The following is a 60948-nucleotide window of genomic DNA, read 5'->3' as shown; positions in this document are numbered from 1 at the left end:
GCGCTGATCTCCAAGTTCGGGAAAAACCCCTCCCGGACGGTGAAGAGCTGGAGGGGAGGGCGCGTGAGGAGCCCGCCGCGGGGATGCGGGGAGGAGATGCTGCCGGAGGCAGCCGCGCACTGTGCGGGGGAGGCGGGGAGGAGGAGAGACACTGGTCTGCGCGATCTTCGGGACTGGGCGACAGAAACCACAGCCGAGGGCAAGGCAGCGGCCCAGGCCGACTCCCACTCCCCCACGTGGCGGCCCGTTCAGTGGCGGGCGAAGCCGGCGCGCGTCTGGCCGCGTGGGAGAGCGCTACCTGCCGAGCACCGGCGGGGGACGTTCCATGGGCTTGGGGCGGGGGCGGGGGGCGCGGCGTGCAGGGAGACGTCGGTGTGACGCGGGAGGTGGAGTCCGTCCCGCCCGTCACCACTGCCCGGGCTCTGCCGGCCCGCGGGCCAGAGCGGGCCCCAAAGCCGGGGTCACACGGTGGGTCTCCCCGCAGCCAGGGAGCACCCGGAGCAGCGTGCTCGAGGCTCGGTGGGGCCCACCCGCACTCCGCCGCCCGCAGACCAGGTCCCGCCGGGAGAGGAGCCGCCGCGCGCCCCGGAACCTTCGGCCGCCGCCGCCCTCGTTCGCCGCGGGACCCGTCGGGGGAACCCGTTCGCTGTTGCTAAGGGGCGGCCCCGGAAGTGACGCGCCCGGGGTTTGTTGACAGCGGAGGCGGCGGCGGCTGCAGGCTCCGAGCCTCAGGAGCCGGATCGGGGGAGGGGCCGGGCCCCGGAGCCAGCACCCGGCGGCCCTCAGCCCCGCCCGCAGCCCTAAGGGCAAGGTAACGGCCGCGGGGTCTCCCCCGCCGCGACCCCTCCTGCGCGGGGCTCCAGTCGCCGGGATCCCAAGCTCCGCCCCACCGACCCCCGTCTCCGGGAGACCCCGGCCCTAGCTTGGCGAGATTCCCTGTCTCCCGGGCGCTCTGGCCCCGGATTCCTCCGGGTCACATCCCCGGCTTTCCTCGCAGAGGAAGCAAGCATCCTGTCGGCTCCCGGTGCCCAGGGTATTTATCCGCGTCCTCCCCCCTTCCCCTTCTGCCTTAGGCGCCTGGGCATCGCCGCTGCAACCTCTTGCACAGGTCCATTTCGGCCAGTGGTGGAGGGCTCCCTTCTCTGCCCCTGCTGTCAGGTTTGAGAAACGTGCCCTTAAAACTGAGCTCCCTTCCTCCAGAAAGAAAATGACGCCCTGTCGGATGCCCCTACAAAATGGGGGATCGATATAGGGCAAAAAGGGCCGGCTTCTGTCCCTCCTACCTGTTGGACGAGCTTAAGTTCCTCCAAAGCAATGCTTGAGAGCTCGGGAACGGCGTGGATTCTGGAACGGCTCCCAAAAGGGATGACAAGGTGCAGGAAATCCAACAGGATGGGTTGGGGTTGCAAACCTGAGGGCCAAGGGAGCCTGATAGGTGAGTTAAAAGTGAAACTGACTGCTGGCTACCATAGTTCTGTGTGTGGAAATGGACTTGGCAGCTCTTTGGACCAGGGATCCAAGATTTCCAGTCTTTGCCTGTGCCTGTCAGCGCGCTTCGTTTTTAAGGGAGGGAGGAAGGCCTAGTGCCTCCACAGGGAAAAACACCCCCTTTCATCTTTCCCACAGAATGTTTTTCTTCAGGGTTCAGAATGGTTAGAATGAGCTTTGAAGGCAGCTTTAAAAAGAGTAACAAGAGACTATGCTTAGAGCAGGAGGTGGTTGCAGTGGTGAGGGGGTCTTTGTTTCTGTTCATTGCTTCATTCAGAAAATAAGAAACATATGTAGGGTGTCATGGAGAAAAAAAAAGCAGGAAGGGCCATGGCAAGAGCCAGAGAGTGGAGTCACCTTTGGGGAGACGTTGATCAGAGAAGGTCTCTAATAAGGTGGTATCTGAGCAAAGTCCTGGAGGGAGGGAGGGAGCGAGCCATGCATCTGTCTAGGGGCAGAGCATTCAACAGCAAGTGCAAAGGTCATGAGGTAATATACTTGATGGTTTTAAGAAACAACAAGGAGACAATGGGACTGGAGGAGGGGAAGAGTGGGAACCAGATAATGGTGGGCAGAATGTCAGGGGCTGTCCCTGTGATGCAGGGTCCCAGAGTATCTAAAGGAGCATCCTTTCAGATCTGTACAAACGTGGTAGTCAGAGAAAATATAGAGTTGTTTCAGATGACAAATAGCCAGTATGCTCTGGCTTGGTGTTATAAGTGATCTTCTTCCATCTTTGTGGTGACCGCTGGTGGAATTAACACAAAAAGGACAGCCATAGAGCACTATAGGTAAATCAGGTCTTGCAGCTGCTCCCTGGTTGCGAGAACTTGGGCAAGGGACCACCTCAGTGTCCTCATCTGTAAAATAGAGCTGTTGGGCTTAATGAGGGACATCACACACTGAAGTGCTTAGTGCACTGTTTAGCATGGATTAAGTGCTCAGTATCTAACAGTTGTGATGATGGCAGTGGCCATGAGGAGGAACTGTTTACATGTGTCTACCTCAAAGCCTTTCTTTTTAGCACCAGCTGGTGGTGCCACCAGCTCTGGCTTCCTCCCCGAGCTAGTAGAATTTTGGAGAACAGTGGGGGTGAGGGGAGACACAGTGGACACTTACTGTCACCCCTCAGTGACAACAATGCTTGCATATTCTATAGGGAGGATGGTAGCTTGGTCTTGGTGCCACTGGAAGATGATGGCTTTTTAAAAAGAGCAAAGCAAATCCCCATTCTACCACGTAAAATTGACAACATTTTGGTGTTGACATAAATGTGACATGAGGACAGGTTGGGAAGGGCAGTCTTTGTTGGCCTCAGACATGTGGTTGGGGTGCATGTGGCAGATCTCCTGATGGGGGATATTAATCCAAGAAGGACCCAGCAGAAGCTGAGACTTTGCAGCCTGCCTTACAGGGAGCGGAACAACGGTTGCTCTCCCTCCTCACCCCCCAAGCCTGGACTATATCATCAGACCTGGGTCATAAGCTGAACAGGGTGACTGGGCCAGATAATTTAAAAAAATGAAAAGTCAGAGCGCTTGGATGCCGAGAGCCAGCCTACTCGAGCGGCTATCATGGCTAGATCCTAGGATCAGCCACCTGGGGATTTGGGTTCAAGCCCCAGCTCTGTGTCTGGCTCACTGTGAACTTGGGCAAGTTCCATCGCCTGCGTGGTCCTCAGTTTTCCTATCTGTGTTCTGACGCTGAAGGCTGTTGGAAGGATGAAACGAGACCCCGGTCATGAAAGCACTGGGTGCACTTTGAAGCTCTCTACAAAGGCAAAGAATGGTTCTTGTTATTGCCGTTGTCAGCGTGTCTCAGCTGTTTTTGACTCCTGAAATGCCACTTCAGGGCCCCCTGCTGGGTCATCGGTTTGGGGACTGTCATTCTTTATCTGGCTCAAGCACTAAAACTGTTGGTTGGCAGGCGGAAACCTGCCAGAATGAACAGAAGGCTCTCCCCAGGCATGATTCCTGGGAGATCACTCCATAACGATTGCTCACCATCTCCTTGCCATTATTTCACGGCATCTCCCCAGCAACCCCAAGGTAGGTGCTGTTCGCCACACGTTGACTGATAAGGATCCTGATGAGTACGGAGGCTGGTAAATATCGCTCGGCGATCTCGTGCAGCTGAGGCTCCTTCTTCTGCCACCAGCCAGCCATAGGCTCACTGTGTCGTGGAGCCTCCATGGATCACACAAGGTCCCCGCCAAGAAGCTTTGAGTCGTGTGGCCAAAATGACACATGCTTGTAGCACAATTACCAGCGGTAAAAGATCATCTGTGCTCGGCGCCTGAGGACACGTAGAGTTTTAAGGAGTCAGCGGAGCCTCCTGGACAGAAACAAGATCTGCGGTGGAGGGAAAGCGTTCCTGCCCCATAGCGTCGTGGGGAAGAGCCAGGCACTTGCTGGGGGACCTCGGGCAGGTCCTCACACATCTTTGAACCACAGTTTGTTCATTTGGAAAACAAAATAATGTGTCCCTCCTGGGTTATGTGTGCCTCTGGTGAGAACATGTGTGGAAAGCTCGGCACTTTGGGTCTGGAACTAAGGCGTACCTGTTTGTGTGTCTCTACGTGCAGATAGACCCTTGAACCCGTACGTAGTCCATGGCGATTACTTTGCCGCTCCTCTGCTGCCTATCTGCATGTTGTAGATTCTAATAACTCCTGCTCCATGTGGTTGCTGAGGGAATTAAATGGCCTAGTAGATATCAAGTACTTAGAGTTCCTGGTATATGGTGTGGGTCTGGGTGTGATTGTTAAGTTTGGTTGCAAGCTGGGAACCCCGGTATTCTGCAACGCTCCTCTGCCTCCAGGTGGCACCAGGGAGCAGGGAGGTGCGTCTCCGCCTCCTTATATTTCTGCATTTTCTTAATGTCCCCCCCCACTCTGCGGCGTGGGCCGGGTAGGCCAGCCACCAGGCAGGCGACGCTTAAGGATGCTTTCTGCCCCTGGCCTGCACCCTGGCCCCTGGGAGACCCTGGTACTTGGCCTGACTCCCCTCCTCGCAGCTTCCCACCACCCAATATCTGGCCTGGGATCTGCTCCTTCCTGGAAAGCTTCCAGCTTCTGTAAATAGGCTATTTGTTTGGGTTCCCCCCCTCCACCGGCTCTTGGGTTAATATCTCACGGGGTGGGCGCTGCTCTGAGACTGAAGCTTCTGCCCCCCCCCCCCGCCTCTTTGTTGGCAGGGTGTCAGGTCGCCTGTGGGGGTCCCATGCTCCCTCTGGACCATAGTCGCCTGTCCCCCCACCCCCCAGCCCTTGGGCTGCATGCTCAGAAGACCCAATGGTGCGGTGAGGTGCACGGGTTTGGTTTAGGATCGTGTCCCCTGTCATCCGTTTTGTGATTTCAGGCAACCCTCAGTGTCATCATCAGCAAATGGGGTAACAGCCAGTAAGTAGTCAGTACCTCAGCTGCTATAGTGAGGTCAGGGCAAAGGCAAACCTTTATTCTGATGCGTGCCAGGCACAGGCTGGCACAGAGGATCCCGGAGCCTGCAAGCAGGCTGGGTTCCCTTCCTCCCCGAGCTTACAGGGCTGTGGGAAGGGTGATCGGCAATTGTTAGACAAGTGTCAATTAGCTTCAAGTACCAGGTCCTGGGGAATGTGGTTTGTTGGTTAAATAAGGAACTGGATGCACTAAAGCATGAGGGGCTCAGTGCTCCCCAGGTCCGGAGTGGAGGCTGCGGTCACTGCTTCTGTTTTCTGCCTTCTCCCCTCTTCTCCCCGCCTCCCTCCCCCTGCCCCGCCCCCACGTCAGAGCTCAAGATGGAGCCAGTGTAAAGAACCTACTAGAGAAGGAAGGGAGGAAGACACAGAGTTCTTCTTACCGTGCGGTGTGCTCTCAGAATCAGAGTTCCCTCTCTCCCCAGTTGCCAGAATCCCAGATGGCCGGTGCTTGCTGCAGAAGTGAGGAGCCCTCGGGGGTGGGCGTGAGGAGGTAGAGATGGCAACTTCATGGGGGTGCCAGAGGCAGGGTGCCCCAGGCCTCTCCACCTCTGTGCCAAGATGAGGATGGCCCCTTCCTCCCCCAGCTCACCCCAGGCCCAAGAAGCAGGGTCCCACTGTCCAAGGGTGGTTAGCAGATGGTACTATCAGCCTGGTTTGTCTTTGGTCGACCTTAGTGGCTGAAAGGGTGGTGTTTCTTCCCCCTGGGGAGCAGGGTCAAGGCTTGCTGGGTAGCTGGGTAGCTGGAACCAGTCCTGCAGAAAAGGCAGAACCCATCGTGTTGCTCTCTTGTTCAGAGTGGTAAGGGTTTGTCTGTGGCCACCGGGGCCTTCTACTGTCCTGGCACCATGGACAGGGAGGGTACGAGGGCGCGCCTTGTCCCCTGGGTGCCTGCCACTTCTGCCTCAACCTGCAGGCCCCTCTCATCCCTTCCACAGGTCATGTGTGGAAACCCTACAGTGTAGCAGGCCCGCACAGGGGTTCATCACTTCCTTTATCCAGCAAATTGTTGTGGAATTGGGCCTGTGGCACCAGCATCCCATACCCTCTGGACTTTCAGTCTGTGCACATCTGCTCCTTCCTCCTGGGATGCCTTTCCCTTCTCTCCCCACCACTAGAGTTAACTATGACTCATCTTTCAAGTTGCAGCTGAAATGTCACTTCCAAGGAAGCTTGCCCATGACTCCCCAGTCCAGGGCAGGTCCCCTGGCAGAGGTACCCAGAGCCCCAGGTACCTTCTCCTTCAGAACCCTGGTCCCGTGACATGGCATGGGGTTTATGTTCTGCTTAGGTGGATGTCTGTCTCCCTCGGAGTCAGTTTGCATAAGGACAAGGACCTTGTCAGTTTCGCTCACCGCTGAACCTGCAGTGCTTGACAGAAGCTGCGGAGTGGGTGAAGAAGTGACCGGGCCTCAGTGCAGGGCGATGCCCCACAAGACAGCCCAGTTCCTGCCTTCATGGAACCAGCCATCTGGCCAGGAAGCCTGATCACTAAACCAGCATTAGTTCAAAGTGTTAGTTGTCACAGTGGGGCCATGGGCACACATGGGGCCGGTGTGGGGGGGCACCCTGGTTGGTCAGGGAAGGCTTCCAGAGGAAGTGATGTCGATCCTAAGGCCGGAGATGTACGGGGAGCAGCTCGTGAAGGGGTGTTCAGAGGTGGTGTGGGCTGGCGCGTGCGTGGGCGGGTATACCTCCTGGAGGAGGGACATAGATGTGTTTTGGGGGCAGTGGGAGTAGTGTTTAGAATAGAAAGTGGGATAATTCGTTGAATTGGGATGCTCCCGGTTGAGAGAAAACAGATTGAGCAAAGGTCTGAAGGTGACCCTGTGCTTAGGGCCTGTTGCCAGTACCACGAAGGAGGTCAGGCCGGCTGCTGTAGGGGCCACTGGGCACCAAGTGGGCCAGAAGGCTGGCTGCGGTTCAGGAAGCCTTGAGTAACCACTTGAAGAGAGGGGACTCGGTTGCCAGCGGGGTACGCCTCTCTGCCAGTGGTGCTCCCTGGGCTCCTGTTGCCTGGGGAAGATCTGGAAGTGAATGAAGGTAAAGGAAGGCCGTGCCCAGTGCCCAGGCAGCCTGTTTATTGTGTCTTCCATCAAGGGTGGCCCACAGCCAGTGGGACAGCGGGCACCACAGACCTGGGGAGCATAGGCCTGCAACTGGCCAGGAGCAGATGGTGCTCTGTTGGGGACCAGGGCAGGTGAGGCAGAGAAGGTGATGATGTGGCAATGATAGTAATCGTGATTATAACAGTAGCTGCTGCTTCTGGGGCAGTTACCACTGACCAGGTGCCAGGCTAAGCTCTTCGCATACTCCATGTTACCCTCACACAGTGCTCCCTGTTTTAGAGAAGAAACCAAGGCACAGAGAGGTGAAGACACTTGCCCAAGTTCACTTGCCCTGAAGCAGCAGGGCTGGGCCTGGAAGCTGGGTGGGCCTGACTCCCGACCTCCCAGAGCACTGGCGTCAGTTGAGTGGTGGTGCCGGAACTTAGTCCTTGTGGTTCCGGAAGGCACAGGGCTTTGGGGCCGCCCATCGGATTTCCAGAGCGGCCCTGCAGGCTCAGATATGGACGTGGGGGCTCCAGGAAGCCAGGGGCAGTGCTGGGCCCCAGACTCCTTCAAAGCTCTCCAAGGGGTGATGTGATGGAGCCCGAGAGACCAGGTTCAAATCCCACTTTGGACAGAGGAGCCTCTCTGGGCTTGAGTTTTCTCATCTGCAAGATGGGATCATAACCAGCATTTCTTGCGTGCTCAGTCTCGTCAAACCTGAGACCAAGAATTTCCCGCCATCTCATTTACTCCGGCAGCCCCATGAGGTAGGAATTATTGTCCCCATTTTCCAGATGAGGAAACAGGTCCAGAGAGGTTAAGTAATTTACAGTGAGTTGTAGAACTGGGTTGAAACATATATCTTTTTTTTTTAAAAGATTTTATTTATTTATTTGACAGACAGAGATCGAAAGTAGGCAGAGAAGCAGGCAGAGAGAGAGGAAGGGAAGCAGGCTCCCTGCTGAGCAGAGAGCCCGATGCGGGGCTCTATCCCAGGACCCTGGGATCATGACCTGAGCCGAAGACAGAGGCTTTAACCCACAGCCACCCAGGCGCCCCTGAAACATAGATCTATCTGATGACAGAGCCTACACTTAAAAAGAAAGAAAAAGAAAAGAAGCTATTGAAGTATAACGTAGCTAGGGAAAGGCCTGGAAAGCATGAGGGGACAGTTTGATAAATGTCTACAGGTGAACACACCTGTCCCCGAGGCCCCACTACCGCTTCCTCATCGCTGTGTCACTGCAAAGGGAATTGCTACCCTGATTTCTAATACCATGGGTTCCTTTTGCCTACCCCCCCCCTTTCCAATACAGACCCTGGTAGGAAGATGGTCTGGGATTCATTCCCAACTTTCCTCAGTTCTATAAATGTTTGATTGTTTTCTATCTTGGTCATTCAATTTGAATGTGAAGGTTCTGTTTTCACTCTGTCTCAGCCACTTGTCGCTGAGGACCTACACTGACAGAGCATCACTTAACTGACCCCACTCCCCTCCAAATGTGGGCCCCTTTCGGTGTCTAGGCCATTTTCTTAACTTTTACTGAAATACAATATACATTTTTTAAAAATCACACCATGGTATACAGCTCCCAAATATTCACAAAGTGAACACACCTATATACCCAGCACTCAGATGTGGGACTAGAAGCTTCTTGGCACCTGGCCAAATCCTCAAAGTAACCTCAGTCCTGACTTCTGCCATCACAGATCAGATTGTTCATTTTTTTTTGTTTTTGTTATTTTTTAACTTAATGGAATAAAATGTGATTGGATTCATTTGATCCATGATACTATATATGCTCTTTTCTGTCTGACTCCTTTCACTAAATTCAGGAGGTTCACCCAAGCTGTTACGTTAACAGTAGTTTGTGTGTTCTCATTGCCCTTAATAGTTGATGGGTGAGTGTACTGAGCTTACTCATGCTAGTGTCCGGGACGTTCAGGTTCGTTTCTGATTTTGGCTGTTCTGAATAATGCTGTTGTGAACATTCTGGTCTGCGTCTTTGGGGGAACATCTCTGTGCATCTCTGCTGGGTGTGTGCCTAGGAGTGGGGTTGCTGAACATGGAACACGTGTGCATACTCAGCTTTGGTGATAGTGTCGAACAGTATCCCGTTACACTGTCAATTTGCACCAATGGACACTCCTACCCGCAGCGTGGGTGACACCCCGTTGTTCCATTGTCACCACAGCACAAGCTTGGTGTATTGCCTGGATCGTTTCCAGTTGAGCCGTTCTGGTGGGTGGAAATGGGATCTCATTGTGGTTTCACGGGTACTAATGAAGCTGAGCCCTTTTACATATGTTTCCATATATTCTCTATCCTTTATGAAATGCCTATTCAAGTCTTTTGCCCATTTTTTAGGAGGATGCTATGTCCTTTCAAAAACAGTTTGGCGGTCAGATGAATAGATAAAGAAGATGTGAGATATACACACACACACACACACACACACAGGAATACTATGCAGCCATCAAAAGAAATGAAATCTTGCCATTTGCAACAAAGTGGATGGAACTGGAGGGTATTATGCTGAGCGAAATGAGTCAATCAGAGAAAGGCAATTATCATATGATCTCTCTGATCTGAGCAATTTTTTTAAAAGATTTTATTTGGGGCACCTGAGTGGCTCAGTGGGTTAAGCCTCTGCCTTCGGCTCAGGTCATGGTCTCAGGGTCCTGGGATCGAGCCCCGCATCGGGCTCTCTGCTCGTTAGGGAGCCTGTATCTCCCTCTCTGTCTGCTTGCCTCTCTGCCTACTTGTGATCTCTGTCAAACAAATAAATCTTAAAAAAAAAAAAAAAACAAATAAAAAGATTTTATTTACTTATTTGACAGAGAGAGAGTGATCACAAGTAGGCAGAGCGGCAGGCAGAGAGAGAGGAGGAAGCAGGCTCCCTGCTGAGCAGAGAGCCCAATGCGGGGCTCGATCCCAGGACCCTGAGATAATGACCTGAGCCGAAGGCAGAGGCTTTAACCCACTGAGCCACCCAGGTGCTCCTGATATGAGGAATTTGAGAGGCAAAGTGGGGACTTTAGGGGGTAGGGAAGGAAAAAATGAAACAAGATGGGATCAGGAGGGAGAGAAACCATGAGACTCTTTTTTTTTTTTTTAAGATTTTATTTATTTGACAGAGAAAGATCACAAGTAGGCAGAGAGGTAAGCAGAGAGAGAGAGAGGGAGGGAGGAGGAAGCAGGCTCCCTGCCTAGCAGAGAGCCCGATGCGGGACTCGATCCCAGGACCCTGAGATCATGACCTGAGCTGAAGGCAGAGGCTTAACCCACTGAACCACCCAGGCAGCCCCCATAAGAGACTCTTAATCTCACAAAACAAACTGAGGTTGCTGGGAGGAAGGGGTAGGGAGAGGGTGGCTGGGTTATGGACATTGGTGAAGGTATGTGTTATGGTGAGTGCTCTGAAGTGTGTAAGCTGGACGATTCACAGACCTGTACCTCTGGGGCAAATAATGCATTATATGTTAATAAAAGTAATTAATAAAAAAATTTTTTTTTAAATGAGTTTGTGGGGGTTGTCTGAGTGGTTCAATCAGTAAGCATCTGATTCTTGATTTCAGCTCAGGTCGTGATCTTGGGGTTGGGAGATCAAGCCCAGTGTGGGGCTCTGTGCTCAGTGGGGAGTCTTCTGGAGATTCTCCCCTCCCAGTGCCCCTCACCCTGCTCGCTTGTACATAAATAAATCTTAAAAAATCAATTTGGGAGTGCCTGGCTGGTTCAGTCAGCGGTGCATGCATATAGCTATGGATCTCAGGGTTGTGAGTTCAAGTCCCATGCTGGGTGTAGATGTTGCTAAAATGTGTATGTATGTATGTATGTGTGTGTGTGTGCGAGTGAGAGAGAGGGAGAGAGAGAGCACAAGTGGGGGAGCAGCAGAGGCAGAGGGAGAAGCAGGCTCCCTGCTGAGCCGGGAGCCCAATGCAGGGCTCACTCCCAGGAGCTAGGATCATGACCTGAACTGAAGACAATTGCTTAACTGACTGAACCATCCAGTTCAAAATTGCTAAATCTCAAAAAAGAATGATGTGTAGAAGGAGTTTATATATTCTGAATATGAGTTGTTTGTTGGATATATTATTGGAAATATTTTCTAGTCAATGGCTTATCCTTTCTCTTAATTATATCTTTTGATGAATGATGTACATTTTAAGGCAGTACAATATTTTTCTCTTTATGGTTTCAGGGGCTTTTTGGTGAACTGTTTAAGAAATGATTGCCTACTCTAAAGTCACAAGATAGACTCCTGTGTTTTCTAGAAATCTTGTTGTTTTACCCTTCACCTATAGGTCTATGGTCCATTTCAGATTAATTTTTTTTATTCACTTGACAGAGAGAGAGATCAGAAGTAGGCAGAGAGGGGCGCCTGGGTGGCTCAGTGGGTTAAGCCTCTGCCTTCAGCTCGGGTCGTGATCCCAGGGTCCTGGGATCGAGCCCCGCATCGGGCTCTCTGCTCCGCGGTGGGCCTGCTTCCTCCCTCTCTCTCTCTGCTTGCCTCTTGGCCTACTTGTGATCTCTCTCTCTCTGTGTCAAATAAATAAATAAAACCTTTAAAAAAATTAAAAAAAAAAAAAAAGAAGTAGGCAGAGAGAGAGGGGGAAGCAGGCTCCCTGCTGAGTAAAGAGCCCGATGCAGGGCTTGATCCCAGGACCTTGAGACCATGACCTGAACGGAAGGCAGAGGCTTAACCCGCTGAGCCACCCAGGTGCCCACATCTTAGATTTTTCCCTCAAGAGTGTTATTTGAGGAATCTTTACCTAGTTCAAGGTCATGAAGATAGTAGGAGACTTTAGGGTTTTTTTTTTTTTAAGTTTTTATTTATTTTGTTTTTACTGATCTCTATTCATGACCCCAAGATAAGATTCGCATGCTCTACCAACTGAGCCAGCCAAGGGCCCCAACTTTATTTACCTATTTGTTTGTTTGTTTAGGCTCTAACTCAACTCCGAGAACAAGTGTCACATGCTCTTCTGACAGCCAGCCAGGCACCCGCCCCCTGACTTTAGTTTTTTAATAACCGCTTTATTGAGCTACAATTCCTAAACCATATGCTATAGCTATTTAACATAGACAATTTGTTGGTTTTTAGCATATTCAGAGTTCTGTGCTTGTCACCATCATCAATTTTAGAACATTTTTATCACCCTAGAAGAAGCCTCGTAGTGTTAGCAGTCACTGCCTATCCCTCACAGCCCTCAGCCCTAGGCCACCTCTAATCTACTTCTGACTCTACGGATTTCCTCTTCTGGCTACACACTGTGTGTAAATGGATCCGTACAACATATGGCCTTTTGTGCCTGGTTTCTCTCACTTAGCATAACGGTTTCAAGATCCTTGCTGTAGCACGTGTCAATACCTCATTCCTTTTATGGCTGAATAACATTCCGCTGAATGGATAGACCATTTTTGTTTATCCGGGCATCAGTTGATGGAAAGTAATTTCCACTTCCTGACTATTACGAATAGTACTGCTGTGAACATGAATGTATGATTTTTATGTGGATGTATATTTTCACTTCCCTTGGGAGACATGATTAATCATTCTTAATCATACACAGCTTAATTCAATGACAGCATGTCTATGAAGGCCTGGCTTATAGTGAATATTCACACGTTGACTACTATTTATGGGTTAGGTTACACAGTAAGGGATGCCCCAGTGTAGCTATTAATGAAAGCCCCGTTATCCTCACCCAAGCATTGAGTCCCCAACACATGCACGTCTGCCCACGGATACTGAGAAGGCAGAAAGATGCCCAGACAAGGCCCCTGCTCTTCGCAGGTCAAATCACACACAGCTAGTGGCGGCGCAGAGAGGACCAGGAAAGGGAGCCCTGGGGCATGTTTCTGCTAAGCTGCTCAATTGAGTGTGACATTTGGGGCCTCAGTTTCCCTACTCAGAGAGTGGGCATAGGGTAGCTGGTGGTTGTGGCTCACTTAGCTTCTTCCTGTTCCCCAGGCTGTGGTTCTGCCAATGACCCTGTGAGTGCTGGGGAGTCACTGCTGCCCCTAGGGGCTCCTGTCCTGAATTGGCCCACCCGCCTGCCCCCCAGCATGGCGTCCGACACCCCTGAGTCCCTGATGGCCCTCTGCACTGACTTCTGCCTGCGCAACCTGGATGGCACATTGGGCTACCTACTGGACAAGGAGACTCTGCGGCTCCACCCAGACATCTTCCTGCCCAGCGAGATCTGTGACCGGCTCGTCAATGAGTGAGCGGACAGGGGGCTGGGGCGTGGGCGTGGGTCTTAGCATGAGCTCTGGGACTGTGGTGTGCACCATGCAGGAACGGGGTTATGGATACACACGTGTGGGGGTGTGTGTGCATGGACTTGGCTGTCTGCGGGTGCGGAGAACACTGGTATATTCGTCACCATAAAGCTACATGTATGCACATTGGTGGTGTGTGGAAGGGTGTGCATATGAAGGAATGGGCGTTTGTATACACGTGGGTTTCTGCAGCATGGGGTGTGTTTGAGTGTGTGACTGCAAGTGTGCATTTACATCTATGAGAAGGTATAGAAGCCTGCATATAGGGGGCACCTGGGTGGCTCAGTAAGTTAAGCGTCTGTCTCCGGCTCAGGTCATGAGCCCAGGGTCTTAGGATCAGGCTCCCTGCTGAGGTGGGGCGTCTGCTTCTCTCTCTCCCTCTGCCTGCTGCTCCCCCCGCTCATGCTCTCTCTCTCTCTCATTCTACTCTTTCTCTCAATAAATCTTTTTTTTTTTTTTTTTTTAAGATTTTTATTTATTTATTTGACAGAGAGAGAAATCACAAGTAGGCAGAGAGTCAGGCAGAGAGAGAGAGAGAAGCAGGCTCCCGCTGAGCAAAGAGCCCGATGCGGGGCTCGATCCCAGGACACCGAGATCATGACCTGAGCCGAAGGCAGCGGCTTAATCCACTGAGCCACCCAGGCGCCCCATCTCTCAATAAATCTTAAAGAAACCTACACATACAAAGGAATTCTGACTGTTCCATGTGCCTATGTGCACATGCCTGTGCCTACAAACACGTATCTGTGTGCACAGAGCCACACACATGTTCGTTCACTGGTGCACTGTAAAGAATGGACCCATGACCAGGGATCGAGTCATTCAGAAAATCTGGGATTGAATCATTCAGAAAATCTGTATCTGGGCCCTCCAAGGAACTCCCCACTATGAGAGGCTCCTGGCAATAGGACATGCATTCACTCACCCAGGGAGGTCAGTCCGGATCCCCGGAAGGGAAATTGTTAGACCAAACAGTTGCTTATAAAAGTGGGAACTTGTAGGGCCCCCGGCTGGCTCAGTCCGTGGAGAATGCAACTCTTGATCTTGGGGTTGTGAGTTTGAACTCCACGTTGGGTGTGAAGACTATTTAAAAATATTATCTTTCTTTTTCTTAAGATTATTTATTTGAGAGAGAAAGAGCACACAGTCGGGAGGGGTAGAGGCAGAGGGAGGGAGAGAACCCCAAGCCGACTTCCTGCTGAGCACAGAGCCTGACATAGGGCTCTATCCCAGGACCCTGAGATCATGACCTGAGCCGAAATCAAGAGTCCGCTGCTCAACCGACTGAGCCACCCAGGTGCCCCTAGAAATAAAATAATTAAAAATAAAATAAAATAGGGGGTGCCTGGGTGGCTCAGTTGGTTGAGTGGCTGACTTTTGATTTCGGCTCAGGTCATGATCTCAGGGTCGTGAGATCAAGCCCCGCATTGGACTCCACACTCAGCAGGGAGTCTCCTTCTCTCTCTCCCTCTGCCCCTCCTCTGCTCGCTCGTACTCTCTCTCAAATAAATCTTAAAAACATAAAATCTGAAAAAAAGAAGAAAGAGTGGGAACTTGTGTGTGACCCCAGGACGGAGCCCGACTTGTAATCATGTTCTGGGCATTTGATGTGGCTCAGGCACTCGCTTGGACCCTTTGCAGACCTGAGTTATGTCCATTTTACAGATGAAGAAACTAAATTCTGGCAAAGTTCCATTGCTTGTGTGAAGTTGTCCAAGTAGTAAACAGCCAAGCCAGGATTCAGAGCCCAGTGTTTGATTCCCAAGCCTCTTCCACCAGACCAGGATTCTTGTATCAACTGGGATCTCAAATAGGGTTTTATTCAGTGCTTGGCCTGGACCCAGCTGGAAATGTCAAACCCCTTGGCTTAATGTTCCTGTTGGAAAAGGGTCCCGGGAGGAGCCGATCAGGAACAGAAGCTGGCTGAAAGACAGGAGTGCGAACGCCTGTGTTTGTTACAGATGCGCATGAGTTTTGGGAGGAAGCGTTTGGGATTTGCTATTGATTAGAGACCCCTTTGTTATCTTTGCTGTCCTGATGCCTGGGGGAGCATCTTCATGTCGCCTGCAGGGCGGTCAGGGTCCAAGCAGATGCTGTTAGAAAGAGGGACGGGGGTTGGAAGAGATGGGAGTTGCTGATGGGTGGCAAGGGAAGGTTTCAGGAAAAGGAGGGCTAGTGCAGAGCCTTGCGGGAGGACGAAGGCCCCTGAGCCCTTCCCGCTAGCGAGGCTTCCCTCCCCGCCCAGGTACGTGGAGCTGGTCAATGCCGCCTGCAACTTTGAACCGCACGAGAGCTTCTTCAGCCTTTTTTCGGACCCCCGCAGCACCCGCCTCACCCGGATCCACCTTCGCGAGGACCTGGTGCAGGACCAGGACCTGGAGGCCATCCGCAAGCAGGTGAGACCTACGTCGCCAGCCAGTGGGGACGGCCATGGGGAGGCCGGCCGGAGAGCGTCAGTGACCCCTCCGGGACAAGAATCCAGCACGCCAGCGCCTTGCACACACCCCTCCTGAAGCCCACCTGTGGTCTGGGCTCGGGCCTGGGGTTGGCCAGAGGTGGGGGTTGGTGGGCTATGGCGGTGACGGAGCTGTCCCTGCTCCCAGGACCTGGTGGAGCTGTACCTGACCAACTGCGAGAAGCTGTCCGCCAAGAGTCTGCAGACGCTGAGGAGCTTTAGCCACACCCTGGTGTCCTTGAGCCTCTTCGGCTGTGCCAACATTTTCTATGAGGAGGAGAACCCAGGGGGCTGTGAAGACGAGTGCCTCGTCAACCCCACCTGCCAGGTGCTGGTCAAGGACTTTACGTTCGAGGGCTTTAGCCGCCTCCGCTTCCTCAACTTGGGTCGCATGATCGACGGGGTCCCTGTGGAGTCGCTGCTGCGGCCACTCAGCTCCCTGGCTGCCCTGGACCTCTCGGGCATCCAGACGAGCGACGCAGTCTTCCTAACCCAGTGGAAAGACAGCCTGGTGTCCCTCGTGCTCTACAACATGGACCTGTCAGACGACCACATCCGGGTCATCGTCCAGCTGCACAAGCTGCGGTGAGCTGCTGGCCCAGAGCTCACTAGGGGCGGGGAGAGGGTGGGGGTCGCCAGTCCCGGAGGTCTGTAAGCCCCTGTCTGGGCACAGATGGGTTTGGAAGAGACAGTCCCCTTCCTTAAGCCCAGTGTTTTGGCTGCATCCGGGCTGTTCAGGACCTTGGGGTGCCAGCAGGCTCTTCCCCAGAATGCTCTGGAGCAGCTGTGGGAGGAAGGGGCTCTCCCCTCCCTGCCGTGGGCTGAAGGAGCGGGGCTCTGTGAGGCAGCCCCAGCTCCTGACCTGTGGCCCCCACTCCAATCTCCAGACACCTGGACATCTCCCGAGACCGCCTCTCCAGCTACTACAAGTTCAAGCTGACTCGCAAGGTGCTGAGCCTCTTTGTGCAAAAGCTGGGGAACCTGATGTCCCTGGACATCTCTGGCCACATGATCCTGGAGAACTGCAGCATCTCCAAGATGGACGAGGAGGCGGGGCAGACTAGGTGGGGACCCACCCATGGTGGTTGCCAGCCGGGTGTCATTCAACAAGCATTTACCACGCCAGGGCCTGTGCTGGGTGCCAGAGATAAAGAACCGAACCAGGCCCTGCCCTGTTGAGTCTGTTCGAGCTCGTGGGGGCAAAGGAGTCCTTATCAGGACAGTGGTAGGGGAGGCGCAGGACTGTGGGACTGCCCTGAGGGTCAAGAAGAAGGAGGAATGGCATCCAGGTTATCCTGAAAGCTCCTGAGTTTGCCAGAGGAAAGGTGTTCCAGCCGAGGGAACAGCATACAGCAAAGGCTGGAAGGTGTAAGCTTGAGGGGCGAGCGGAGAATTAGGACGCTCAGCCTGGCTAGCGACGGTGGTGGCGGTAGGATTAGGATGGCCAGCAGCGTCTCCCTTGCTTTAGGTATCCCAGCAGATAGGTTGCTTCCTGGCCTGGTTGGTTGAGAGATCAAGATCGGATTCAAACCGATCCGACTGTAATTGACTATGGGCCCTGTCCCCAGCTGTGCATTCACGGGGCTAGGTTGATGTGCATGTCTCTTGATGATCTTCGGTTAGGACATTATACAAGGGTGACAAGTCCTCACTAGAAGGGCACATAGTATTTTCCAAAGATGGGTGCAACAGTAACTCCCATCCCCCATGTTATACAGTGTGACCTTGCCACCTCTCCGTCAGGAGGTGGCAGTCTGTGTCCCAAAAGATGAGGCAGGAAGGCCTAGAAGAGGGCCCCAAGTAAATGCCTAGCCACCCCCAGGGAGAAGCACTCCTGAACCCAGGACAGCCTCAGTCCACAGGCCACTGACCCCAGCACCCTCTGTTCCCAGCATTGAGCCTTCCAAGAGCAGCATCATGCCCTTCCGGGCCCTGAAGAGGCCACTGCAGTTCCTCGGGCTCTTTGAGACCTCCCTGTGCCGCCTCACACACATTCCTGCCTACAAAGTGAGAGAGGGATTCGGGGAGGGGAGGAATAGGGGGCCCTGGGACAAGGGAAGGGGGTCGGCTGGGGGCCCCATGGTGTCTGCCCTGGGGGTAGAGATGGCCCTGGGGTCTGGGGAGCCCACCGCTTGGCCTCTTCCGGGTGTTTCTGAGCATGTTCCGTTCCCAGGTAAGTGGTGACAAAAACGAGGAGCAGGTGCTGAATGCCATAGAGGCCTACACGGAGCACAGGCCTGAGATCACCTCGAGGGCCATCAACCTGCTTTTTGACATCGCACGCATCGAGCGCTGCAACCAGCTGCTTCGGGCCTTGAAGGTCAGCCTCAACCCTGGGGGGCCCAGCCTCCTGCCCATCCCCAGCTGGCAGGCACTGGACTTGGTTGAGGCATGTCCCTCCTCTCCACCTCCTCCTCATCGCCAGGCCCACAAGCAGCATTACCCCCGAGCCCCAGGCCTAGCTTGTCCCAGCACTGACCTTACCCCAGACCTGTGGCCCTGTCTAGCTTCTGCCCCCCATCCCGCACTTCTGTTCTCGGGGAATAGGATCAGGGTAAGCTGAGCCCCAGAGCAACTGTCCCAGCCCCCTGGCAGAGCCCTAGGCCTGGCCTGGCACGGCTTGAACAGGACTGGCCAACCCAGGCCCACCCTGCCTTCCCACAGCTGGTCATCACAGCCCTCAAGTGCCACAAGTATGACAAGAACATCCAGGTCACGGGCAGCGCTGCGCTCTTCTACCTGACCAATTCCGAGTACCGCTCCGAGCAGAGCGTCAAGCTGCGCCGGCAGGTCATCCAGGTGGTGCTGAATGGCATGGAATCCTACCAGGAGGTGACGGTGAGCCCCCTACCCGTGCCAGCCCTGCATGCTCGGGCCCAGCCCCTCCTCTCCCTGCGCACCCTGTGTGCCAGCCTCACTGACCTGGGCCCTCGGGGGGCCATGCTTATTTGCACCCTTTTTCGCCTGGCTCTCAGCTGCAGCCCCCTCCACCCCTGCCACAGTCACCTCCCCCTTACCCATGGCATCCCTCCCAGACTCTAGGACCTGGCATTCAGGACCCTGTAACCTGGCCCCACTTGACTAGTCCTTCCCCCATGGCCACCCCCCACCCCACCCACCCCCCGCCCAGGGACCCTGTTTTCCTGTCTCTGGGCCTCTGCTCATGCGGGACCCCTCGGCCCTTCTGCCCAGTAACACTCTGCCGGCAGGAGATTGTTTTCCAATAGCTGCTTTTATTGTAAAGTTACAAAAATTTTGACCTTAGAAAATCTGTAATTACAGACAGAAAGAAAAAAAAAACGCACTCATAATCCCTCCACGCAGAGAGCCACTGTTGGTGTTGGACACCTGTTGTTTTGGATTTCGCCTGTGCATGTTTATTTAGTAGATGGGTTCATTCCGCACTTACTGTTTGCATGATGTGGATTTTTATTACAACAGTGTCTTATGAATGTGAACATCTCTCAGATCAACAAACATTTCTACAACAGAACTTCTAAAATAAGGTCTCTTTTCCCATTACAAAAGTAAGACATCGAATGCTTAGAAAACAAACAGATTCAAGCACCATTGACCCTTGAACCACATGGGTTTCAACTCAGATGCAGAATTCTTCTCTAGAGATTGTATATGTGTATGTATTTATTTATTTAGGAACCCAATGCAGGGCTTGATCCCATGACTCTGTGATCATGACTTGAGCTGAAATCAAGAGTCAGATGCTCAACCGACTGAGCCACCCAGGTGCTCCTTTTAAAAAAAACAAAGTTTGTTTTTTTTTTAAAAGAGAGAGAGCAAGTAGGAGTGGGGGGAGGGGCAGAGGGAAAGAATGAGAGAATCTTGGCAGGCTCCACGCCCAGCACCGAGCCCAGGACGGGGCGCGATCTTACGACTCTGAGATCATGACTTAAGCCAACAAGAGTTGGACGCTTAACGGACTGAGCAGCCCCCGACGCCCCTGGATCAGATTTTATTTGACAAATACAGATGACACCGTCAGTGTATTTTCTCCTCCTAATGATTTCCTTACATTGTCTTTGCTCTAGCTTACTTTATCACAAGACTACGACACATAACACATATCACGTGCAAAACGTGTCAATTGACTTATAGACGTTATCAGGAAGGGTTCCTTCCAGTCAAAGGTAGGCTCTTCGCGGTGAAGTTCTGGGAGGAGTCAGAAGTTACAAGTGGCTTTTCAGCTGCTTGGCGGCAGGTGGGGAGGAGATTGGAGCCCCTAACCCTCGGGCTGTCTGGTGGTCGACCGTGATACAGAAATGTGACAGGGCGCCTGAGTGGCTCACTTGCTTAAGCATCTGCTTTGGGCTCAGGTCATGATCCCAGTGTCCTGGGATTGAGCCCTGCCTTGGGCTCCCTGCTCAGCCTGGGTCTGCCTCTCCCTCCCCCCCTGCCTGCTGTTCTCCCTGCTTATGGCTTTCTGCTCTTTCAAATAAATAAATAAATAAAATCTTTTTTAAAAAAATCTTAAAGAAAAACAAAGAAAAGAAAGAGAAAATGTGTTAACTACAAAGTGAGTTGTCAGCATAATTCTCAGTGTCCTTATCCAGGGAAAGCCACTGGGGTGCAGTGGCCAGGCCCTTTCCGCACAGAGTAGCAGGCCAGGCTGCCCCACAGGCCCAGGTGGCAGTCGTGGAGTTGGCCCCCCGTGGGCAAACATTTAGGTGACTTTTTTCTTGTTTGCTATTTCAAAGAAGGCTTTCCTGACTCTACTCAATTGATAATCCTTAAAATACGTGACTAAAATTGCCATTGCCGGGGCCATGAATGGGTAGGTGTATTTTTAAAGCATTTGGGACGTAGTCTTGAATTATCCTCCAGAAAGGCTATAGTAGAGATACAGTCTCTGCAAGGGTGAGAAGGCCTGCTTTCCCCCTGCCTGCCAACTCCAGACCTTAGAGCAACCTTTTTCTACCTTGAGATTGATTTTATCATCAGGTAAAAGGGGTGTGTTTTTTGTTTGTTTGTTTTTTTACAAAATTGCTAGTTGAAGACTCCCAAACAAATTCATAAACTCTATCAAAGAAATGGAAATTAAAATGGTGAGGTACCACATTTTATCTCAAGAGACCGAGGACCCCCAACGTTGACAGAGGTCAGGGGAGATGACTTCTGCATACTTCTCCCTGCTGAGGTAGGAATTGTACCACCTTTTTGGAGGCCAACTGGCCATATTTGCCAAAACTGTAAATGCATTGATCTTTGGGCCTATGTATTCCATGATTCAAATGTTTTTTAGAGGAAAAAGATCACATCTTTGCTTTTTAATTAAAAATAAGTTAGAGGAGGGGCACCTGGGTGGCTCAGTCGTTGAGCGCCTGCCTTTGGCTCAGGTCATGATCCCAGCGTCCTGGGATCGAGCCCTGAATCGGGCTCCCTGCTCCGCAGGAAGCCTGCTTTTCCCTCTCCCACGCTCCCTGCTTCTGTTTTCTCTCTCGCCGTGTCTCTGTCAAAAAAATAAATAAAATTTTAAAAATAAGTAAATAAAAATAAAGTAGAGGAAACCAGAATGTTTTAGCTATTGGGACCTGGAGAAGTAACATACCCCCACAATCAGATATTCTGGCAAATCTGCGCGTTCCTAATGTGGAAAGATGTCCACTGCATGTTGATAAGTGAAAGGTTTCAGAGCAGTGTGTATAATATCTTTTTTGCCTCACCTCTCCCCCAAATATATATTTGTATTTACATGTTAGAAAAGTCTAGAAGGACATGCACCAAATTTTTAACAGTGATTACTTTTGGGGAATAAAGTGAGAGACTTTAACTTTTCTCTCAAATACTACTATTTGAACTTTTTATGGTGAGTAAGTATTGTCTCTTGTAATCTGAAATAAAATTTTTCTCAGATTAAAAAGTATATGTGTATTTGAGGGGAAAAAAGAGCTAACTAAGAGTGATACACCCCTGAAATTACATAATTAATGAAGTACAGTGATCTGCCAAAATCTGAGAAAGGATGGAAGGAAATTAAATTACAGGCAAATGCTCCAAGAATACTTTAAAAAAAAAAAAAAAAAAGCCCATAGCGCAAAAAGGAATTGAAGCTGTCGAACAGCGTGAGGCCTCCCGCTCTGCCCGTTGGGACTGTAGCGCCTGCAGCCACTTCGGCAGACAGTCTGGTGTCACCGGGTCAAGTTGAAGACATGCATGGCGCGTGTGACCCAGAAGCCGCTGTGCGTGGACGCCAACATGCAACATCGTTGGAAGTTACCACACGCTGAAGCCCCCTTGGATGTCCACCAGCGGTGGGATGGGCCAGTATATTCAAGGACCGTGATACAGTGAACAAATGAATGCTTTTCAGCTGCTCGTGATGACATAGTTGCTCTTACAAACCTGTGGTAAACAAGAGTAAGCTTGTTTGATGCTGGAGAACCTTCCGTGGGGACTCGCAGGGACGGTGGTTCTCTCTAGTGGGGAGAGGAACTGAAGGCCAGGAAGGGACCTGCGGGGCTTTCTGGATGCTGACAGTTTCCTATTTCCTGACTCAGGTGGGGGTTCCATGGTTGCCAAAAAAGGTTTATTTGCTTCATAAATGCTCATAAAACCATACATTTTTGTTTTATGCTCTCTTCTGTATGAAGATTATATTTCACTTTTTTTTTATTTTAATGTTAAAAAAAAAAGCCTTGGAGTCTCCTCTTCCAGAAAGCCTTCCTGGCCCACCACAGCTCCAGATGATCTCACACCTCTAGGGCGCCCCTGGAGTCCAGCTCCCGGAGTCCAGCCCTGACTGTGTTCCCCTTGTCTCCCATCCCCCCCAGGTCCAGCGGAACTGCTGTCTGACCCTCTGTAACTTCAGCATCCCCGAGGAGCTGGAGTTCCAGTACCGCCGAGTTAACGAGCTCCTGCTCAGCATCCTCAACCCCACGCGGCAGGACGAGTCGATCCAGCGCATCGCCGTGCACCTGTGCAATGCCCTGGTCTGCCAAGTGGACAACGACCACAAGGAGGCCGTGGGCAAGATGGGCTTCGTTGTGGTGCGTGCCCTCGAGCTGCCCCTTCTCCAGAGCCCCCCTGCCCTATGACGGATTTAGGCTAGACCAGAGGAAAAATCTTCTCACCATGATTTAGGCTAGACCAGAGGAAAAATCTTCTCACCGCTGCAGCCGCGCATTTGGTCCCACCGTTCAAGCCCCTCCTGGCTCCTCAGACCAGGTCTTTCTCACTGGGGTTAAATAAGTGTCTGAGGGACTGTTTGTTTAATGTCGGCCTCCCCACTGGGTTGTGAGTTCTGCAGGGAAAGACACTATGCTTGTTCCTTCTTCCAGCATGACCTCCCCAGCACTTTCTATTTTTTTTTTTTTTAAAGATTTTTTATTTTATTTATTTGACAGAGAGAAATCACAAGTAGGTAGAGAGGCAGGCAGAGAGAGAGAGGAGGAAGCAGGCTCCCTGCCGAGCAGAGAGCCCGATGCGGGACTCGATCCCAGGACCCTGGGATCATGACCCGAGCCGAAGGCAGCGGCTTAACCACTGAGCCACCCAGGCGCCCCCCCAGCACTTTCTAGAGTAGGGCCTGGCACAAGGTGGCAGGGAAGGGTGAGGAAGGAGCATCTGGTCTCCTCCTCTTTCGCGCTGGATGGAGAGGCTGGAGCCCACAGAGGGGAGGGCCAGGCGCAGCGCTACACAGGGAGCCAGGCCCGAGCTGGACCAGCCCCCAGGCCTCCTGAGGCTAGGGACCACGTCTGTGGGTTACAGGCCCCCCAGACCAGATAGTTTTATATTCGGTCTTGTCGGGATGCATTAGCCAAGAGTGGAAGGGCTGGCTCCCCTCTCCCCGTCTTGGTCTTGGGGGACACACAGTACCTCTTGAGCCCTGCCCCCCACAAGTTCTCTTCTCTGCCCACAGACCATGCTGAAGCTGATTCAGAAGAAGCTGCTGGACAAGATAGTAAGTTGAGCCTTCATGAAGCTCCTCCGCCCCTCCCCTCCCCTTAGAGGGGCTGGTTTGCCCCTGGAGGATACCGATGTTTTGTGCGGGGGCGAGCCTGCGGGCCCTCCAGGCCGCTGTGCTGAGGTGTCCTCTCCCTTCAGTGCGACCAGGTGATGGAGTTCTCCTGGAGCGCCCTGTGGAACATCACGGACGAGACTCCCGACAACTGTGAGATGTTCCTCAACTTCAATGGCATGAAGCTCTTCCTGGACTGCCTGAAGGTACTGCCCGTCTCTAGTGGTGGCGGCCTCCCTGACCACTCGCGGCCGCTCTGTCCCCAGGCGTCCCGCCGCGCAGATCCGTCAGCAGCCCCTCCCCCCGTGGTTCCCACAGAAGGGCAGCGGGGCTGACTCGAAGGCCCACCCCTGTCTCAGAGCCTGCCCCTGAGGGAAAGCCAAGTCCCATGCTTCTTCCCAGCGCTTCTCCGGCTGCCCGCAGTCTGGCTGGGGTTCCCTGGGATGTCAGCTGGATAGGATTCTGTCCAGTAGGATGGTCTTTTATTTATTTTATTTTAAGATTTTATTTATTTATTTGATAGACAGAGATCACAAGTAGGCAGAGAGGCAGGCAGAGAGAGGTAGCAAGGGTCCGGCACCCTTCTTAATCCCATACGGTACGTACCCCACACTGTACTCGGTGCAGGAGAAGGTGTGAGGACAGCGTGTTGCTCCCCCTCTTTGTCTAGGTGCAGTGGCCAGATACCCATAAAGTCTCTAGGTTAGCAGTACCAGACACTTCAACACAAAACATACCAGCCACTAATTAAGTACTAATTGACCTGGCCCCAATGGCTCTCATTTTGCCAGGAATTCCCAGAGAAGCAAGAACTGCATCGGAACATGCTAGGACTCTTGGGGAACGTGGCCGAGGTGAAGGAGCTGCGGCCGCAGCTAATGACTTCCCAGTTCATCAGTGTCTTCAGGTTGGTATTTCTTCCCTTTCCCTTTTTGCCTTGGCTGCCAGGATGCTCAGGGGCTGTAGTCTGTGTTCAGTTGCAGCAGTCACTCTCTGCCTAGATCTCTGTTAGAAATGTCACCTTCTGTCTACAAGTGGTTTCCCTCAAGCCTCCATAAATGGTCCTCTTGTAGCTGTGTCTTCGGCAACCTCAGATCTTTAGAATAATTGCTGGGTACGGATAATAGGCGATAAGTCAGCAACACCTCTGGCATCCGGTTTGTAAGCTGGGGTCCAGCAGCTGGTGTCAGAAGAGGGACTTGGAGGGAGTTTTCTCTCCCCTTGGCAGCAATCTGCTGGAGAGCAAGGCTGATGGGATCGAAGTTTCGTACAACGCCTGCGGCGTCCTCTCCCACATCATGTTCGATGGGCCTGAGGCGTGGGGCATCTGCGAGCCCCAGCGGGAGGAGGTAGAGGAGCGCATGTGGGCCGCCATCCAGAGCTGGGACATCAACTCTCGGAGAAACATCAATTACAGGTGCGGAGCGGCGCTGGGAGGGAGGGGTGCTCGAGAGGGGTCCGAGGGGGACGCTCGTTCCCAACAAGGCCTTTCCTCTCATCCCCTGTTACTCTCCCTGAGGGACAATCCCCGCACAGCACACACCTCACCCGGACAGCTGACTGCACCTTTCCTGCACATCCACACCCATGTGTACCCGAAGCCGTTTACAAGCATTTGAGAGGGTTTATCTGTGGGGGGAGAAAAGAAGAGGAAAATACCAGCACGCACCAGGGAACCAAACAGAAACCATTTATTTTTTTAAGATTTTATTTATTTATTTGACAGAGACACAGTGAGAGAGGGAACACAGGCAGGCAGAAGCAGGCTTCCTGCCGAGCGGGGAACCGGACACTGAGCTCGATCCCAAGACCCTGGGATCATGACCTGAGCCGAAGGCAGGCGTTTAATGGCTGAGCCCCCCAGGCGGTCTCCCACAAAAACCATTCTTGAGCTCACTCCACCCGAGAAACTCTTCTCACAGTCTGGCGCCTCCCCTCGCAGGAGTTACCCTCTGCACCAGCTTCATTCTTGGCAGTGCAGTGGGCATCACCTCTTCCTGACTTGTGGCTGGATTTGCAGCCACAAGGTATAGGTCTCCCTCCTTGTGTTGTGACTGGGTCACTTTCTGGGTACGGATGGACCATCTTGTACTGATTGACCCTGACCTCGAAAACCCATACTGGGGGACGCCTGGGTGGCTCAGTCAGTTAGGCGTCTGCCTTTGGCTCAGGTCATGATCCCAGGGTCCTAGGATCAAGTCCCGCATTGGGCTCCTTGCTCAGCAGGGAGCCTGTTTCCCCCTCTCCCTGCCACTCCCCATGCTTGTGCACGCTCTTTCTCCAACAAGTGAATAAAATCTTTAAAAAAAAAAAAAAAAGGAAAAGAAATTCCGTATTGGGAGGAGCAGGCTTGTGCTTGTGGCTTTGTCTGTGCTCCGGTGACTGCCGTTCCCAAGGAGATGTGAGGTGGAAACACTGGCCCAGGGGGTTTGCATGTACATTTTTCAGTCTCTGGGACCATGACTCCAGACGGCCTGTAGAACGCCTCTATAAGAAGTATGGTGTCATTTCTGTTTCTCAGGGTACTTCTCCCTGCCTCCCCAAGACCGGCTCTCTCCTCCTTGCCAAGGTCCCCTGTTTCTTCTCCACATGATCTGTTTCCCTCCTGCCACCCTTGCATGCCCCTGCCCTGACCCCTCTCCCGAGTGAGCTCCCTTTGTGGAGCCTGAAGGGCCTGATGCCTCCGCCTCTGCTGCAGCCTACTAGCCGGCTCTCGGGCTGTGCGTAGGCCGCTCCAGGCAGGAGAGCGCTCCCGCAGGCAGGAGGCACTCCCCCAACCCCTGGCAGCAGAAGTGACCCTGACCCCTCTCTCTACAGGTCATTTGAGCCAATTCTTCGCCTCCTTCCCCAGGGCATCTCCCCTGTCAGCCAGCACTGGGCCACCTGGGCCCTGTACAACCTCGTGTCTGTCTACCGTGAGTATCCACTCGCCCTTTGTTCAGACACGGGGCTGCTCACTGGGCTTCAAGCACACTTGCCCCCGGGGAGCTTGTAACTGGGGTGCAGAGTCTATACCCGGGAGCACAGCCCTCCACTTTCCAGCCTCTGCGGGACGCCCAGCATAATGGCTGGCCCTGCCTCATCACCAGAAACGAGTCTGGCAGGCCCGATGGGCCGTCCAGAGTTCCCAGATAGCCTGCTTAATGCTTCCTGCTTCCCCAGAAGGGAAGAGTCAAAAATCTCCGTGTCTTCTGTGGGATAGAATAAGACCAAACAAAGAACTAAGCGCCGCCGAGGAAACAGACTCCCACAGGAACGGGAGAGAACTTTAAAATAATTCTAACTTGATTCCTCGGAGAGTGTCCTATCTGCTGGGTGGCTTTGTGGGGAGGAGACCTTGATGACAGATGAGGTTTGACCCTCAATCTCTTTCTTGCTGGTTATGTGACCTCATGCAGGTTATTTAACATCTCTGGGCCTCAGTTTCCTCCCCTGTAGAATGGAGACATCGATAATGCCGACCTCATAAGACTGATGTGAAAAGAGAACCAGCATGAAGTGCCCAGGCCAGTGCCTGGATCCTGTTAACTAGCTCAGCACTGTTAACTAGCAGAGTGGCTCGGAGTGCAGGCTCTGGGGGCAAACATCTGGCTTTGAACCCCGGCTCTCCGCTTGCTGTGGCTGTGTTATATGGGGCAGTTTTCTCAACCTGTCTGTGCCTCAATTGTCTCTTCTTTAAAATGGGATAAAAATAGGATTGCTGTGAAGTAAGGCATAAAAAATGCTTGGAACAGTGCTTGGCCCATACCAGCTCTTCGATAAGGCTCAGCCTTTTTCATTACTACTTGAGGTTGGTCTTACTAAAGTGTATCCCCTGACCTTGGAGAGGCAGTGTAGTCCAGAGGCAAGAGCCCTGAGCTGGGACTCCCTTGGACAAACTTCAGTTTCCTCCCTCTGAGCCTCGGTTCTTTCATCTGTAAAATGCAGAGCATAAAAGTGACTCTGACTACACAGAGCTGCGTGGAGGGGGCGGGGGTGGAGGGGTGGGGAGGCTGCACTCAAGTGCCCGTGTTCTCCATGGAGCCTAAAGCCCTAGGATCCTAAGCATTAGAATATTCTTTATTGCCATGGACTGTGAACCACCCAATCATAGGAAGGAATGCTGTTTCCAGCCTGGCTGGCCACCAGCATCAGCTGGTAGTTTACTGTTAAAAATACAAATAAATACAGGTTCCTGGGTCTGTTGACTCAGAATACCCAAGGGCTGGGCTTAGGAATCTTTATTTCTATAAAATCTCTGAGAAAAGAAGCCACTGGTTTGGGTGTTATTTCCCATGGGGTAAACTGTGGAAAGAAGCATGGCCGCGTCCCAAAGTGGCCTTCTCCAAGGACTCACCCCTTGCTCCCCGAGTCAGCTGGCTCCCGGGTGCCGCAGCGCCTGCCCCCAGGCCTGCGTCCCTACTCCCCCAACCCCTCAGGGAGGGTGGCCCTCACAGCAAGGGTGGGTTCTGGGCCCCAGGCTGCTGGAAGTCTGAGCTGATCTGCTTGTCTGCCCCTCCCCGCAGCCGACAAGTACTGCCCCCTGCTGATCAAAGAAGGAGGGCTGCCCCTGCTGAGGGACATGATCAAGATGGCCACCGCCCGGCAGGAGACAAAGGAAATGGCCCGGTAAGAGATGGGCAGTGTTTCTGCTTGCAGCCTCGGTGTGGGGGAGTAGGGGGACGGTGTCAGGGCCCTCCTTGAGTGTCGTTTTGGCCACAGTGTGGCCAGAAACTAGATTGTGCAGCCCGCACAGGGCCTCACTGCCCTCTGTAAGCTTCATCTCTCACTCCCAGCAAATTCCATCCTCTCCTCCCTGGCCCTTAGCAAGTCAGGTCAGAATTCATCATTTTTGGCCAAAGACCTTCCAACAAGAGAGGACACGACGTGGTAAAGAATATTCGAGAGAGACTGGCCGGCGAGTGAGAATGGGTTTGCACAAGTGAAGGTGTGAAGGCCATGCACATGGTAGAGCTGCCAGTCCCTTTGAACGTCTACCACAGTCCCTTTGAACATCTCCGTAAGACCCGAGATGCATATCTGAGCCAGCCAGCCTGTCTGAGCAGGTGCCAGCGACACTAAGAGGGAGCTGAGAAGTCACTCCGCCTATCCCACTCCTGTCCCACTCTGGGCACCCCTTATTTCCTAAGAGGCATAGGCTCCTCTTTAGCACATGGAGGCTGCAGTGAGAACTACCCCCTGCTCCCCACCAACCCAAAGGCGTGGTGTTGGACAGGAAGGCCGTCTGAGGTCCCAGGCGACATCTGACTGCAGTGCCAGCGGTTCTCATGGGTCAGTCCAGGGAGGGCACGAGACGGGGACTCTGAGCACCAGTGGTGGCTCCTGAGACCGCAGCACTGGGCCTGGCTGCTGGAGGGTGTCAGGGGCCCTCGTACTGGCTCGGCTGCCCTGGCCCCACCCGGACCGCCGCGGGCTCAGGCTCTCTGGGGGAATCTGGCGCGCAGGCAATTTGGGGACCACGAGTACGCCGCCCCAGTAGGCAGGGAGAACATGAAGAAGGCAGGTGGCGCTCAAGAAAGGAGCAGAGAGGACTGGGAAGGTCAGGTGCGAGCCAGTTCAGGGGCGCCCCTAACCAGAGAGGCCCTGGGGCTGAGAGGCAGGGAAGGGGAGGGGCCTAGGGAGGAAGGAGGGGGCCCAGGGGGCTGATAGTATTGGTGTGCGCAGGTGCCATTTCCTGGGCACTCAGCACGTGTCAGCACCCCCCCCCCCGCCCCCCACCCCCCAGCACACCTCCTGGCTCACATCAGCATCAATGCTGACACTGGCTGCCAAATCCAGTGGCCTCCCCCGCCGGGAGGAGCCAGCCCTACCTGACCCAAGGCCACCCTCTGATCCTCTCTCCCGTGGTCTCCAGCAAGGTGATTGGGCACTGCAGTAACTTTAAAGAGGAGAACATGGACACGTCCAGATAGAGGCCTCCGCCCCCACGGCCGCCACTGCTCTGGACCACAAGGCCGGGAGGAAGCTCTCAAGCAGCCCAGCGGGCAGACCGCCTCCGGGTAGCCTCCTGATGGATGAAGGGACATGGGGACTTTTGCACAACCGACGCTTTTCCTTAACATTAGTGAGATATATATATATATATATATATATATATATATATATTATTTTTTTTGGTTAGGACGTGTGAAGTTTTGTGTGTATGATTTCTGTACAAAAACAAAAGAACACTCCTTGAGTCCCCGCAGCTTCCTCGGCCACTCTCAAGCCCCAACTCCAAGCCTTCATTGCTGCCACTCGCTCCCACCCCCCCAAGACTCAATGCCTCAAACGTGGTGAGAGTCCGGTCCTTTCCCAGTGACCTCAGACCCTGGCCTCGCCTCCCATTAGGAGAGGCAGCAGGCTTCTGAAAGCCCACTCCCGCACCCTAACGCAGCCACCAAAGCCTGAGAACACCATCTGGGCTCCTGGGTGTGGCTGATAGGGTTTGGGAGGAAATCTAGCCCCACTGGGTCTCCCGAATGCCTTGGTGCTCCCAGCCGTCGGCCATCCGGGGTAAGGAAGTGAGTGCTCAGGCGGCCCCAGCCCCCAGGACCCTCAGGAGTGGGGCTCCCGTTGGCCCCCTGCCAGTTCTCTGGCCAGACTTGCCTGAGGCCACGCTGCTATAGAGGCTGCCTGCTGGTCTCCCACCAGGTCCCAGGCTACTGAAGGCCCCAGCCCAGGGCTGGTCAGAACTCAGGCAGATTCCACTGCCCCTTCTGCCAAACATATTCAGCACCCGCCCCAGCCCTGGGAGCCAGCACCGCTGGGGCCTGGGGCTTGCTCCTCACTCCCCAGCCGTTCCCCTGCCCACAGCACCCATGGTGCCCAGGCACCCCACCAGCAGAACTGAGCCGGCCTCTTTTACCCCCCACCACACACACACACACACACACACACACACACACACACACACACACCTGCCCCGCTGCCCGGAGGACCCCACATGCCTCTCGGTGAGGCAGGAGGTCCCCACTGCAGCCGGACCCGCAGCCAACAGGTAGCTGCTTCCAGACCAGCACTGGGCACAGCCTGCAGTGGCCCCACGTGGCCCTTCTGAGCCCCTCCTCCCTGCCCCCAGGCTTTACCTTGGGAACCTCTGTGCTGTGTTTCAGAGAAGTGTGAGCTGCAAATGTATCTTGAAATATCTTGTGGTCCTCCCTTGATGTAACTCTGCATTGCTCTCTGGAGACAGGCGGCGGCGAGGCGGCCTTTCCAGAACAAGGCTCTGGGGGAGCAGGGCCAACTCTGCAGGCATCCCCCAGGGGATGACCTTTTTTCCTTCCTCCTTCCCTGGGCCTGTGTTCTTGGATTCTCCTAGCATTTCTGCCTCGAGGCAGAACAGGCTGGATGAGCAGCCCAGGGGAGAGGCACCAGGCCTTCTCCCCCCACAGTCTGTCCCTGCCAGCCCCGGGAAGGGGGTAGCTGCCCTGCGCTTCCTGAACATGGCGGACAGGCCACACCTGCCCCTCCCTTCCCTGCCCAGACCCTGGGCAGAGTTCACATCGCGTTGCTTTACCACCTGGGGCCTGGGTAAATGTCTGTACTTTGGGATGTCACAGAAATACATTTTTGTGCAAAGTGGAAAGAACAGGGTGTCTTTTATTTGCAGAAGGGATGGGGTCAGGAGAGGGGCTGGAAGCAGTTTGGGCCCTGGGCCTTGAATGAGGGGACTTGCAGCCGGGAGGGTGCCCCGGGCCAATCTGTGTGCGCAGCCTGGAGGGCCGGTGAGCTGCAGCCTGGACACAGGTGGCGGATTGGCCTGAAGTCCGTGCCGCCTCGCATTCTCTCCACACCCCCATGCCCGGGCACCGGATGCAGCTGGCAGCAGGCCCTCTGCCCAGGGTGGTCCAGTCTGATGGTAGAGACGACGTTCTGTGTGAGATTACGACCCCGTGTGCAGCGAGCAGGGAGCACAGAGAGGGCGCCTCCCGTGAGCTGGCAGGAGGAGAAGGGAGGGCCCGGGGAGATGGGTTAGCTGGGCAGCCATGCTTCAGCGAGGGAAAGCGCACCTTCAGCGTGGAGGTAAGAGACAATATGGTGCCCCCAAGCAGGCACGGAGGCTTCTCACAAGAGGAGACGTGTGAGCCGAATCCAGCGAAAGACAAGGCTGCTGCAGGGTGCCTGGGGGGCTCAGTCAGTTAAGAGTCCGATGCTTGATTTCAGCTCAGGTTATGATCTCAGGAGTCGTCGGATCGAGCCCTGGGTTGGGATCCCCACTTGATGGGGATTCTCTCTCTCCCACTCTCCCTCTGCCCCCCCCTAACATAAATAAATAAATCTTTTAAAAAGGAAGGGGGCCCTGCCTGGCCTGGCTGTGACAGCCACAGAAAGAGCACTGCAGACCGAGGGGCAGGCTAAAGGGGCCTTACAGGGAGAGCCACGAAGCCGGCCCTGAAAGCCACAGCAGAGTGAAGGAACAAGGGCGCGAGCAGAAGGACCTGGAGAAGCAGCTGGGCATCCGGCTTTGACCTGGCAGAACTGCTGACAGTGCCCTCCGTGCTCCTGAGGCACCAGTAAGGCTGCACCCAATTGAGGAGAGCTGTTCCCCAAAGAACAGTCTAGATGCTGGTGGCCAATTGAAGGGGATCATCCCCCCACCCCCACCCCCACATGCCAGGTACGTGTGTGGCCAGTGCCCAGAGACAAAGACTCGTTCCTTGACCAAACTCTAGTCAGGCTCCCCTGAGCCCTGTTCTCAACTACACCTCAACCTGGGCCTCTAAGAGCCCTACTAGGGGCTCTCACCACAAGTGATTTTGTCCTTCTCCCTCCCTACCTTAAAACACTAAAACACTAAGGTAGTTTCTCACAGCTCAAGGTTGCAGCCCTAGAATGACCCAGACCCCCTTAAAGAGCCTGCCCCCAAGCTGCCAAAAGAACTTACTGTTTGTTTTAGCCACCACCTGACCCAAGCCCCCCCCCCCCACCACACACCATCCTGTGGAGGATTTGCTAAAAAGGGCTTACAGTTGGGAATCCTTCCTCTGTCCCTTTGAAATGTATTTGCATCTTCTACAACTCAGGAGACCTGAAAGCCATTTCTTCAAAGAGCAGTGCTCAGGGAGGATCAGGCCTCCATTTCCTAGTCCCTAGCTATTGCCAGTCTCGACCCCGCCTAGCTATTCAGCTATTGCCAGCTCGCATACACAGCTGGCCTCCTCAGCATTTACACTGACCAACCCATTATAATTTTTCACTTCTGTGAAAGCCACTGCTGTTCTCTTTCCACTCCCTCCTGGTTCCTTTAAAACACCCAGTCACCTCTATACAAATGAGAGTTGCATTCAATTTACACTGCAGTAGCATGTTACTGTTGAAAATCTGTCCTTACCACTCTAACTAGTGTTTGACTTTGTCTATCTTTCACATCAGCAAAGGGCATGACTCATGGAAGCTTTGGCATGATTTAAGTGTTTCCATTCAGCACACTAAGCCACCCATTGCAGTAACCAAGATTGAGTTGCAAGTGACAGTCACTCAACTCAAATACCCACCCAGGCTGGTCAAAGGTGGGAGGAAATTCATTAAGGGAACCTAGAGATTAATATCAGCTTCAGGAATAGCTGGACCTAGGGGCCGAGACAACATTGCTAAGACTCTCTCACTCCCTCTTTCAGTGTTGCTTATCTCTGTGACTCTATAAGTTGGCTTCATTCTCTCCTGGCACAGTCTCCCTCCTTGTAGTGTAAAGACAGTTGCCAGTTGCTCCTACATCCTGTTCCTTATGCTGGAGATCCGAGGAAACGCCCCTTTCTCTCTCAGCATTTATATGGTACTCTTATAGACTGTTGATTGGCTCTGCTGAGTCACATGTCCAGCACCTAGGACCAATCACGGGAGACATTGATATAGGGACCCAGGTTTGGCCCTGTAGAGTCACATGACCATATCTTGTCTCCTGCCACCAGATAGAGTGAGGGACAGAGTTCCTCCAGAGCCACATGGGATGGGGAAGAGTCAGCTCCCCAACAGAAAAGGGGATGCTGAGCTGACAAAACAACAGATGCCAGAAGAGTGTCCTGGAAGAGCCTATAGGGCCAATCTGTTGGAGAAAGAAGGTGGATGTTGGTATGAGTGGGAAGTGTGGGTGGAAAGGCAGAGCTGAATGGGGAGTGCCTTGGGGACACAGTTAAAGGAGTGTGAACAGTGAATGATGATGAGGTTTCATTTCAGAATATCCCGAAGCCTCGGGTTGGGCAAGTCGTTCGGGCAAGGTGAGGTCTTGGCGTACAGCGGGGGAGATGACAGTCTTGTACTAGACACTGTCCTTGCATTATTTAATCCTCCCAACCACCCTGTCAGGAGGATGGTATCATCGGTCTTCACTATATAGACACAAAACAGAGCTCAGAGTGGGTCAGTAACTTGCCCGAGCTCACACAGATAGGAAGGGGTAGTGCTGGTATTTCCCACTCTGACTCCACTTGAGCCCCTCGTACCCAGGATCTGCACCCGGGACGACCACTTTGCTCTCATCCTGTTCGCAGTATCTAAAAATGAATAGCGAGGAGGGAAGGGTGTCACCACGGAGCATCCGAGGGCGAGTCCTGCCCCCCTAGAGACCTCAGGCATCACACCCTAGAAACCCGCACATGTCCACAACCTGGAGTCACACCAAACACCTTGAACATGGAAGCGCCCGGAGAACTGTACGCATGCGCGAGGCCGTGGGGTTGGGGAGGGCTGGGTGGGAGCCCAAGGGGGCGGGGTCGAGACTCGCGCCTGCTCCTCGGCTTTCGAAAGTTACCTGGCTGGTGGGGGCTGGGGCTGGGGGAGTTACCAGCTGCGCGCGCGCCGGCCCCGCCCTCAGCCTCTTCAGGCACCTGTTGGCTCGAGGGCCTACGCGGCCGCAGCTGCTATCCAATAGACAGCCTCCCCGGCCCAATGAGGCCCCGCCTATCTCCAAGATCCACCAATCCCCGGGTGGCCGCGGCCCCTCTCTCTCGAAGGGCCCGCCCCTCCGGGCGCTTCTTCCGGGTGGGGCCCCGGGCAGAGGAGATGGCGCCGTGGGCGCTCCTCAGCCCAGGGGTCCTGGTGCGGACCGGGCACACTGTGCTGACCTGGGGGATCACGCTGGTGCTCTTCTTGCACGATACCGGTGAGCCGGACCCCGCGCGACCCCGGACCCACCCAATCCCGCGTGGTTCCCCAGACGTTTGGGTCTCACTGGGTCTCCTGCTGAAGCCCCAGAAATCCTGGGATTCACCCCATTTCCGCTAGCTCCTGAGCCTCTTCCCCATCTATCATTCCAAGAGCCACCAGCCTTCTGCCTAATACCCAGTTGATCTCTAATTAATCCCAGCATCTTCCTGATCCCTGCCAGATGCCCTGTGCATCCCAGGACCCATCCGCCCCCCTCCAGATCTGACGTCCGACCTGAGCCCCCATCTCCCCTGATCCCGGGACCCACCCGCTCCTTCCCAGGAACGGACTCCCAACCGTCCCTCCGTAAGATTCCGAGGATCAAGTAGATCAAGGACTGGCACCCCACCCATTTCCGTGGCCACTAGCTGCCCGCGTCCAGGCTCCCCACGCTCTGGGGCAAGAAGACACCGAGGGGAGTGGCCCACCCCTCACTTCGCCGCCCTCACTTCTTGCCCTGTGGTCCCTAACCCTGCTAACATCCTTCCCCTCTTTACCTGCCAGGCTGCTTCCAACCCAAGTTCTCACCCTCCCTCCCTGCCAGCTAGGGTAGCCCCATTCCCCCTTCCTTGCTCCAGCCTCAGCCCCTGGACTGGGCCTGTTTTCACTTTCCTCCCAAGACCTTCTCAAGCCTCCTCCACGGTCCTCACCCTTAAGCCTAAAAACGTGCTCAGTCTCCCCACCTTTCCTTCTCTGCTCCTTTTCACAACCAAGGGATCCCTGAGCTGTCCATACACGGTCACCTACTGTCCCATGCACCTCACTCCTTACCCCTGCTCCCCCCAAAATCCCAACCCCCATGAGTTGGACTGTCCCTGGCCAGCCCCTCCTCTGTCCCTATCTCGTGGGCATATCAGACCTGGCTGGTCTCCCATCATAGAGCCAAAGGGAGGGACCCCTCCCCCCTCTCCCACACAGCTAGTCAAGTCTGGCCCCTTCACCCCTTCCCCCTTATCTGCCCATCCCCGTCTGCACTCTTCCTGCCAGTGCCCTTGTCTGGCTACCCTCCTCGCCCTCCTGGATAAGCTGTCTCCAGGCTTCCTCCTGCTCCCCTGTCCATCTTTTCTCCAGCAGGAGGGTTTTCAGAAACAGTTCTGACCCTATAAAGCTTCCATGGCTCCCTACTGCCCTTCACCTTCCAGATAAAAGGCAGATGAACTGCCGCCCTACCCGGGGCCCAAACCTCTCCCTCCTGTACCCTATGCAGTGGCAACACTTGCAGATTTGACCGCTCATTAAACCCCATCTCCAGGCTTTTGTTCAGCCAGGGACAGACTCCCCACCTTCAACTACACCCCCCAACACACAGCCTTCTCCTGTTCAGCTCGGGCCTCAGGCTCACTCTCCTCCTCTGGCCTCTCCAGCTCTGCGGCAGTGGGAAGAGCAGGGGGAGCTGCTCCTGCCCCTTACCTTCCTGCTCCTCGTGCTGGGTTCCCTGCTGCTCTACCTGGCTGTGTCGCTCATGGACCCGGGATATGTGAATGTCCAGCCCCAGCCCCAGGTAACCCCGGGGGCCCCTGGGGGCCTAAACCCTCTCTCCCCCCAACAGGACACACGAGGCCTCCATAACAGTCTCATGCCAGGATCCGTGCAGAGCGCTCTGCTGGGGGTGCCTCAGTGAATCCTCTTAGCCCTAGAACCCCATCCTACAAAGAGGAAATCGCCAAGGCCCAGCGAGGGAAAACAACTGGTAGAGGTCACACAGCTTCGCTTCACTCAGACCAGAGCATTCTGCCCCTCCAGACCCCCTCCAAGACACAGGGGATGGGCCCCCAACTGCGCAGACCCGGAGCTAAGCTAGTCCCCAAGGGAAATGTCCCCCGGTACCATCTGCCTCCCAAGGGGACCCGATCTTACACCCTCTCCCACTTTCAGGAGGAGGTGAAGGAGGAGCAGACGGCCATGGTTCCTCAAGCCATCCCCCTTCGGCGCTGCAGATACTGCCTGGTGCTGGTGGGTGACCAGGGAACTCCACGGGAGGGCGTGGGGGCAAGGTGGAGACTCCCTGACCTCCTGCCCCCTGTGCCTTGGCCTCCCCCCTCCAGGAAGGCCTCCCTGATGGAGGCCCCAGCCTCCTGACCTCATCACTCCCCTCCATCTTGGGCCCAGAGGGGAGCTGGCCTTGAGCCTGCCTCCCTCCCTGCCCACAGCAGCCCCTGCGGGCCCGCCACTGCCGCGAGTGCCGGCGCTGTGTGCGCCGCTATGACCACCACTGCCCCTGGATGGAGAACTGCGTGGGGGAGCGCAACCACCCGCTCTTCGTGGCCTACTTGGCACTGCAGCTGGTGGTGCTTCTGTGGAGCCTCTACCTGGCCTGGTGGGTTCCACTACTGCCCTGGCTACGGGGGGAGGGCCGCAGCATCCGTCCGCAAGGTCGGGGGAGAGCTGGGACTCCCGCTCCGTGCCCTCGGACCTCCTCCCAAGCAGCCTGCCCACCGGGGCTCCCGGGGGTACCCCTGCCCTCCCCCAGCAGTAACTCCCCATCTGTCTCCTGCCGCGCAGGTCTGGCCTCCATTTCTTCCAGCCTTGGGGGCTGTGGCTGCGCTCCAGCGGGCTGCTGTTTGCCACCTTCCTGCTGCTCTCCCTCTTCTCCTTGGTGGCCAGCCTGCTCCTCGCCTCGCACCTCTATCTGGTGGCCAGCAACACCACCACCTGGGAGTTCATTTCCTCGCACCGCATTGCCTATCTCCGCCAGCGCCCCGGCAACCCCTTTGACCGCGGCCTGACCCGCAACCTGGCCCACTTCTTCTGCGGATGGCCCTCAGGGTCCTGGGAGACCCTCTGGGCCGAGGGAGAGGAGGAGGAGGAGGAAGGCAGAAGCCAGGCTGTGTAGGGTCACTGGAGGCAAGGCCACCATCTTGTGCCTGAAAACCAGAGGGGATGCAGCCCGCTGGGGTCGGCCCTCAGAGGGCCCTGAGGTCCTTTGCTCCTGCCCGCTCCTCCGAGGCCTCAGAGCAGAGCTGAGCAACAGAACCCTGTGTCAGTGGGCAGCTCTGCCCTGTAAAGGAAGAATGGGAGGCAGAGGGCGTGTGGGGGCGCTCAGGCACCAGAGACCTGGGCTTCAGAGACCTCCACCCTGCTCCCCACGCCAGGATGCTTCCAGTGCACAGTTTTATAAGTTTAATAATCTATAAAGCAAGTCAAGTATTAAAAAAAACAACTGCTCTTTGCTGTGCTGCCCTTTCTGGTCCAGGTCTCCTGGGCGGGGTAGGGGTGGTGGTGGCAGGGAGTGGAGAGCCCCCCACAACTGCCACTTCAAGGCCCAAGACCCACAAATAACCCAGGGAGGCCCAGGCCTCCAGGGCAGGGCACGCAGCTGGGGAGACAGGGCGGACACACCCGAGAGGCCCTCAGGGCCCCAGGAATCTCTCGGACACAAAGTCGAAGTCTCGGAAGGCGGCCTGCTGGCGGGCGGTCAGGGGACAGCGGGGGTCAGGTGGGGTCAGGGCTGGCGGCAGCCCCGTGAACTCGCCCTCGAAGTAGCGCAGGTCTGTAGGGCCACAGAGTGTGGGCAGGAACGGGGGCTGGACGGTGCGGGCGAGCAGGGCCTGCCAGTCAGTGGTCTGGGGGGGCAAGGGGAGAGCTGCCTAAGACAACGAACAGAGGCCCACGCGGCCACGCCAGGCCTCCCCCCGTGCCCGGCGCCCGGCACCCGGCATCACTCACGCTGAAGAAAGGCTGGGTTTTGATCTCCTCCGCGTCCTGCTCACCTGCCCCCAGGCGCTGCTCTGGGCACTTCTGCAGGAGCTGGGCCAGGAGACGGGGGCTCACGGAGGGCACTTGGCCACAGGTACTGCCCGCCTGCCTACGTTCCCCAAGTGAGCTGGGCCGCGGGGCCCCCAAAAGAACGGGTGGTGACGGGACAGCCATGAGCCATGGCCGCTGTCCAGCCCAGCCCTGCCCAGTCCCCCGCGGTGATCACCTTCTGAATGAGCTCGAGACCTTGCACCGACAGAAAGCGGGGATATGGGGCATCCGCGTTGACGATGCAGTCAAACACCTCCTCTTCCGTGTCTCCGGGGAATGGGCACTAGGGGGAAAGGGGGCTCACCAGGGTGCCTAAGCACACCCCTCCGCCCCCACTTAGCAGCACCAGCAGCCCAGGTCCAATGCTCACCTCACCCACCAGCATCTCATAGAGCAGCACACCCAACCCCCACCAGTCCACGGCCCGTGTGTAGGCCTCCTGGGTCAGCACCTCCGGGGCCAGGAACTCTGGGGTGCCACAGAACGTGCTTGTCCGGTCCCCAAAGCCGATCCCTGCAAACCAGCATCCAACATGTCTCATCCACACAGCCTCAGTGGGCGCGAGAATCAACAGCCAACCCTCATGACCCCAGGTACCGAGCCCCATGCCAAGCCCTGCCCCATACCCTAGGAGGGGGAGCAGTTTTACGCCATCTGACAGGAGAAAGCAGAGCCTCAGTCAAGTTCATATGCCAAGGTCACGAAGGAAAAGGAGAACCTGGTGCCCTCTCCCTCTGGCTGAGGGCAGGCTGCGGCTCTTCAAGAGCCTCTCAGGCTGGGAAGGAAATACCGATGTGTCCAGCTGGTCCCTGGAAGGAGGGCCAGGGTGGGGATGGGGGGCCACAACCCTGCTGGCCTGGGCTGGGTGAGCAGCGCTGGAGGACAGGGAATCCTGGGCAGCAGGGACCCACCTTCCTTACACAGCCCAAAGTCTGCGATCTTCAGGAAACCCTGGGCATCCAGCAGAAGGTTATCCAGCTTCAGGTCCCTGAGGGTAAGGGGGGGCAGATCAGAGGGGCCCTGGAGCATCACAGGAGGAGGGCAGTGGCTGCTCCTCCACCCCCGCCCCCAGCACCTCTGCAGCAAGTTACCTGTAAATGATCTTCTTCTCATGTAAGAACTGCAGCCCGAGGACCACACAGGCCAGGTAGAACCTGTGAGTGGCATGGGGGGGGGGGGTGGCAGAGGGAGTTCAGGCCCAGAACTGTGGTGGCCAGGGCGGGGAGACACCAGGATGGCCCCAACCCGGGCAGCCCTGAATGTCCCAGCCAGAGTCCGATGCCAGGGGGAGGGGGCGGGGAGAGTGGGTGTTTCTCCAGACCGTGGCCCCAAGGTTGCTGCCCGCTGACAGCCTACCCTTCCTGGGCTCTGAGATTGTGCCAGGAATGATGCCACGTGTCCTCACGCCTTACTCTCCCACATCCTCCTAGCCATGCACCGCTGATACTCATCGCATCTGTTTTTCAAAGGAGGATCTGAGACTCAGATCAGGGATGCCCCTGGGATCACACAGCTAGTGGCAGACCCAAACTCTGCTACTCAAGAAATAACTCCAGGGGCACCTGGGTGGCTCAGTCAGTTAAGCGTCTGCCCTGTTCAGCTCAGGTCATGATCTCGGGGTCCTGGGATCGAGCCCCGCATCAGGTTCCCTGCTCAGCGGGGAGCCTGCCTCTCCCTCTGCCTGCTGCTTCCCCTACTTGTGCGCTCTCTCTCTCACTCTGACAAATAAATAAAATCCTTAAGAAAAAAAGAAAACAGAAATAACTCCAGTTGCCATTCCCTTACTAGTCACAGGTTCCGGTGCTCTACACTTTATAAACACACAACAACAAGCCTATGACCTAGTTCTCATGCGCCCCGTTCACAGCTCCAGAAACTTGAGGCCCAAGGTCAGAGGTGCTGTGAGAGCTGACGAGAGCGACAACCAGGGTTTGAACCAAGGCTTCCCTGACTCCACACTGTTCTGCTGCTGGGCACCCTGGGGGAATCAGGGGGAAGGGAGTGGGGCAGAGGAGACCAGGAAAGGCTTGCTGGGAGAGGCAGACAAGAGGGGTGGGCACCCACCGGGCCTGGGGCTCAGGGAAAACATCCTCGTGGATCTGCATCATGAGGTCGCCACCAGCTGCAAACTCGGTCACGAAGCAGGCATGGCTGGAGGTCTGGAAGCAGGCAAGGAGGGAGAGCAGGAAGGGGTGCCCCGTGCGGCCCACGGCCTCCAGGATGCGTTTCTCGCAATACAGGCTGTGATGGGGGGAGGGGGTGTTTGGAGGGAAGGAAGACCCCTGCTGACTGAGCCCTGGCCCTCTGGCGCTTCCAAGTGTCAGGTGATAGAATGATGGTTTCTACATATCAGGCCAAGAGAAGGCAGGACCTGCCAAGGGCACCCAGTTAACTGCTGTGGGTGCTAGAAAGAGAAGCCAGGACTGGCTCAGCGCCTTCTGGTGCCCTTGGCCCAGGCCAGCCATCCAGGAGCCCCTCCAGGGCCAGACGCCCACAGGCCTGACTACACACCTCTCCGTCTCATCCCGGCTCAGCACCTCCTGCTTCTTGAGCGCTTTGATGGCGTAATATTTCCCCGTGCCCTTGAACTGGACCAGGAGGACCTGGGGACCAGAGAGCGCTCAGACTCCAGGTGGACAGCACAGGGCAGCCTTTGCTTCCCCCACCCACGGCCCCACGGATCACAGCGTCCTCTCAGCTCAGGTGCTGGGGCCTGCTCACCTCCTCCCATGGTCCCCTCCTCGGCCCACTACCTTCCCAAAGTGTCCCCGGCCCAGCACGGCCAAGCAGCGGAAGTCCTGAAGCCGGGGGGCTCTCCTGCAAGACAGAGGGCACAGGACGAGAGCTGGGCCTCCGAGAAGAGCTGCTCCAAACCCTCCATGTCCAGTCCTGGGTTGTCCCCACCAATGATGCCGGACAGCTGGGGGTGGGGGTACGGGGTTCCAGGCACAGTGGTTTCCTAGAGTCTGGAATGCAGCTGGAACTCAATAATATGGCTTTAGTGAGTAAGAACCGGACAGCAAGGAGCATCAGATGGTGTCTGAATGGACCCCCCAAGTGAGTAGGTAAATGTCTTAAGCATAAAAGTGAGCCCGATGGGGGTACCTGGTGGCTGAGGCAGGAGGAGGCGGCCCGAGACGTGTCCTAGGCTCCATGTGGGGACGTTTGGTGCGCTGTGAGGGCAGAGGGGCTCACACAGAGCCGGGCTTTCCACCCTCTTTCCCTCCAGCCCCGCCACCCCTAACCCAGCAGCCCCCTGGGGCCATCAGCACCCTCTCACCGGGATCTCCTCGGGGGTCGGCTCCCGGGGCAGGTAGAGGCGTGGGGGCTTGGGCGGGGGCCTTGTCTCTTCTCCCAAGGGGCTCTTCTTGGGTGGGAAATGACTATATGGAGAGAGCAGACAATGGCAGGGCACAGGCCGATGGAAGAGCCGTGGGGACAGACGCACGGCCATGCCAGAGACAGACAGACAGACGGAGGGTCGGATGGGGAGTGACGAGAACAGAAAGACAGCAGTTGCACCTGGAGAGAGATGGATGCGGCAGACTGGGGCGGCTCCTCACCTGGGCGAGGCAGGGTCAGCCCCGGGTGTGGACGGGGTCTCGGGGCACACTTTGGGGGGGCTGATCGTGCTTGGGGAGCTGCAGGGGGGCAGCAGGCTCATGACCAAGCGTCCCCAGGCGGCCATGCTGAGGTTCATCTGCGAAGCCCTCAGGAAGTCCTGACCTGGGACAAAAGGGGGGCTCAGCCCAGGGACCCCAACGGCCCCTGCCCTGACTCCGAAATGCACAGCCCTCTCCCTGTCCGCACCTCGGCGTTTGGAGAAAATGCGTTTCTGCCTCTGCAGCCGGGGCCTCCTCTCAATGACAGGGTCACAGAAAGTCACCTGCAGGGGCAGAGGGCAGGGCTGGAGATCAGTCTTCCCCCACCTGCCACCAGGGTACCTCCCTGATCTCTAGGATCCCAGCTGAGCCCCCAATATCAATGATGCCAGAGCCAGAGGGGCCCAGAGAGAGGGATTCACTGTCTGCATTGGTACCAGTGGGGAAACTGAGGTCCAGAGAAGAGAGGGACTTGTCCAGGGTCGCATGTGAGGCTAGGCAGTCAGGACCAAGATGCGGGCCTCTAGACTCCCCTGCAGTCCTCAGACAGGGGCTGGGAATCCTTAGTTCCCAGAGACCACCTCCCTCGGGGCCCCAATTTCCACTCTGATGGGTCACCTAGTCTTGAAGGCCCTTCTAGTCAGGTCGGAGGGCAGGGTAGGGGGCACCTGGGCAAAGAGCAGGCCCTGGGGCACCAGATTGAGGGAGAGCTCGTGACAGGCATTGTCCAGGAAGTCCTCCAGCCGCAGGAAGGCCACGCCACACAGCTGCCGCCAGTCCCGCCAGCGCACCCCGATCTCCAGCTCCCGGGCCTACGTTGGGGAGGCCAGGTTGAGGAGTGGGGCATGGCATGCGTCCCTACTTGGCTGGCCTTCTGCCCCATGCTTGAGGTCACACCTGCCTGCCCCACGGCTCACCCGCTCCAGGGGGACAATAAAGGTCTGGTCCCAGGACTGCTTGGCCACCGGCCCCCAGCCAGTCTGGCCCACGACACGATTGTCCACCTTCAGCACGGACAGCACCTCACCTGCAGGGCCGGACAGGGAGCTCAGGGCACGCAAGGAGTGGAGGTTGTCTGCTGTCCCCACTCCCTGTGGCCCCCTACTCACTGGCCAGGTCTCCTCCACCACGCTGCGGCTTGGCCCTGCCCCGGAGCCAGCCCTGGGAGGGGCTCCCGGCCAGCGCAGCAGCTGGGGACCGTCCAGGGACAGCTGTCAGCAGCTGCTCACAGCCCAGGAGGCGGACCTCCAGCGTCCCTGTGGGGAGAGTGCGGGGAACACCGTGAAGTGTCATTCTCCCTCTGCCACACCCAGGTCTCCCCAAGATGGCTGAACCCAGATCTTGCCCACCTTAAGCGGGGGGTGAAGGGGAGCTAGCCAGGAGACAGTATATAAGGTGGCCCCAAGCTCCCAGATGAATTCTAGGCCTTTTAACAAGCCATGCCCTGCCCTGACTTGCCCATCTCGTCTACTTGGCCAATTCCCAGAAGTCCTTCAAGGCTAAGTGTAGATACCACCTCCTCCAGGAAGCATTCCTTGAATTCCCAAAGCCAGATGAGAGAGCCTATGCAGCCCCTGTACTTCCCCTTCTCAGCTCTGTTTACAATGGGATGTGACCTATATAACCCTGAACCAGCTCTGAGTAGGGAAGGTACTGGGCTCTCTGGCTGGCCCTATGTCCTGGGTAGGAAGTCCAGGGTTTCCAAAGTCAGCATGCTTAGATTATTTGTTGATTAGAATTCAGCTACAATTCAGACAAATCCAGCTCAGGGATAAAAAAACAACTTTCTAGTAGTCCAAACTGCCCAGGATTGGGTACCACTGCTGCCAGGGCTGTGAGCTCCCCGAACATGGGTGCTTTAACCACTGTCATGGTTACTCATGTAACCACACCATGGCTTCGCCAATCGTGTGTGGACAATGCCAACAGTGTGCCTAGCACTTCCCATGCCACAACTCGCTGACTTTCACAGTAACCCCATGAAGTAGGAGCTGTCATCCCCCTTTGACAGGGAAGAATAAATTAAGGGTCCAGGGACACCTGGGTGGCTCAGTGGATTAAAGCCTCTGCCTTCGGCTCAGGCCACGGTCTCAGGGTCTTGGGATCGAGCCCCGCATCAGGCTCTCTGCTGAGTGGGGAGCCTGTTTCTCTCTCTCTCTGCCTGCCTCTCTGCCTACTTGTGATCTCTCTCTGTGTCAAATAAATAAATAAATATAATCTTAAAAAAAACAAAAACAAAAACAAAACCTGAGGGTCCAGAGAGCAGAAGTCCATTGCCCAAGCTCACGCAGCTAGGGGGTGGTAGGACCCGGATTGAAACTCTTTCTCCAGAGTTCGATCCCTTCTGCTTCAGGGCCCTCGCTGGAAGAAAAGGGGAGCCCTGATGTGGGAGGGGCTCCCGGCTACCTGTCACAGCGGTGGGCTTCACAAGCACCCCCGAGGGCTGGGGCTTCCCAGACACAGCGGTCCGTAGCTCCCGCGCCACTCGGCCACGCAGAGGATGAGCGGGAGGAAGTCCCTCGAGCAGCTGTTCCAAGGCCAGCCGCAGGAGGTCCAGCTTCTGGGAGGACTCCTGGAGCTGGGCCTGAGCCTGCGGAGCAGAAACAAGCAGGGCGGACAGGCCCATGAACGCGGCGGCCAGGCCCAGGGGCTCAGGCCACCTGCCCACAACGAAGGCCAGAGAGAACGTGTGTCCGGTTTCCTCCCTGCTGCCCCGCTCAGCCCGACCACGGTACAGAGGGTGGCGTGGGGACAAGCAGACCCACAGAGAGGAGCGGTCACGAAGTGGGGGCACCCCGGTCTGACCTCGGCCAGCGCCTTCCGGTCGTGCGTTCGCCGGCCACCCAGCAGCTTCACCACATTCTTGGCACCCTCAGCCACAGCGGCCTCAATGCGTAGCCGGTGTCGTAGCTCCTCCGCCAGCAGCTCGGGACCTGGGAGGAGGGGGTCAGCCCTCAGGCCCACGCCCCGCTCAGCCCTGCCCAGCCCCGCCTTTCCAAGCCTCACCTGGTTCCCGGGCCCCACTGGCCTCCAGGCTGCTGATCTTCATCCTTAGCAGGGCCACCTTCAGCTGGCTGTCCCGCAGCATCTGCTGGGCCGCTGCCAGCAGCTTCCTCTCCTGTAGGGTCATGACATATGCCCCCACTGATCCAGGGCCAGCCCGGGGCCTCCCCTGTCGGACCAAAGCTGAAGCCAAGCCTCCCTTGTTAGCCTCGGTCTGGGGCAGAGCCTCTTCCAGCAGATGGAGGCCTCCTCCATCAGACCAGAGCTGGGGTCAAGCTTCCCCCATCACATCAGGACCGGGCTCCCCACTAGGAGTCGGGACCAGGACTGTGCCTTCCCTCCTACGCCGGGAACATGGCCTGGGGTTTCCCCATTAGACCGAGTTGGGCCCTCTCTGTTAGATTAGAATGTCAAGCTGTGCCTGCCCCACCGAGCTGAGATTTAACGGCTATGCCTCCCCCATCAGACGAATGGCTAAGACTGTGTCTCCCTTAGAGGGTCACCGGCCCAGCTCCATTCCCTCTCAGAACAGGGGCTGGGGCAGCCCCTCCCCGAACAATCTGAGAGCCACACCTCTTCCCCCAGACCCCAGGAGCCTTACCTTGGGTGTGCCGGTGGCACACGTGCGGGTCATGTTCTCCGCCCCCTGCTTCACCTTCAGCTCCACCTGCAGCTGCCTCTGGAGAGCCTCTAGGTGCCGAGCCCTGGGCTGCTCCACGGGGGGCGGCGGGCCCGGGGCCACAGGCTCTGTGCACAGGCGCAGGGCCGTTAAGCCCTGACCCAGGCCCTGACCCAGACCCAGAGCCCCTGCCCTGGGGCCTCACTCTCTCCACCCCTCCCCACCCTTCCTGGCCAGAGCGACACCTGAGGAGGCTCTGAGAGGGGTCAAGGCCGAGGTCAAGGAGCTGGGTGGGCGCAGCACCTCCCGCCCCCGAGGGGCCGACTTCCCACTCACCGGCCAGGCCCGGCCCGGCGTCCGGCAGCACGATGCGCGCGTGCAGCGCCCTCAGCTCTCCGTGCAGCTGCTCCAGGCGGCGGTTGGAGGAACGCAGGAGCTGCTGCACGTGGCCCAGGTGGCGGCGGTCCGTGGCTACCCTCCGCAGGTTCTCTACACCCTCCTTGATCTTCAGCTCCTTCTGGATGGCCCGGCGGATCACCTCTTTCTCATCCTCAGGGGGTCGCCGGTCGGCTCCAGGCTGTGGAATGGCAGAGCAGTAACGCCCCCTCCCATCCCAGCCACCAGTGGCCACGCGGGGCCCCCCAAAGAGAGGTGTGCCTGGTGCCATCCGGCAGCCAAGATGGAGCCCCCCACACCCCCGATCTCGGGCGGCATCTCCGACCTTCCAGATAGTGTCCCCGGGCCAGATGCGAACCCCGAAGCTGTATCCCCTACCTGTGCTCCCCGCCCTCTGCTCCGAGAGGAGGGAAAGGGAAAAAATTCGTCCTGCCTACAGCCAACTTGAACGACACGGGTTGGAACCGCATGGGTCCACTTACAAGCAAATTGTTTTCGATACATACAGCCCAGAGCTGTAAATGTATTTTCTCTTCCTAACGATTTTCTTAATAACATTTCCTCTTTTTCTAGCTTCCTTTATTGTAAGAATACAGTGCAGGGTACACGTGATGCACGTTATAGGTGTTAGTCAACTGTTGATGTTATTGGGAAGGCTTCCGGTCACCAGTAGGCTGTTAGGAGTTAAGTTCTGGGGGAGTCAAAAGTTATACATGCATTTTCAACTTCCCCGGGGAGCGGGGGGGTCGGTCAGTGCCCCGGACCCCTGGGTTGTTCAAGGGACAACAGTACATGGTGCCGGGATCTGTTTCGAGCTTTGCAGACATGAATTTGCGAATCCTCACAACAACCCCACGAGGTAGGTATAGTTGCTATCCCCATTTTACAGACGGGGAAGCTGAGACACAGAAGGGCTGGTAACTTGCCCGAGGTCACAGCACCAAGAAGGGGAGGCCACCCTCTGCCCACCAACCCTTCGGGGTGCCCTCTCTAAGGCTGCAATTCCAGCTGAGATCTGGGGCCAGAAAGGAGGCTCGGGAACCACCCAAGGTCACACAGAAAGGGCAGTCAGAGGCCTGAGTAGGAGCCAGGAATGTTCCGGCAGGTAGCAAAGCAGAGGCACAGAGAGGGGCAGAGGAGGGCTCTGGAGGCCATTCCCAGCTCAGCTACTAGGAGGAATCAGAAGCCTTTTCACACTTCACCCCAGGTGGAAGCAAGGAAGAGGAAAGGCTCCTTCTCAGAAGCCAACATTTTGAACCAACCAGTGCCAAAGCTGACCTCAGCCCAGGGTGACCCACGATGCCCCCCACTCCCCATGGACTCCTTTGGGGCCTCCACCTTACCTCTTGGGTCTCCATCTCGTGCGCCCAGAGCTAGGGGTGCCACCCAGCCTCAGGGACACCCCCCACAGGACCCCGGCCTCCGCCGGCCTGCTGGCCTGGCTGTCAGAGGGCAGGGGCGGGACTCAGGAAATCCTTTGAGGGCCCTAGGCCAGAGGGCCAGAGCCAAAGGCCTGAGCAAACAAAGATCCCATGGAGCGGGGGGCCCGGCCACCGGGGTCCTGAGTCACCCAGCTGCCGCTGTTGGGCGGAGGTTCACAGGAAATAGGAAAATGTGTACAAGCCGCGGCTGAAACAGGCTGCGGGACCTCCGGAGGAAGGGGGTGGGAGGGGGCGGAGGGAGTGCTGAAGGCTGCCCACCACACTGGGTGGGGGTTCTCAAGGAGTCTTGTGGGGGACACTTTACCTTTGGCATTCCCCATGGGCCTAACTGCTCTGGCATCCTACCAAGGACACAGGCCACCTCTCAGCTCTACAGCCGGGACCCCACCCCATTTGCTCTGGGTGGACCTCCCCCCTCCCCCCCACTGACAGACAAACACACAGCTTTGGCTGCTGCCGGCGCCCCCCCACCCTGGGCTCCCCCCTCGCCATTTGGACTAGAATCCTCTGTGGACCCAAGGTTCCCTCCCAGGTGTTGGGCCAGAACCCCCCATTCTCGTGTCCAATCCCCACATGCCTTTGTGATCTGGGGAGGACCCCCACAAGTGCGCAGACACTGGTCCCCTCCCCGGGGCCTCTTCTGCCTGGGCGCACATACATTCCTCTCCCCCCGGGACTGGACCCAGTGTGCCCTCACCGCCCCCCTCTGCGTTTCAGACAGATTCCCATGGTCTTACGGTCCCACGGGGAAGAACCGATTTTAGGAAACTTTGGGGCCCATCCCGGTGGCCCTGACTGCGGATTCGGACGTGCTCATGCGCTGGCCTGACTGGAGGCTCTGAGTCACTTGGGGGTGATTTAGGGACGTTCTCAGGGGACCTGAACGACTCACCCCCATGCTCAGCTCTGCCCTGCGAGGTGTAGCGAAGCCCGGGGCCGGGGCTGAGAATGGACCGGACAGGGGCTGGGGGTCGGGTCTCGGGGCCGCGGCCGGAGCTCGGGGCGCCCGCGGCGTGCATGAGACTTCCCGAGCCCCTCGGCCCGCGCCCGCAGCCCGGCCTCTCCCGGCGCAGTTCACCTGCCGCGGCGCCCCCTCCTCCATGGCGCCGCTCCGGCCGCACCGCCCCTCCTCTCGACCACTGCCGTTCCGGAAGCCCCGGCCCCTCCGCCAGGACTTTCAAACTTGAAACTTCCCGGGAAGCGCAGCCGGAGCGGCGGGATCGGGCGCCCCCTCCCGAAGCCCGCTGGCCCTCGCGGGACCTGGGATCAGCGCCGCCTCTCGGCGCCAGAGGTCAGCGCCCGGGACCCTACTCCCCAACCCGGGGCCCCCGCGCCTCCCCGGCTCCCACGGCCCGCGGACTTTGGGGCCCAGTGTCCCTTTCCTGAGGCCGCGGTTCCCGCTCGGTGTGACGCGGACCCCCGGCCCGGGACAGAAGGGCAGGAAGGGACATTTGCTGGGCCGGGGCTCTCTAGCGCCCTGAAGGGTGGCAGGGCGGCGATAGCGCCGCCTGCCGGCCACGGGACCCTGCTGTGCGGCCCGCCGGGTCCCTGCCCCGCCACCACCTGCTTCCAGGTCCCGAAAGTTTCTCAACTCATCCTCTTAGGTCCTTGTGTCAAATGGGCTAATTCTAAACCTGTCGCCCCACGAAGTCTTGGCCTTGTGTAGAGTCACTACTCTAAGAATGTATGCGTCTCAAAAAAGTAAAGCTTCACCCAAATCACGCCAAATTACAAATGACAGGTGAAGATACCAAACATGTCGGGGCACCCGGGTGGCTCAGACGGTTAAGCAGTTGCCTTTGGCTTCCGTCATGACCGCAGGGTTCTGGGATCCAGCCCCACGCTGGGCACCCTGCTCAGGGGGAGTCTGCTTCTGCCTCTCCCCCTGCTTGTGCTCTCTCTCTAAAGAATTAAATAAAATCTTAAAAAATAAATAAATAAAACCAAACATCTCTCAGGCCCCCGCCACTCAACCAAAGTGGAACTTTCTGGGCCAACCAGAGCCACCATTCTTTCCTTGCCCTAAAGAACCCATCCAAACAGAAGACACATTTACATCTTAGGAAATAGCCCCAATTTCAGGAAAGCCAACAGGTGGGCACGGACCCATCTGGCAGTGGCTTGCCTGTGTGGGAATTCTAGGATCCTGTGCTAACCAGCACTATGACTAGGACTTCACTGGAAGGAGCCTGGTCCAAGTGGCTGGGAGTAGGGGTCAAATATTGAATGGCTGATTTGCTGACTTGGAATAGGCGCCCTCCAGTGCTTTTACTGAAGAAAATGTGAGTTCCTCTTCATTCTCTCCACTTCCCCAACAGAGTGGAGATACTGACAAGCCATGGACAATCCTGGGTTGTTCTGCAATGGGAAATTAACCAATGACACCAACATATGCAAAGGCAACTCGCTTTAGTCAGGGGCGGGGGGCACATGCCCACACTTCATAGAGGCAAGTCAAGACACTTTTACACATGAGCACATCAGAGTTACAGAGGGCTTAGACAATAGCACATAGTAGGCTCTTTTAAATGGGTTATTATTAAGTTGCACTGAGCTGAATGTTAAGGATAAATTAGAAGCAAAAAAGACTATAGTTCCTGCATAGGATTGAGGGCAAGCTAAGCTCCTCTTTTCTTTCTTTTTTAAGATTTTATTTATTTGAGGGGGGGGGGAATACAAACGGGGAGTGGGAAAAGTAGAAGCAGGCTTCCCGCTGAGCAGAGCTTGATGCATGGCTCGATCCCAGGACCCTGGGATCACCACCTGAGCTGAAGGCAGACACTTAACAACTGAGCCATCCAGGCGCCCCAATCTCCTTTTCAGCAGGTATCTCTCTCCCATCATTTATCTACTTTTACAGCCAAGAAAGCTGAATTATGTAAATAAACTCAAAATGATTTTCCAACGTTGTCGTGTGTTTCACTGCCTAACTGGTCAATAAAGGAAAGGTGGTCAGAAGTAGCAGAATCCGTGAGCCTCAGGCTGGGCAAACCCACAAGGAAACCAAATCCTAGGCTGATGGAGGAGTCCGATCAGATAGCTTCATTCTGTCTGATGGCACTTCATGAAACTAATTCTTGAGAAAACTGAAGTTCACTTCACATTCAATCCAGTGGATATTGAACTCTCCAGCTAATTGGCTGTTAAAACTATATAAACATCAACCCAAAATAAATGTAAAACTTCCTTGCAGGGTACATTAAAAATGTTTTCCTTTCTATACTTTTTCCTCCCCGGTATTGGAAACTTCAATCCATCTGTTTAGATTTGCCTCCCTTCGGCAGTAGGAGTATGCAACGTCACCAACTAATAAAGTTGACAGCACCCTCCACTCATTATTCTTGCTCTGATCACACTTGTAGGTCTTCATGAACACAGATACATGTTCAAAAGGGAATGGTCACTGCTGGGGCTGGGGGGGGGGGTGTGTTTTTCCAAGGGGTAAGATGTCCTCTTTAAACAACTGGAACGGCTGTCCATTTATCTCCTAAAGAACTTGTCTTGATCTCCAGAAACCCTGAGAGTTTTCACCCTTTGTGACAGAATTCCATTCTTGAAATGGGCAGAGAGACGTCCTACCAAAACCTAACAGGAAGACATAAAAACTAAACCTATTTTTTTTTTAAGATTTAATTTATTTATTTGACAGACAGAGATCACAAGTAGGCAGAGAGAGAGGAGGAAGCAGGCTCCCTGCTGAGCAGAGAGCCCGATGCGGGACTTGATCCCAGGATCCTGAGATCATGACCTGAGCCGAAGGCAGCAGCTTAACCCACTGAGCCACCCAGGTGCCCCTAAACCTATGTTTCTAGAACCAAGTGAAACCCTGAAACCAGTTGTTATAAAGCAGGAATGATAAAAATTACTAAATTAGTTCAGAAACACAATTGGCTAGGAATCCTCTGAAGCCCAAAAGGCCCCCAAAATCCGTCAAGTCAAAAATCTAACTTTTGGCAGCCTGACAACTTACACAAGAGAAACAGGCCAGATGTAAAACCAATGGCAACCTAATGAGACAGGACTCTGCGGACCTTTACAACTCTACATCCTAGAGCCAGAGCTGGGTCAAACTGCAGGGCCTGTCACAGAGGTCAGGGAACAGTTGGTTATCTTTCAGAAATCAGAAATCCTTGGAGAAACCCCCTCAACTGCACGGATGGTCTAAAATAACATATTCCTTCAGATTTGAAATGAAACCTAAGGATACATTACCAGATAGATACATTATCCTCTGTGCCCCTGTTCAGAGTTTGGCAGAGTCTGGCAGAGCTTTGGAAGATGTCCTCTTCCCAAAGTAAGTACCTTAATAGCCAACACTTGCCCTTTTTCATTTGAAATGTCCTTGTGCCAAAGGAGTTTTAAGCCACTCATTTGGCACTTTCCAATACACACCTAAGGGCCAGCCAGAGAACCCCTCTTGCAATGGAGCACAAAGCGCCCTTGCTACTCTGTAGCACTTTCTAGTACACTAACATTGCCACCTGCCTGCCTCACAGCCTAGGATCCTTCACAGATTTGCAGAGATGGGACCGTCTCAAAGGTGGTCTCAATAGTTGGGAGGAAATTATCTTTTTTAAAAAAATATTTTATTTATTTGATAGAGAAAGAGATCACAAGTAGGCAGAGAGGGGAAAGCAGGCTCTCCACTGAGCAAAGAACCTTATGTGGGGCTCGATCCCAGGACCCTGAGATCATGACCTGAGCTGAAGGCAGAGGCTTGAACCCACTGAGCCACCCAAGTGCCCCAAGGGAGGAAATTATCTTTTAAGGGCTATTTTCTTAAATCACCTGCTCAAAAGTAAAGGAATATTTTAAATTATATTGTGACCTATAACCTGACAGCGCTCTGAACTCACCATGTGTCCGTTTTAGTAAGCTGTAAGTTTGAGAAACAACTATTACAGACCTACTTAATGATTAATTCAAGTGACCACTTGTTTTTTGGCTAGCCAAGAGATCCTTTAACGTTGAGACTTTGATAGGAAAATACTCAATCCCTTCAGGAACTAACTACATTCCAAAAGAAGTTTCTTTTCCATGACCTTTATATCTATCCTTTCGTACAGATGCTCTCTCTGCTATACTGGACAATTTGAAGAGCGGTCCCCCCTTCCCCAGTCACTATGAATGCAAGTCACACAGAACTTCCTTATTATCTCAATCCAAGAGCAAGTTAACATGTCTCTACAAAACAAGGAGAATGACCCCAGTCAAAAAAATCTTTATGTTCCTTTATTGGAGCAAGATTCCTGACCGGTATACAGTAATGTATTACTAAACATGACCTGTGCAGAAATTACATACTATCCATCTAGACAGGTTTTCATTACACTTTGCCTATCGATGGAATAGTTCCATTTATAAAGTTTTATACATCAAAAAGCTTTGAATTTGACCAGGCTGTCCATTAATTCATCTCTGAAAAAGTTAAGTGGCATTTAATTTTAGCTACTATAATTTACAGCATTAAAAAGCTTATGCATTAGGTAGCTTCCCAAAATGGTATCCTATGCACAACGGCATTTAACGGCATTTAGCAGAGCAGGGCCTGTCATCTTACCCGGATTCACACAGACAGGCCTCGCTTGAGAGCTATATGCTAAATAGCTAGTACTTTGAGACAAAAGTACTCCTGAGTTTCTTACCACCAATACGGACTTCTTACTCTGAGAGTCTGTCTTCTCGGCCACACTTCATAGTACCAACGAAGACGCGCCAGTAACTGCCCTGTGTGTAACTTGGCATTAGAGCACCAGGTCTGTCTGATGGTGGTGGCAGGCACTATTATTATATCCAGGTAAATAAAGGCCCATTTTTAAAAATGCCAATTTGAGACACAAATCAAGGGCACAACATAATCAGAATTGAGTTCTGAGCAATCTGGTATCCCGAATGATGTGGAAGATTTCAGAAACTGACGGCAAACTGTACCCACGATGGCTCCTGGCTTTGGAGACATTAATACATTGATTCAGATCCCTTTCTCAGTCCACACAGCCCTGAGGTCACCCTGCAAAGTGTGTATCAAAAAATACGGAGTCAGGGTGACAAAGTTTGACAATACGTTATACAAGTCAAACTTGGAAAATCATATTAAATACACCTGTTCTGAGAGAAAAGCATCAAATCCTTTGTGTACACATTTAGTTTTATTGTAACAAAGCAACTTGTACACTTTTAACGTTTAAAACTGAGCATCATCTTTCCTTTCCAGTGAAACAAAAAGAAAATTTTAAAAATAAACAGGAACAAAATTACAATAGAGAATGTCAATTCCAAATAAGATCCTACAAGTTCTGCTGATTCTCCCATCGAGTGGCAGGGCTCAAGTCATCATTAGGAGAGAGTTTTATTTTAAAAGTGTCATCTTAAACTGCAAGGATGTCCGTTAAACATCACAATTAAACATGCCAAAGGAGAAGCCATGTTGTCAAAATGCCCACTTAACCCACCCAAACATCTCAAACCCACCCTTTGCTGACCTTCTATAACCCCATTTTTTTAAGTTTTTTTTTCTTTTTTTTAAACAAGAGAAAGTAGACAGGTACATGTTGGTAAATGCTAACTGTCCATATTCACATAGAGACACAGTGTAATCTCTGAGCCCAATATACAGAGAAAGGAGGAAAAAAGCTAGAATTCTATGCACTACTACACAGGGGCCTAGCACCCTCCAGCTTCCAGCAGAGCTAAGGGAGCAGAAGGTTTTTCTTTTTTCCCACAGAGCACGGTGGTGTTGATTCCATAAAGTTTTTGTTTTTGTTGAGACAGGAAGGGACAAAAATGAATTTGGAACAAAAAGGGGTAGAGATTCTTTTCCCACTGTATTCTGCTCAAGGTATTTCCCCCCAAAATAAGCTGAGAACCATGGTATAAAGGGAGAGAAAAAGGAGACTTCAAAAAACAGGGCGAATGAGCACAAGAGGAGAAAAGAAAAAGAAAAAGGAAAAAAAAAAAGACGGCAACTTGCTCCCAGGGACTGAAGAAAATTAAAAAAGGAAGGTTGGAATCCATCAGTGTTCCATTAGTCATCTTCCCCTTCATCCTCCTGTAAGAAAAAAAGTGGGCAGTCAATCTTCAGGGTTAATTCTAAGTCATTTCTCAACATTCACACACTCACTTACGGACTTCCACAGAACCTACTGCCACATTACCGGTACTCGTTAATTTTACAAACCTACGAATCAGTCTTTATCAAATCTCAACTGAAAAACACAGTGATGTGGTTTCAGATAAATCAGTTAACCTTTCAGCACTCACTAAAATCACTCACCTCTTTCACACCAAATAATACAAACAAAAACCCATCTATCTCAATTGCACTTTTAGTTTGCCCAAAACATGTGAATCTGTTACTTAGATTTCTCAGAATCTGACCAGCTGCACTATCCGTATCAACTTCATTAAGTACTGGCCAGGGAAGGACAGGACGGAGTACTAACCACAAAGGCAGAACTAGTTATAGTTACATCACGGAGACAAGGACCTTATTAAAATCTCCTTCCATCCCAGACAACAAAATAGCTGATCTCACCTACAAATCCTCCCACGATCAGTTGGCCAGTTCTATGACATAACACATTTAAACCCACAAAGTAACAAGGTAAATTCTGAGATGATCGTTTTTTGGACTTAACCAAACTTTCTTTTACCTCTCCTTCCTCCCCCTCATCATCATCTTCATCTTCTTCACCTTCATCCTCATCTCCTTCTTCATCAATATCTTCCAATCCTTCTTCTTCTTCATCATCATCATCATCCTCTTCTCCTTCCCCTTCTTCGTCATCCATATCGGGAACCTTAAAAAAACCAAGAGTTACCTGAGGAACTAATTTTCAAACAAAGGAGACAAATACAACTTTGAAAAAAGGCACATTCTCAACTCACCAAGTAGTACTGTAATGGATTTGGCCAAATATCATCTTTGATGACTTCTCCTAACTCATCTGCACCTGCATCAGAATGGTCAGTAAACCAGGTGAAGAAGCTCTCTGGTTCCTCATGCTGTCTCTTCCTGCTGGCTTTATTCTGTGTTTGACTTGAACGTTTCGTCAAATCCTAAATGAAGATAGAAGAACTTTTGAGACAGGTTCTCTACAACACCTAAATTCCCTATAAATTAAGATTTTAACCCAAAAGTGGGGGGGGGGGGTTGCGGGTAATACTTATATGTTATCTACACTTGCTATCTAAAACAAATTATGAAACAAATAGCAGTTAAATAAATCCTAGAATTCTGGTCTGCAAAGACTTGTTAAGTTTATAGAAGCTTTTCCTGAAAAGGTACCATATAAATTTGGCTTTTTAACAAAATTAGGTCCAGTTTGACAACCACTACCATAACAGAGTAGAATAACTTAACATGGGAAGGGGGAGGCACGCCTGGGTGGCTCAGCATCCTGGAACTGAACCCCGAATAGGGCTCTCAGCTCAGCAAGGAGTGTGCTTCTCCCTCTCTGATATAAACAAAATCTTTTTAAAAAATTTTAAATGGGTTCACCACTTAGACGCAGACATAAATGCAGCTTGGGAAGTAGCAAGCCATTTATTTGAAAAAGCTCAACCACCAATATGAAAATCAAAACAATGCAGCCCGTTTCTTTAAAGACTTGCACTAGAATTTGTAACAACAGCTCCAAGCCATGGTATTTGGCTTTAACACACTAGATATTTTTTTCTTTTTTTCTTTCTTTCTTTCTTTCTTTCTCTCTCTCTCTCTTTTCTTTTTTCTTTTTTTTTTTAATTAAGGACTTGTATCACACACATTACCAAAGCAGCAGTATTGGTTAAGTGGTTTAACTAAACCAAAATACACGAAATGATACCTTCACCCAACAATTCCTCAAATACCTTTCCAGATTTCCATTTGATTTCAGTGGACTTTGAAGATGGATCACCACTCTCATTCAGATGAAATTCTTTGGAGAGAACTTTATTTTCGAAGTAAGGGTTTTCATCAAAATACTATAATAAAAGATGGGAGAACTGGAAATCAATACAAACAGGTCTTCAAACCAAAGCTCCAATTCATTTCCACACTGGCCAATAAGAAGAGTTACTGATACTTACAAAATCTATTCTGTAACCTGATTTAATATCTTCAAATTCTGTCACTTCAACTCTTGTCAAATAATGCAGCGCCTCTTCATCCTCCTCCCCAAGCAGTGCAGACACTAGGTGACCAAATTATAGGTCAAATGAGTATTAAACAAACATTAACAAACAATTCAAGTGATGCCTTTAAAAATTTTCCAAAGGATCACCTTTGATTTCATAAATCCATTAAATGGAAACCAGACAGATCAGTTTCAGAGCCGTCACTATCTTTTACCAAGTAATTAAAGAGAATTTCAAATCACAATGGTCTCTTCTAAAATAGAGAAAGCATTAAAAGGAAGCCTCCCCTCTCAAGTGTTTTAATCTTTGTAAAACCAACATGTTCAACTAAGCTCTCCAGCCAAGTCCCTCCACTCTAACAAGCACAGACATCCCATACCCTAGAATAAATGTTCTGATACAACATACCTTGTGGATGGTTGACAAATGTTGTTACCCAAAAATTGGGGATTTTGGCGATCAATTCCGACCTCTTCTGAAAAAATGGTTGGCGGAGTTTGTTATATTTCTGTTCTACTTTCAAAATCTCCTCACTGGCTTGTTCATTAAGTCTGAAGCAAATGAAAAAACCATGTTGACGATGATGGTTACTGACAAACACAAAAACTGCTGAAACTCCAAAATATTTACTTATTAGCTTTAGAAGAATACAAAGTACTTATGTATAATAACCGAAACACCTATATTTTTGTAGTTACAGACACAAGTCAAAACAAAGATGGCAATTTGAGGGGCTTCACCAACACACATTCTCAATAATTAACAGTTCTCAAAGTGCCCAAACTGAGCACTTTGGTAACATTGTATATTTACATCACCAACTCTATCTCCAGGCTAACTTCAACTGTTTCAATCTCAAGCAGACTGTTTACAAAAAAAAAAAAAAAAGTTGCCAGTAAAGTAACAAAGTTATAACCCAAGTGGGAGCAACACTGATGCCATAATACTGAACTATCAGAAGTCCAGGCACTGCAATTCAGACAACTTGTAGCCTTTGAAAGCAAACCCAGGCTTTAGGAGGTCAATGTACTTTCTTCAAAAACTTTTCCGTCCACATAAAAGTATTTCACAGGAAACTAACTCCGAACTTTCAAAATATTTCCAACCAAATTATAACCTTTTCCACTTAGGCAGTGGATACAGATTTATTTGACCATCGTTTCAATGATTACCAGACTGTAAGTGGCATCTCAGAAAACTTCTGCAAAGTAAACTACAAAAAACTTTACCTGTCTATTTCATTTTGTACTTCATCAATATGTTCAATTGCTTCTTGCTGTTCTTTTTCTGCAAAAAAAAAAAAAAAAAAAAATATATATATATATATATATATACAGGACTCAATATATAAAATTAGTTTTCCTGAGGTCAACAGAGTCTGTGATGTGACATATCAATAAAGCAGTTTTGCAAAAACAAACTGCCTACTACTACACGGCATGCTCTCCACGTGTTCATGCCTGTAGCTGACAAATTGCTTTTTAATTAAAAGACTATTCACAAATGCAATCTGCTAGGCTACTCAAAATATCTGCAGCACTTTTTCAAGACTTCCCTTCCAAGAACAAGACCAGTTACCAAAGTTTCTATTATGAAACATAAGGAATAAGCCTTATTCAAAAATTCTTACTGTTTCTCATCACATTATATACCTGCTAACAGAAATGATGCCAGCTGTTACCGCCAATACGGAAACTAACCCAAGACCATAAGGAAAATGGGGACACCACCTATCTTACTGGTAGAATCACTTCTTACACAAAGTTGAAAATACCGCTCCAAATCGATTACAATTAAGACATCAGACACGCCTGACAGGTAAGGCCCTTGAATCTACCCGACCATCGTAAACACTGGACTTTACCTTCTTAGAATAGGAACCTTGAGATTCCACCCTGACCTTTCTCTCCCCTCCCCAACCCAGTTTCAGGCGGGCTTATCTCAGATGCGGCCCCACACGATTCTGGAGCACACTCAGAGGGAGCCAGCATGAAGGCTGAGAACTGTGAGCCACAGAAGGCAGGGGAGGAAAAGGGGTGTGCTATGGAAGAGGTGCCCTTTTGTCCGGCGAAGACTGCAGAACCTACAAAGCTAAGTGGGCGTGAAGGGGCCCGATCGCGCGGTTCATTTCCGGTAACCATCCCGGGTTTTGCAGCCCCCCTGCCGAGAAAGCCTTTACGGCCAAGGCTGGGAGGTTTGCTGAGAGCCATTGTAAAGCCCCTCCGACACGCTGGCCGCCGGGCCAGGTTTCACAGCGCTCTGCCGCGACGGGGTGGCCACTCCACGTGGGAAGTGTGCCCGGGGCCGGCGAGAGCATCCTCCCGGGCGGCCCAGGCCCGGTGCGCGGCCGGCCGCGTGCTCCCCCGCGCCCCCACCCCGCCCCAGCTCCAGGCGGAGGGCCGCGCCGGGGCCGGCCTCCGGGTGCGGGTGCGGGGGCGCCGCCCGCAGGCCGGACGAGAAGCGGGAGCCGTGCGGAGGCCCGGCCGCGGGGCCGCGTCCGGCCGCACCATGTGGCGGCGGCGGCGGCTGATGGGAGCGAGGCATCATGGCGGAGCACAATAAAGAGAGGCTTCTCGGGAGGGAGGGAGGGGGAGGAGAGCGAGGGAGGGGGGAGAGGAAGGGGGGGTCTCCTCCGCCCGCGCCGAGCAGGCCGCAGCGCCCCCGCCTCGCAGCGCCGTCCGCCGCCGCGGCGCCACCCTGGCCCCGGCCCCGCGCGCACAAAAAAGGGCGCCGAGGCGCGCGCCGGCCCGTCCGCCCAGCGCCTCCCGCGCGCCCCGGGCCCCGCCGGCGGCCTCCGGGCCGGGCGGGCGGCGAAGATGGCGGCGCGGGCCGGCCCCCGCCTCGCCTGCTCCTCACCTGAGGTCTCGTCGGCCCCGTCGTGGTTGGAGTTGAGCTCCTTTTTACTGACTTTGGCCGCCGGCGCCGACATGGTGCTGCTCCGCGGTCGGGGGGGGAGCGGGGAGGGGGAGAGAAGGGAAGGCGAAGGGGGCGGGCAGCGGCTTCCCCTCACGCCACACGCGCGGGCGCTCGCTCGGTCCGGCCGCCTCCTCCCGGCGCTCGCTCGCTCGCTCGCTCTCCCTCCCCCTGGCTCGCGCGCGCTGCCCTCGCGGCCTGACGGCGAGGGAGGGGCTGGGGCGGCGTGCCGGGCCCCGGCCCGGGCTCCTGCTTACGGAGGGGAGGCGGCGGGCGGGCGGGCAGGCAGGCGGCTCGGCTCCCTCACTCACGCTCCGCGGTCCAGCTCGCTGCTCGCTCTCCCCGAGCCGCCTCCTCCACCACCTCCTCCTCACGGCGAGGGGCGGGCGGCAGGGCGCAGGCGCGCCAGGCCCCGCGCGCACGCCCCGCCCCCGGCCGGAGAGGCTCGCGCCGCCCCGCCATTGGCTGGAGCTCCGGGACGAGGGGGCGGAGCCGCGGCGAGGAGACACAGGGCCCGGCCGAGAGGCGGGAGGAAGGAACGCCGCGACGTACGGGGCCGGCCCCCCGCGCCGCGCTCCCCTCCCCCGCTTTCCCCTTCTCCAGCCCGACCCGGGACATTTGCGCGCTACGGGCGCGCGGCGGCCCGAGAGGCGGGGCCTCGCCGGGCTGCGCGCAGGCCCCCCGGCGGGCATATCACGTGGTGGCGGAGCGGCTTCCCTTCTCCGCCGGGTGGCGCGGAGCGCGGGGGAGTGGGGTGTTACAGCCCCCCAGAAGTGCAGGCCTTGTTGTAGCCTAGCTTCACACCGGGGCCCAGAAATACACGCACCCCGGGCTCGGCGCCCTGGGACCCTGCTGGGGCATCACTCTCGGTGGGTGAAGGAAGACGGCATCTCCATCCTATTTTCCAGGTGGGGAAGCTGCCCTTGGGATTCACTCAAGCTTCTCTGCAAACCCCGAAGGTGTCCAGTCCACTTAAAAGGCCTTTTCCTGACTTCTCGTCCAAGCTCTGCCCCGACGGCTGTGTGCACTTGGGCAGGTCACCTTCCCTCTCTGTGCCTATTTCTGTTGTGAAATTATGTAATTAAAAAAAAAAAAAAAGGCTGACAAGGGGGAACGTTGTGTGATTGATGCCAAACTGTAAGTCCTCTGAAGGCAGGGAGATACCACATTTATCCGCGCCTTTTCTGCCCAACTCCATGCCTAACGCTTAGGAGAAACAGTACCGAAGGCTAGGAGACAGCAATAGGAGTGGATCTCATTGAGGCGCACAACTGTCTGAC

At 54.2% G+C, this 60948-nt stretch overlaps 4 protein-coding genes across 12 annotated transcripts; 2 read left to right on the top strand and 2 right to left on the bottom strand.

The window, feature by feature from the left end:
* Positions 1 to 361: 361 nt before the first annotated feature.
* On the top strand, positions 362 to 29825 carry ZER1 (zyg-11 related cell cycle regulator). Of its 6 annotated transcripts, none has more exons than XM_082695842.1 (16): positions 362 to 811; positions 12968 to 13220; positions 15524 to 15674; positions 15882 to 16318; positions 16621 to 16797; positions 17626 to 17740; positions 17907 to 18053; positions 18398 to 18571; positions 22519 to 22734; positions 23607 to 23648; positions 23792 to 23911; positions 24497 to 24612; positions 24934 to 25122; positions 26523 to 26620; positions 28211 to 28313; positions 29560 to 29825. In XM_082695842.1, exons 2-16 carry the CDS (start codon positions 13063 to 13065, stop codon positions 29615 to 29617), a joined length of 2301 nt encoding a protein of 766 aa, XP_082551968.1. In that variant the 5' UTR covers positions 362 to 811; positions 12968 to 13062; the 3' UTR covers positions 29618 to 29825. The 6 variants fall into 6 exon arrangements, with proteins under 6 accessions (XP_082551968.1, XP_082551970.1, XP_082551969.1 ...); XM_082695844.1 differs by having other exon boundaries at positions 433 to 811; positions 18398 to 18565; XM_082695843.1 differs by having other exon boundaries at positions 690 to 1033.
* Positions 29826 to 34623: 4798 nt separating this feature from the next.
* Positions 34624 to 37994, top strand: ZDHHC12 (zDHHC palmitoyltransferase 12). 2 transcript variants are annotated; one of them, XM_082694525.1, is made up of 5 exons: positions 34624 to 34785; positions 36194 to 36330; positions 36705 to 36782; positions 36980 to 37146; positions 37332 to 37994. In XM_082694525.1, the coding sequence occupies exons 1-5, from the start codon at positions 34686 to 34688 to the stop codon at positions 37660 to 37662; spliced, it is 813 nt and encodes a 270-aa protein (XP_082550651.1). In that variant the 5' UTR covers positions 34624 to 34685; the 3' UTR covers positions 37663 to 37994. The 2 variants fall into 2 exon arrangements, with proteins under 2 accessions (XP_082550651.1, XP_082550652.1); XM_082694526.1 differs by having other exon boundaries at positions 34627 to 34785; positions 37354 to 37994.
* PKN3 (protein kinase N3) lies at positions 37935 to 49132 on the bottom strand. Of its 2 annotated transcripts, none has more exons than XM_082694523.1 (22): positions 48531 to 49132; positions 46137 to 46377; positions 45783 to 45928; positions 45185 to 45296; positions 44984 to 45111; positions 44585 to 44768; positions 43288 to 43434; positions 43096 to 43205; positions 42847 to 42990; positions 42387 to 42462; positions 42140 to 42302; positions 41857 to 41959; positions 41682 to 41749; positions 41330 to 41393; positions 41088 to 41179; positions 40641 to 40817; positions 39668 to 39730; positions 39488 to 39564; positions 38947 to 39089; positions 38752 to 38859; positions 38496 to 38576; positions 37935 to 38392 (listed from the first exon to the last, which is right to left on the bottom strand). In XM_082694523.1, exons 1-22 carry the CDS (start codon positions 48738 to 48740, stop codon positions 38180 to 38182), a joined length of 2850 nt encoding a protein of 949 aa, XP_082550649.1. In that variant the 5' UTR covers positions 48741 to 49132; the 3' UTR covers positions 37935 to 38179. The 2 variants fall into 2 exon arrangements, with proteins under 2 accessions (XP_082550649.1, XP_082550650.1); XM_082694524.1 differs by lacking the exon at positions 48531 to 49132 and adding an exon at positions 47540 to 47832.
* Positions 49133 to 52850: 3718 nt separating this feature from the next.
* SET (SET nuclear proto-oncogene) lies at positions 52851 to 60095 on the bottom strand. Of its 2 annotated transcripts, none has more exons than XM_082695866.1 (8): positions 59612 to 60095; positions 57985 to 58042; positions 57164 to 57306; positions 56708 to 56811; positions 56489 to 56602; positions 55526 to 55696; positions 55291 to 55437; positions 52851 to 54686 (listed from the first exon to the last, which is right to left on the bottom strand). In XM_082695866.1, the coding sequence occupies exons 1-8, from the start codon at positions 59682 to 59684 to the stop codon at positions 54663 to 54665; spliced, it is 834 nt and encodes a 277-aa protein (XP_082551992.1). In that variant the 5' UTR covers positions 59685 to 60095; the 3' UTR covers positions 52851 to 54662. The 2 variants fall into 2 exon arrangements, with proteins under 2 accessions (XP_082551992.1, XP_082551993.1); XM_082695867.1 differs by having other exon boundaries at positions 55332 to 55437; positions 59612 to 60059.
* Positions 60096 to 60948: the final 853 nt, after the last annotated feature.

The sequence above is a fragment of the Mustela nivalis genome (genome assembly GCF_964662115.1).
Source record: "Mustela nivalis genome assembly, chromosome: 13".
In the NCBI taxonomy this organism is placed as follows: Eukaryota; Metazoa; Chordata; class Mammalia; order Carnivora; family Mustelidae; genus Mustela; species Mustela nivalis.
This window is presented reverse-complemented; position numbering and strand designations above follow the sequence as displayed.

Coding starts and splice junctions, on each gene's coding strand:
- ZER1 (XM_082695839.1), top strand. CDS start 1,315: ATGCTTGAGAGCTCGGGAACGGCGTGGATTCTGGAACGGCTCCCAAAA. Junction 16,798..17,625: donor GAGGAGGCGGGGCAGACTAG/GTGGGGACCCAC, acceptor CTCTGTTCCCAG/CATTGAGCCTTCCAAGAGCA. Junction 23,912..24,496: donor TCTTCCTGGACTGCCTGAAG/GTACTGCCCGTC, acceptor TCATTTTGCCAG/GAATTCCCAGAGAAGCAAGA.
- PKN3 (XM_082694523.1), bottom strand. CDS start 48,740: ATGGAGGAGGGGGCGCCGCGGCAGGTGAACTGCGCCGGGAGAGGCCGG. Junction 41,180..41,329: donor GCCGGGGACACTTTGGGAAG/GTAGTGGGCCGA, acceptor TCTGGTCCCCAG/GTCCTCCTGGTCCAGTTCAA. Junction 39,731..40,640: donor TTCCCTGAGCCCCAGGCCCG/GTGGGTGCCCAC, acceptor TGCCACTCACAG/GTTCTACCTGGCCTGTGTGG.
- SET (XM_082695866.1), bottom strand. CDS start 59,684: ATGTCGGCGCCGGCGGCCAAAGTCAGTAAAAAGGAGCTCAACTCCAAC. Junction 58,043..59,611: donor CGGGGCCGACGAGACCTCAG/GTGAGGAGCAGG, acceptor TTTTTTTTGCAG/AAAAAGAACAGCAAGAAGCA. Junction 55,438..55,525: donor ATCCATTACAGTACTACTTG/GTGAGTTGAGAA, acceptor GGTTTTTTTAAG/GTTCCCGATATGGATGACGA.
- ZDHHC12 (XM_082694525.1), top strand. CDS start 34,686: ATGGCGCCGTGGGCGCTCCTCAGCCCAGGGGTCCTGGTGCGGACCGGG. Junction 36,331..36,704: donor ATGTCCAGCCCCAGCCCCAG/GTAACCCCGGGG, acceptor TCCCACTTTCAG/GAGGAGGTGAAGGAGGAGCA. Junction 36,783..36,979: donor GCAGATACTGCCTGGTGCTG/GTGGGTGACCAG, acceptor CCCTGCCCACAG/CAGCCCCTGCGGGCCCGCCA.